The sequence below is a fragment of the Carex rostrata genome, chromosome 19 (genome assembly GCF_964058835.1).
Source record: "Carex rostrata chromosome 19, lpCarRost1.2, whole genome shotgun sequence".
Classification (NCBI taxonomy): Eukaryota; Viridiplantae; Streptophyta; class Magnoliopsida; order Poales; family Cyperaceae; genus Carex; species Carex rostrata.
Genome location: NC_135936.1, coordinates 5069278 through 5140140, shown reverse-complemented (window position 1 = coordinate 5140140; position 70863 = coordinate 5069278). Strand labels below are relative to the sequence as shown.

The window sequence follows — 70863 nt, the reverse complement described above, 5'->3', positions numbered from 1 at the left end:
GGGTAGATTTCGAATTTCAACGCTGAAGTGGTTATTTTTTATAATTTGATTTATTTTTTGGATATAAATAAAAAATCGGATTAAATTCATCAAGTTCCTTTGTGAACTTAACTCTGAAATTTATCGAATTGGCTTCAAAAAACAAATTCAAATTGTTGAAACTAATTTATTTTACGAGTCATGCGTTTATATACAAAAAAATTAAAAATTAATTTAGTGTAAAATCAAGCAGTCAAAACTTAAAGGTTTATAAATTCATTTTTTAAATATTTTTTTACTACTTGACTCTATACAATTAATTCGAAAATTTAAAAAGTTTGTATGCAAATGCATCACTCATAAGATAGATCAGTTTCAATAATTTGAATTTATCACTTGAAGCCAATCTAATAAATTTTAAAATTAAGTTTACAAAGAAGAGTAAGGCTTAGGTGCTATGGATAGCATAAGGCCATCCGTGTTACGGCTTCAAAAACTTATCGTATAAACTTCAAATTTCGATTTAAGTAGCTCAGTAAATTAGTTATATAATGAATTTGTAGAATATCAAATTTTACTATTTTTGAATATTTTATTTTTTTTACTATTTTTTATGATTTATGAAAGATGGCAAAAAATAGCTTAAAAATGAAATTTTTTCTAAAATACCAAAAATCAGTATTCTACAAGTTCATTATATAACCAATTTACTGAGCTATTTTTTATGATTTTTGAAATAACTTGAAATTTATACGATAAGTTTTTGAAACCGTAGTACGGATTACCTTATGCTATCCATAGACCATAGCATCCAAGCCTTACTCTACAAAAAAAGCTTAAACTTGAATAATAAATCTACTCCACAAACAAAATTCAACCATACGGTACTCAATATTCTTGAGTATGCTGGAAACTTGAAAGGACAAAAGATGACTAGTCCAGAGACAGGTTAGCTGATTAGCTCTCACCACTTTTAAATGGATCGCTTTTTTTTTTTACCAAAAGCAGCACTGGCATTGTCAGCTTTAATTCGTGATTAGTGCGATGTAATTACCATTATCAGCCCCACTTGCACAAATATTTATTAACTTTCACATTAAGAAAAACGTGCTCTTCATAGAGTAAAAGTTTTCTTGTCGCTCCAAGTTTCTGTGTGCGATGACAAAACATGATGGGTCAGAAATTTAATTCCGCACATCGGACGAAGAATCTATGTACTATGTCAAAAGGAAAAAAAGAAAAAAAAAAAAGGCCTTATATAAAAAATTAATGGTGTCATGAAAATGTTGTTTACTTTATTGCTTATACATAAGAGTAGTGTAATTTGTTTTGCTTGTGGCCAAAATCAGTGGGGTAGTCAGAATTTAAGTTAAGGGTGGGCAAAAAACTTTGGATTACTGGATTATTGGATCAGTGAGCAAAATTAACTTGTATACTTCAATCAATCAATCTCATCAAATTCTAAATCATATTTAAACAAAAATTAAGAAAAACATTAACACTCAATTATCAGTCGCAAATTACAATTTAATTCATTCGATTGGATTGCAGTATTAAATTGTCAAAGGACGGGAGTAAGCAATCTAATTTTCAGGATAAGCATGCCAACATATTTATACTACTTCATACTCGATTTTAAAATTTTAGAGATAGACAATTACCCCTGTTACATGGTGGCTCCGCCACTAGCCAAAATCATGTGCCTGTTATAGTAATAAATATCCCGTTAATTTCTTTACACATACTAATTTTTATTATTAAACATGAGATGAAAGTCACCTTTTAAAAAAATCTTCTGTGATACATATTGAATTTTAAAACTTTTCATATATATCAAGAATATATCTTAGTTAAATGGATTGGACATGGCTCTTTTATGTATTACTTATTCAACCAAACTCGCATATTTGTCATATTCCACCATCATGTATTTTTTTTTTATGAATTTAATAACGCAGTGAAACATTTAGGTTAAAGAAAGCAAACTATAATATATTATATATAAAGGGATAATGAAAGCAACATTACATTTATTTCAGCAATGGCTGCTGAATGCACGGCCATTTTTATTAATAACCCAAAAAAAAAAGTTTTTTACAAAAATAACCTCAAAATCTAATTTTTTTCAAATATAACCAAACCGCCAGGGTTGCTGGCGGTCCACTTCTATAGCGGACCGCCACTATTCCTGGCGGTCCACTTTTTTTTTTTTTTTTTTTTTTTGAAGTTTTAGTTTTTTTTTGTTTAGGGTATTTGTCAAAAAATTAAAGACTTGGTCTTTATTAAAATTTTAAATTTCAAGTTCTGACAGCTTGTTGGTCTTTTTTTTTCGGTTTTTATAATATATGTATAATATATACATATATACAAACATACATACATACATACATACATATATACATACATACATATACACATACACATACACATACATATATACATATACAGTTTTTTTATGATGTATTTATTATGATTGCAGTTTTTTTATGATGTATTTTGGACTGTAGCTCTTTATTATGATTGCAGTTTTATTTTATATTTCATGTTGGTTTTTATGTTTTTTCTGCTTTACATCGAAATGGTCTTCTGAAATTACAACGTATCTTTCACGACGTCGGAATAATAAGTTCACAAATACAATTAAAGTTCAACTATACAACTGAAGTTCACAAATATTCATAACTTAGTTCACCTAAGCAAAATAATAAGTTCATCTTTCATGATGTCGGAATAGACCCAATAGACGAGAAGATTTTCTGGTGTCAGCTGCAGGAGCAGCAGTACTTGTAGACCCTTGGCTACTAGATGATTGGGTCACAAGAGGTGGTTGTGTTCTACCAGTTGCTTCAGCAACAACTCTCGCATTTTCTCTTTCATTGTGTTCGTTTATGGCATCTGAACATAACAACATAATTCAGTTATTAATATAATAAAATCATAAATTAATTCCGAAAAATGCTACATACCTGCCCTGCGCCTGTCAGAAACGGAACGGCGAGCCTGATTTCCCGATGGCCTTCTACCACCCATCTCGTCCATGGTCATTATAGCACGTTTGTGTCTCCTCCTCCCCTTCCTTATCCATCCTTCTGAAGGGAGTATTCTATCACCGACATACGCAGGCCACTCATGCTGGTTAGGATAAGAATGGAAAGATCCACCCCAAGTAGAAGCAAGGTAATCGGTACGATACATGTCAGCGACATAGTGATCCTCGCAGAAGTTTCTCACTCGGCATACCGCCATCACGTGACTACAAGGTATTTGTGTTAGTTGGGGTCATTGGCATGTACATGTCACCTCTCTTGCCTCTCGGAATTGCACTACGTACTTGAAAGCCCTCTTCACAAACTCCATAGTGCCATCTGGTCTACGGCTAGAAGGAACGTACTCATTTGGATTGTGCACTTCGAATTCTGTACCATCATTACCCATCGGGATCACGGTCATAGTTGCACCTTTGTTCCTGTGTTTTCTTAGTTTCTCCTCCACCCTTGTTGAAAATGACTGGTTCATCCTTATTAATTCTGCGGCCTTAGCACGCCGTTCCTGAAACCAGGTATTTAACTTGTAGAAAGTGTCTTCTACAACTGCAGCCACAGGCAACGTCCGGCTCTCCTTGAAGACTGCATTCAGCGATTCAGAACCGTTGGTGGTCATAATTCCCCAACGGTAACCTCCATCACGTGCTTGATATATTTTCTCGTATGCTGGTGGCTCTTGGATATCTCTGGGATTATTTTTGCCCACCTTCATTAAGTAGAGATTTGCTTTCGGCATATACTACATATAAATAAGGAAATAAAATAATATAAGTAAACAATAAAAATAAAAATATGTCCACGAAGTACAATAAGACATGTAAACAATTAACAAACACATACCTTTGCAAATTCTCTACTCATCTCTTCCACCCTTCTCGGCTTCTTCTTTTTGCAATTACGTCTAAATGTTTCTAGGACCCATGTATCGTGTCCGGTTGCCTTGCTAAGGTTCTCCGCAACGTGTTGCATACACAACCTGTGCACACACTCGCCAGTATGTGTTGACCAACCGTATTCTTCCCGATCAAAAACATATTTTATTCCTTTGTGCTGGTCTGATATTACAGAGAAAAACTTTGTTGGCCCAATCACCCGTCTTCTTAAAAACTGCATAAAGAATCCCCAGTTCTCACCATCCTCTTTCTGAACAATTGCAAACGCCAAAGGCAACAACTAGTTCTCAGCATCATATGCACATGCTATCAGTAGCCTCCCCTCGTAACGGCCAGACATGAAGCATGCATCAATGCTGATAACGGGTCTGATGAATGGCACAGCTTGGATACAAGGACCAAAAGCCCATGCTATGCCCTTGAATTGTTGAACTCCCTCTATTAGTACTCCATTACTGTCATAAATAGGGCCATGCCACCGCTGAAATACAGTGCCAACATTTGTACTTGCCATGGCCTGGAGCAATGGTGCCAGATAGTTGTATGAATCCTTCCAACTACCGAATATTCTGCAAATCGCAAGTTCACGACCTCTCCACAACCTGTTGTATTTTGGAATTACATGTATGTATTTGTGTCTGACGGCCATAGCCACCGCCTTGATGCTCATCGATGGGTCCAACTTAATGTCTGCCTCAATTGCATCGGCAATTAGTGATGCTGTCAGATTTGAATGGTCTGTCCTTGTGGACGCAGACTTGCATGTATGAGGTGATTCACACTTTTTAATTATCCATGCTTCCCCCGAACCCGCAGGGGTTGCATAAAGGCGAAACTCGCAACGAGGGGCATTTTTGCATATCACAACCAATCTTTTTGATTCCCTTTTTTGTAATATACATTCCCAGTTGCCGTGAACATGAGTCTCATGGATTTTCTTTACAAGTTCATCTATGTTGGTATAAAGTTGCCCTGGGGCAAGTTCACGATTGTATACAACACGAGGACCAAAGAAACTAATGTCAGCCTCTTCAAAAGCTGTGGTATCGTTGAATGTGGCGACAGGATGCCTATTCCCTCGACCCCTGATTGGGAATTTTTCTTCCCTGGACAAACCTGGTACATTTGCATCACCATCTGATAAGTCATCAGATTCCCAAATTCCTTGGTATTCATCTCCAGTTTCCATTTCTCTTTCCGGTATGGCATCAATAGCATCAACATCAATATTAGTATCATTTCGATTAACGGATAACTGTATCGGTACTGACTCTGGTATAGCTGGAAATGTAGGGATTATGGGTGCCTGTCTGGGTGGTGGTGGTGGTGGTACAACTTCAGTAAACTCACAGGAGTTTTGGTACCCCGGGTTGTCATAACAGGGACTGTGGTACCCCTGGTTGTCATGAGGGGAGTGGTGGTACCCCTGGCTGTCATGAGGGGAGTGGTGGTACCCCTGGCTGTCATAAGCCGAATTGTCATAACCTGAAGGTCCAACAGGGGGAGCCCTAGAAGGTCCAGCCTCAGCCGCACTAAAAGGTCTAGCCCCGGCCTGGGGAACCCTCCTGGAATATAAGTCTATCATCGCGACCCCCCTAGACTCAAATTGTTGGTACACAGCCTTCCACAACTCCTCATCTGTTATAGGAAAACTCACAAAGTAAGGTTTACCCGCCCCAGCCCGTTGTGTGTCAATTCGGGTAGCCAATTCTAAGTCATACCGGTTGGGGTTTACACCAGTCTTTTCGTATACTAGTTGCTTAAGTTCAATAAATGTGGTTCTTTTATTAACCTGCAAGCCGAATGAGGCATCTTTCGAGTAATACACGCCCTCTACACCCTTAGTTAGCTTACCGCCCACGTACAGTGCAACCAGCATTTTTTCCTTAACAAACTACATTTAAAAAAAAAAATTCATAAGAATTACAGTATAATAGATTCATTATTTTTTGCAATTTAAAAGTTAATTATAATATTAATTAAAGACTAATTTATAGTATTTACATACTGCGGGTATAATAATTATTAATTAAAAATTAAACAGAAAATAATTAAATAAAAAATAAAATACCTGTAGCAATCGCCTCTAAATCGCCTAAAATCGCTTCAAAATCGCCAAAATCGCTCTCTCTTTCTTCTCTGTGGTTTAACAAATGAGACTGTGTGCTGGAGAGAGAGAGAAAGCGTGCTTATAAGACAGCTAGCGGACCGCCAGGGATACTGGCGGTCTGGTCCCTAGTGGACCGCCCAAGCTGTCAGAACTTGAAATTTAAAATTTTAATAAATGCCAAGTCCTTAATTTTTTGACAAATACCCTAAACAAAAAAAAAACTAAAACTTCACAAATGAAAATATTAAGAAAAAAAATCAGATCTCTAAAAAAAAAAAAAAAGAAAAAAAAAAGTGGACCGCCAGGAATAGTGGCGGTCCGCTATAGAAGTGGACCGCCAGCAACCCTGGCGGTTTGGTTATATTTGAAAAAAATTAGATTTTGAGGTTATTTTTGTAAAAAACTTTTTTTTTTGGGTTATTAATAAAAATGGCCGCTGAATGCAGAAGAGGTTGGTTGGTTTCTCTAAGTTGTCTTTCTCCACTACTAGTGCAATTATGAAATGTATGTAGATGCATATACTTAACTACTAAGATAAGATTCCAGTGGGGCCCGCGGCCTTTTTAGTTTTTAGGAAAGTACTTGTACACTTGTACGCTTTAGGTCTTGGGCCCATTTTTTTAACGGACTTGTAAGTTGAAACCGGGTCCAAAATTTGAAGCATACTTAATTTAATAATTGATCGTAACGATCCGGCCCATAAGCCCAATTAGGGCTAGCTCGTTTCTTTTTACTAATCCTTACCGAAGAAAAGAAATCAATTCCTAGAGGTTTGATTTTGTTAATATATTTATTTCTTATTTAAGTGTTATTTGTTTGCGTCTGAAATTCTTTTAACTGAGTGCATTTGTTAGCCCTCACAGTCTTATCTTCTTTTATATTATATTTTGAAGTACGTAATATCCAACTTAAAACCAATTTTCCTTTACTATAATAGAAAGAGCCTTTGTCTAGTATTTCAGTAAAAAAATTGTAATAACAGAAAGGCAAATTCTTATCCCTGAAGCTGTGAAGCAGCTTTCGGCGAAGAGAAGCATTCACCAGCACGCGAACTAGTACGTTGGATGACCATCATCGTCCAAAATAAGATCAGTGCGACAGTTCCTCAGTGATTGTTAAAAAGTTGCAACGTGATCTCTATTGTACTTTTGTACTGCGGGCGGAATCGTTGTAAAACGGGTCATATAAATATGTTGTATAGCTTTTATGTACACAAAAGTGTCACTTTTTTTTTGAGGAAAAATCGCCAGCAACAGATCCAGTTACCACGTGGTGGACCCAAGTGACGACGCGTGTGTATCCAATCAGAGAACTAGAAGGCTTGTGGTCGTCTTATTCGTTATCGGTACAGTTGCGTGTAACAGCAGCCGGAGACTAATTACAGCCGAATTCAGCATCCTCTGAGATATCTCAATTTTTCGTTTTTTTTGGGAAAAAGTTCAACCGTTAAAATACGTTATACACGAATCTTAAAGCACAATAATACTGGATCGTGCGCTATCCCCGAATAGGCACCCAACAAGTCGGTCTGCAAAAATTGAGATATCTCATACACAGAGGTGTGAACGGATACGAATACAAATACGAATAGCAAACGGATGTTAAAATTTTAAATTAAATTCATCTTAAACAGATACAGATACAAAGCGGATAATTTACAAATATAAATTAAAATATGGATATAAAATGTATAATTAGTCACGAGGAAGGAAGACATCGAGTTTGTAAGTATATTGACAATAAAGAGGCTACTTCAATCAGAGAAATTCGAGAGCGAAGAGATGAGAGAGTAAACAAACAATTTGGCATGGAGTGATTTATAGATCCGAATGCAACCGAATATCCATTATGTTTGCAAATAATCAAATAAATTTGTATCCGTAACTGGACTGTTTCTCATAGTTCTAAAATTATTCAGATCTGTATCTATCTATTATCCGCTCCGTTTAATTCAAATACAAATAGCAATCGTGTTCGGAGCGGATACAGATTGGATAATCCGGATCCGTTTATCCCTATTCACAGAACATGCACTATGAATTTAATTCATATATTCATATCCATATGACCAGAAAAGGGATACTTCAAAACTTCTCAACACCTCAGCGAATAAAACGCCGGAGATGGTGGTCTGTTTTCTCTGGCTTATGTAACAAACCTTAAATATATATAGGGAGAACGGTTAGGATTTCCTCTACTATACAGTATACAGCCTAAGATTCAGCGGATCATGGACAACTTTGAACTTGAAGTATCTGAATTCTGACAGGCACATGTTCATTTTTGCACTTTTGTGGTTTCAACCTCTATTTTTCCTTAATTAATAACAAAAAAAATGTAAATCTAAGAAGTGGAATATTTTACTGTGTATATATTTGTTATTGTAAATATTTAATCGCGGCGAATATATGGTGTCAATTCTTGCCAATTTCCTTTATGATCATTATTTAGATAACCATTTGTTATTTATATTGGTGGAGCTTTAACAGAAAAATAAATATGCATGTGTCTTGCTGTTCATAGTGGTGTCAATGCTTTCTCCACGCATCATTTATTTATTAAATTATGTATTTAACAGAAACATTAAATTAATTGTTAACAATTTTTTTCATTTTTATATATTCCACCAGGTTTCGATTGAAGTGTGTCTATCATTTTATGCTTATGAATATTGAGATGAGCTATGGTGAGTTGCGAAGTAAAGCAACTATTTTACTTCACATTCATATTTTGTGATTTTGAAGTTCAAAACGTTGATCCGAACCACTCAACATGATCTCCATATTGAAATGTGCTTGGAGGCCAAATTTTACATTTTTTTGAATTTTTTTTACTATTTATTAAGGTGCTTTAAAAATCACCGATCCGGTGATCCAGAAATTTTTATTGTTTTTACTGTTCACTCGGATTTTTAGATTTTCAAAGTGGTTTAATAAATAGTAAAGAAATTCTAAAAAATGTAAAATTTAGTTTTCAAGCATATTTTATTATGAAGAACATATTGGAAGATTCGAATCGGCTATTTGAACTTTGAAAATGAAGATATTGTGTGAAGTAAAATAGTCGCTTTACTTCGCAACTCACCGTAGCCCATCTCTATGAATATTTGTGTGAACCAAACAATCAAATTAAAGTTGAATAAAAAGAAACAAATAACAAACATTCGTGATCAGCAAAATGATAATCTTATTTAATGTTTGAAATTAAACATCAATAATCCTAATTAAGGTTCGTTTAATTTCAGTGTATTAGACTAGCTAGTGAAACAAATTTTTGCTTTTATCAAATGAAACCTAGTCGTTGTTCTTCATCCATTATATCATGACAAATTAGCATAAACATCCATATTATGACATTTATTTCATTGCCATAACGGGCTATACACTTGCTCAATGGATGCAGAATTATCTCCTACAAAATTATAAGCACTACTATAATTATAACACTCTATTTGCTCCCCAAATTCTAGCTCATCTTCTCCCATCGCATACCACTCACGGCCTGTGGGTCCCATGGCTGCCATACCCATTTCCTTCCACGCACCATCATCACTCGCATCATACATCATCGTTCTCAGCGCGTCATACTTGTCAGAATCAAAATCAAAGCATTCGAGGCCTCCATCATCATTTGGCCCCGTCATGGATTCATCATCGTCGACCACCATTAAACCCGAATCAGACCCTATCTCAGCTTCAAGAGATCGGATAACAAAATCTAAGCGTTCATTTTCGCATTCATCGGCAAATGGTACATCATCTAACAATTGCATTAGGAGGGCGCCGTCTATCTCCGGCAAATGAATTCTCTCTATGTTGTAATCTTCTTGCACGGACATGGTGAGGTTGTCATAACCAGCTTGGTTTGGAATTGAATCCATAGAATTGATGAGCAATTAAACTGAAGAGGATAAAGAGAAAATTGGGTCAAACAATGCAAAATATCTGGTAAAGAGAGGGAGCTGAGAAACTGTGGGATGATGGTTGCAGAAACGCTGAGTTATTGGACATGTATATATAGATAGTCCATTTGTTCGTCGCACTTTTTTTGGACAAGTATTTTTCCTACTTTATTAAGCCAAATGCAGTTGGACAAGTGGTCTTTGCCTACGGGGCTCTCTTTGTCGGAAATAAATCTGCTACGATCCCTTAGGAATGTGGGGTCCCTACAATTCCAAATCCAACTTTTCATTTGTTTTGAGATTCGTGCATAAGAAAGAACTTCTATAGAGATTCGTACAATCCAAAAAATGAAAGGTTGGATTTGGAATTGTAGGGACCCTACAATCCCTTAGGGTCGTAGCAGATTTATTTCCCTCTTTCTCTCGCCCTCTTGACTGTCGATGGACGGCTAGAGCGCATTTAACAATTTTTTTGTAACACCGAAATTGTGCCCCCATGTAGGGTCAAATGACATGGGACATAAGTTCATATAATTATCTGTTATAATTGTGCTGGCCCGTACAATAAATACGTAGATCAAACAAAATTAAAGAAATGTAGTTATGACCATAGTGACAAATGAATTATTTGGATTCAGTTCAGCGATGCAAAAATTCGTGATTCGAGAATAATTCAGGTATAATTCAGGAATGATTCGGAATTATCCGTATCAGAGATCTCAGTCCTGTAAGAGAGCAAAAAAAAAATAACCCAAAAAAAATTTTGAAAAAAATTCATAAAATTCGCGAATTATTCGGATTTAATTAGGTCAAAGTTCGGTCAACCAAATAATTTGCCGTTTAGTTTGGCATCACCAAAAAAATAATTATTCGGATTTAATTCGCGAATCTTGTGACTATGGTTATGAACGCTAAAGCCGATTATTTTTTTTATTATCACCTCAATATTTCAAAATTCTGATATTACCAACGATTTCTAAAAAATATTAAAACTTAGCACATCTGCACCGTGATTCTGTGCATGAGTTTTCCTCTATTTCAGTTCAATATGAGAAAACTTGTGCGCGATACGCACATGATAACTTTTTAATTTTACATAAAAATATGATAAAATCCGAATTTCAAGATATTGAGAGGGCAACTCAAAAAAAATACCGGCACTCAAATAGTTATCCACGTCTATGACCACATGGTTCATATTTTTTTTTTTTTGTAATCCAGAAATACCATATTACAACTATTTTACATTTTACATTGAATAAAACAGCATACTTATTTTTTTTCAAATGTTTTTATGTTATTTTTTACCTTTTGTGGTTGATATAGCTAGCAATAATTTTCACTTTAATATTTAGATTCCAGTAAACAAAAAGTAATTTGATAAAAGAAAAGGTTAAATATTTATTTTATATTTAATTTGTACTACATATTTATCATTTTGCACTACATCCACGAATTGATACAAATTAAAACAAAATTCAGTCGTCCATAATTTTCCAATGTAAGCTTTATGTTATAGTACTCAATTACGATATATAATTTATACTTTAGGTGGCGTTAAAAATATATATTAAAGTGAAATACTATGTAATATAGCTTTCATGACAGTTATTGATCCTAACGGCACCTAGAGGGGTTGAATATGGAGCTGTTTAAAATTTAAACCAAATAATTTGTAAATATCAATTGGATAGACAAGTTCAAAAGTTGTTCATATGTTCAAGTAAATCTATCTACGTGAAATGAACTAATACAAATTGTGACCGGCGAGACAACACTCCAACAGTCCACAAATACAGAAAGGTGAGCATTACAGGCTCAAGCATTGGAGTAGACGAGCAACAAAGACCCGAAGTTCAAATAATCATTAACTTCACTCTAATCTCATACTGATTAATTTTAGGTGAAGTATATTTAAGATTGCTAAAAAGATATTTGAAATTTAGACACAACCAACAAAAGACTAGGCTAAACCTCTCAAATAATTTCAAAGGTGTAAAATTTGTGAGGGTATTCTCTGTCTGTCACCTTAGACAGATGGCATAGTCCCCTATTTATAATGAGATTCAAAGGATTTGCCAACGGCTCTACGTAGATCACAAGAGGGTGGCATTTAGCATAAACCGTGGCAGTAAACAATTATTGGGCTCACGAGGAAAGCGTGGCATTGTGGCAATTGACAAACTTGTGAACCGCACTTTCCAGATAAGCAAAGGAAAAGAAAGCAACAAGAATAACTAGTATTCTGAAAAATATATCAAGAAGCTAGAAGAGGAAGATTGAATAAGAATTATTTGGTCTATAGGAAGCTGAGTGGTGATTGATTGAATTTGAGAGATGGAAAAGGGAGACAAGTGGACATGGAAACAAGGGGCAGACAGGCAGGAATCAAGTAGCAGTGGATCTTATCTCCTTCTCTCTGATTATTTAAGTGAGAGTTAGACTATTAGAGAGCGACTGATGGCTTATGCAAGTGGGGCTGCCACCAAACTACCAAAGCGAGCCGCTTCACCCATGGTTTAATTGTGGCTGTTCTTTGGTGCATTTTCATGTGTCTGTTCTTTGTTTATTTCTTTTCTTTTTCTTTTTCTTTTTCTTTTTGGTTGGTTTTCATATTCTCATGAATGAATGTCATGATTGGACGAGAGGTTGGTAATTTTCATGGAAAATCAAATTTTAATACATTTTGAATGAAGCTTTACGTTTAATAATTTTATATGACTATATAAGGACAAAGTACAGAGTCATACTTTTAAGTTATAAAGATTAAATACAGATTGAGGTTAATTTTTTTTTTTACCAGTAACATTTTACGCTGAGGTATATAAAAATTTATGTATAAATATAAATTTTTTGAAAATAAATAGCAGTCAATTGATTCTTATTCACCATACTAGAGCTGCCCTTGCAACTATATTACATCGGTTGATTTAAATTGTCTTTATGAAAGAAATATGTTAGGTTCATTTTGTTTTCGCATCTAAGTTTTCAAAAAGAATATAAATTCATGAATTATTTTTTAAGTAAAAGTTGAAGGTCAAACCAATTTATGAATCATGTATGAATATTTGTCTTTATCTTTGTTTTTAAGTATCATCTAGTTAGCGGCAGAAATTTATATTTAGGTATAAAAATGTACTAATTACTGTGTTAATCATTCTTCCAATTTCTTGTTTTCTGCGGCTTAAACAATAACACGTCACTCATCCACAGAAAATCCAAATTTGTTAGTGGGTCAGCTTGCCGTGAGGCAAAATCCGAGATCTAATTCATAATTCATTCATAACTAGATTTCATTGTATAAATAACTAGTCAATGATAATGAGTAATGACGTTCCCACGGGATACTTGCGTACATAACCCTGCATTTATCTTATTTGAAATTACAATTAATTGTCATTTTCAGTAAACAAGTTCATTGAGATTAGTACAATTTTTTTTTAATAAGTTTATAGTCAAAGTTTCTCAAATAGCTCCTGATGATATTTATTAATTCCAAATTTGGAAAATTTTTAATGAAAAACAAAATTTTAACTAAGTGTGCTAGGCGCTCTAATATCACTGCATCTAGAGTTCTGAAATCACCCGGCCGATTCAGACTCGGACCGAACCGGATCAGATGGGATCAGATCGAATCGGACCAGGAAGGTAGGTACGGTCCAGTCCAGACAGGTCATGGGATGGGTATAGCCTGGGTTTGAGTTGTTTTTCTCCACAAGATTAATGACTGTTAGAATTTTGAAAATAGAAAATATTGATCCGTATTACAGACCAGTCCGTGCCATGCATAGCACCATAGACTCACTCATTTTTTTTATATACACTTGAGTAAAAGAATATTATAGTTTGACATTATTTAAACTTTGAAAATCAATTCTTGAACTTCTTTTAGAATTTGACTTTTACAAACTTTTGACGCTAACCAAAGTAGAACAAAATATCATAATTTTTTATATGAACATAACAAAAATGATATTTGAGTTATAGATTTTGTTTGTTATTCAATTTTCAAAATTGAGAACATAGTGGAGCACCAATATAGAGATATTGAATCCTTATTATATGAAAAGTTGAAAATTTTCATTATCTCACTGACTGTATGAAAATCCGAGCACAAAAAAATACCAAGAGAAATATAATATGTACAGCAATACATGAATACAAACCTTTTCAAAATTTGAAAAATATGAGTATCAAAACAATTATATTCATGATATTATTATTTTTTTCCTGCCAACTAAAACCAGTCTTTCAATACAAACCTACAAATTATCGTCATAGAACCAATTAACTTTCTTCGAAGGTACGTAGTACAATTAATAATTAGTTTACATAATTGAGCTCTCTTAACTTGCAAAGCTCAGAAATTGTTATCTTATTTTCTAGACCACCACAACCCTTTTTTTTTTTTTTTTTTAATTTCTCGGAATAGATGCTTAATGTCGGGAATATTTTAATCATACCCGTAATAACACTGCTGATCAAGTGTGTTTGATTATTTTATTTAGTTTAGAAATGGGCTGTTGTTCACCCGAATTTTTTTTTAAATACCATAATAAAAAAAAAAACCAAAACACGTTAGATTTGAGGGATTTTCACATTTACCCGGGTCGCACAGCTAATCTACAGCCCATTTATGGGGAGGGGGGGGGGGGGGGGCAGATTGGCTTAGAGGTCCCCAAAACTTAAATATATTAATCAATGTTACAGTACATTTTTTGTACTTCTGGGAGACCTCTAAGTCATCTGTGACCCCACATAAATGGACCGCAGATTGGCTGTACAGCCCGGATTAATATGAAAATTCCCTAAATCTAGAGTGTTTTAGTTTTTTTTTTTTGTGCTACAAACAAAAATTTCGGGTTGTTCACCTAGCATGTTCATTTATATATCGTATGCTAGACCAGCTTTTAAAAATAAAATATTACATTGCATTAGTTCAAATAGGTCATGAAAATTGTATTGGTTCAATAAACCATAATTATAGTTATGCTTGATTTAATTTAAACTTCCCATTAATGAAAATGCTAATACGACAAACGAAGTGACCGACATAATATATATTTGTGAAATGAAATATATTGAACCAAAATAATAACATTTTTAAATCGTTTGGATAACATTTACTAAAATTTAAATTTACAACCTTTTATTAATTGCTCTTACTTTCATTTCTGCCGGAAAATTATATAGAATATAAAAACTATTAACAAATTGTAGTAGACATGACTATTGCAATTAGATTGATTAAATGAAGGTTAATTGACTCGTTATATATAAGTAGAGGAGCTCATAATTAACTCTCAAGTCTCATACCATCACAAAAAATTACTATATTGAGAACCAGCCATTGGTTTAGTGACAAAGACGATATCGTCTGTATAGGAAGTTGTAAGTTCAAAATCCGGATGAAGAATTTTTATGAATATTAATATGTGAGGACATGACCTCCAACATTTATTCAGCAAAAAATCACTATATTGGCCTTCAAATATAGATTTAATTTTCCGTTGTCTTGTATGAATTATGATTTTAAGGCCATCATTTTAACTTGTAAGTGAAAAATTCTATATAGATTGACTTACTGTTAATACATATCTTACTGATAAATAAATGAAGGAATTTAGTCTTTATTTCCATTAATAAATTTTTGGTTGAAATATTAATATATTTTCATTTCTTAAGATGTAGATTATTCCCATCCTGAGAGAGGGAATATTTAGACGTTGGAATACATAACCTCTTTTTTCATTTAAGTCAAGAGTAGAACTAGGGTGCTCTTAAGTTCACCAAAGTTTTGGTGAGCTTAATTCTAAAACTTATTAAATCGATTTCAAATGACAAATCCGAACCGTTGAAACCCGCCTACTTTACGTGTGATGCATCTACATGTGAAATTTTTAAACATTCGAATTAATTTAGTATAAAGTCAAGCGGCCAAAAAACGTTCAAAAATGAATGCACTAAAATTAATTTATTAACCTTCTAATTTTGACCGCTTGACTTTATACTAAATTAATTCGAATGTTTAAAAATTTCATATGTAGAGCATCACACGTAAGGTAGGCAGATTTCAACGGTTCGGATTCGTCATTTGAAATCGATTTTATGAGTTTTAGAGTTAAGCTCACCAAAACTTTGATGAGCTTAAGAGCACCCTAGTTCTACTCTTTTAATAATATCTTCATGTAAGGTATGGAGAGATTTCAAGCTCTGGATCCAATACTGTTAAGGGAATTATAGGAGATTTGGATGATGTATAAGTTGCTTTGTTTAAGATGTTGTATTTTTGTTGTAATTTTCATGATGTAATTTAAACGGTTGTAACTACCTAATAGTCCCTATCAGGCTTTCAAAAAAAAAAAAAAATCTTCATGTAGACACATACAATAAAGTTTATTTTACTCATATACCTCTTAAAATTAGGAATTTTCTTTGGTTGGTCAAACAAAACCGAATTCTTACTAGGGATAATCTTAGCAAGAGAGGTTGGCAAGGGGGTCAATCTTCTATTTTTTTGCAATAAACAAGAATCTGTGTCACATCTGTTTGTTACTTGTTCTATGGTAAGCCAATTGTGGCAATGGATAGCTAGGTACAATAACTTTGTATTTAATTCTATAACTTTAGAAGATTTGTGGGATATAGGCACATGTATACCTATGATGGATGACAATCTGGTCATGATGATAATAGATGCAGTCTTGTAGACTGTCTAGTTCGAGAGAAATAAGTTAATTTTTAAAGGGGGTTGCAAAAGGTCCCTAAAGTCTAGGTACACAAATAATTGTTGTTGTTAAGTTTTGATTTTTCCATCAGACATATGATTATTTACAAATACTAACTTGTATGTTACCTCTCGATGTAAGTGATTTAGCAAGGGGTTCACTTGCTATTATGGAGGTTACTCAGGCTATAATCTCTATACTTGGGATAGAAAACAATATGGAAGATAATGCTACAAGTGGTGGATGAAGAAGTGAAGTATGTTGTGGCTTATGTGAATCTTTTTATTGCAGGGATCTTTTCGTATAAACTGCTTTAGGTTCAGGTGGGATAGATGAAGAAACGAAGTATTTTGCTGTTCTTGTAAATTTTTTGTTGTAGGATTCTTTTCGCATAAATTGTTTTAGGTTCAACTGTGATACATTTCTTGTTATGTTTTGTTGAATGTTGTTTGTTATTTTTGTTGATGTGCTGGTATTGTCTTGATATAATGCTATGTAGATTATTATTTCCTTTGTTTTGTATTGGATACCATGATGGTGGTACCGGTCTCATAAACATTATAAAAGATTTTCGTTATATTAATGAAAATCGGTGGGGTTGATCCCACTTGTATAAAAAAAAAAAAAAATCAATACCCATACTTTTAAATCAAATGATTTTGACGATGATGACAGAACAGTAATGAAGATGATCATGATAATATCATAATAATAATCTATAAATAATAGACTTTAGTTATTCCGAAATTTACGATGCTAAAATATTGCTGTTGGAGGACGTGGATCACATGATGATGTTGGCCCATGGTTACGACTTACGATGAGTGGGGTGTAGACTTAATTAGGTTGTCAGATCTTGCGTTCATCCATCTCCATGTTTGACATCTCCACTTATAAAATATTATATTATTTGTCGGCTCGGCTGTCTGATTGGGAGGTGCATGTCCATTTAATTGCTGCCATCCAATGTGCATCTTTTAGTGCTACCCGGGTTGTCTCCATTTGGGACTAACGGAGACGACCGTTGATGATTTTCTTAGGCAGAAATCATTATTTTATTTTTTTTGTGAATTTAACTTTAAAAAAATATCGAATCAGTTTCAAATTACAAAGTTCAAATTGTTGAAATTGAACTAATGTATTTGCATGCAAATTTTTAAATTTTTTGAATTAATTTAGTATAAAATCAAGTTGTCAAAATTAAAAGGTTTAAAAATTAATTTTAATATGTTTATTTTTCGAATGACCGCTTAACTTTATAGTTTATACTAAAGGAATTGGATTTTGCCGAAAAGGCTTGGATATAATTTCATCCAAAGTCGAATCTTATTGTTTCATTTGCTTTAATATTTGTGTCAACATATTTAAAACTTAATAACTCCAAATAACTCTGTAAATCTAAATTATCTGTGTAAATTTTAACACAGATCGGACGGTTTACAACTGACTTTGGATGAGGTTTTGTCCAAAGCTCTTTGGACAAGAACTTCACCTTATACTAAATTAATTCAAAATTAGAAAATTTACATGTAGATTAAGCACTCATGAAATAGATCGATTTTAATGATTTGAATTTGTGATTGGAAGCTAATTTAATAATTTTTTTAAATTAAGCTCACTAAAATTTTGTGAGCTTAAAAACATTCCTAATTATACTCGGTAGAATTTGCTTAATTTCCAGGCAACAATTGCATAGAGTGGTAATTAGAAAAAGACTATCAAAAGAAAAGATTAGAATAATATAAGATAGATCAAGTTGCACATATTCCTAAGTGATTATTTGGCACCAAATCTTCACACATGCACCTCCCAATAACCATTATTTGTTTTGGACCGCATGTATGCTTTTGGAGGGACCCTTTATTATTCCTCCATTATTTAGCTTCGATTTAATTATTTAAGTTGGAGAGTACCTTGTTAAGGTTATTTACTAACCATAGGTAGCATAGCATACTATTCTGCAAAGAGACATATATTCTATTCTCACAAAAGAAAAAGAAAAATATCTTAAACTGATATGATGACGGTTTAACAGAGTACTTATTTCAAAAAAAGAATCATTTTGTGCGCATGAAGAGTCTAAAAATATATAGGGTGCCTCAATTCAGCTTTTCGTAAAAAAAACAAAATAGGTGATATTCATCTCCACAAAAATTTATAATTTTGAAAGTTAGTTTATTCAATATTGTATTACTAGTCCATCACAACTTTTACTAGATTTTTTTTTTTTATCTCTTGATTTAGTATAAGAAAACCTTCAAAAATTATAAAATTTCATGTGGAAGCATCCATCGAGAAAGGGGGCAAGATCAATGTTTAACAGTTTGAATTTGATGTTAATTTGTTTTATATGTTAACAGTTTGAATCATTTTGTCAAGCTATCATTGAATTAGCAATTTTTAAAGTGGCTTAATAAATAGTAAAAATATTTAAAAAAAATATAAAATTTGGTCTCCAAGTATATTTTAATACAGAGATCACATCTAACGGTTTGAATTGATTTTTTAGAATTTGAAAATTGAAAAACGGTTTAGTTGCACAGAACTTCAGAAACAATCAATTTGATATTAGCCCAATCCCCTCTCTCTCTCTCTATATATAATATAATGTGGGATGCCCCTCTCATAAATTAATAAACTATTTACCCGAATAAATATGAATCATTGGATATTGGAGCACCGTCACAAATTTCCAGAGCTTCGTTGGAGATCTGCGACTCTGCGTAGATCCCTGAAAGCGTTGACTAGTAAAAAAAATTATTAATTGGTCAAAATATATGCTAACAACTACAACAGCAATTACGATATTAGTGTATCGGCTTTTATTAAAATGCTATATATAATAATTCTTATATAAATGATAATTTTGACTTGAAAGAGAGGCAAATATGCTAGTACTATTTTTTCCGTCCAAAATTCCACTCAAAAGCTACGATTGCAGCTACACTTTTTCCAATTAGATAATGACATGTACAGTTTAATCAATCAAAATGTATCAAGTGGCTATATAAAGAATTAAAGATGAGCATTTTCTACGGTCTCATCTTTCACACCAATTAAAGGAGTCCAGGTCAGAATGTCCAATCAATCAGGAAAGAGCAGATCCCTATTGAAAGGTTTACTGGTGCTAATGCTTGCTAGGTAGATCACTTCCGCACTAAATAATGAAAGATAATGCAGTTCGCACCTTTTACCTTACCGGTCTTCACCTCTTCGGCCATTTTTTTAACCCTAAAAAAAAGAAAATTTTAAAAATATCCTCTGATTTTTTTTTTTTTTTTATAAATGTCCCGACCGCTTGAGCCTGGGGAGGTCCAAAACATCAAACAGACCGCCCGTCCCACGGGCGGGTGAGTACCACAAGCCGACCGCCCGTCCCACGAGTGGGTCACTCCCCAAGCAGACCGTCCGTCCCACGGGCGGTCCACTATGCATAGTAGACTGCCCCCCTGCAGGCGGATCGCTATGGATCCCTATAAATTATGTTTTTTTTTCTCTCTCCTGCCCACTCTAAACCATTGTAAATATCCACCGACACCATTCTAAACGATACAGTAATCAGCGAAAAATTTGGCGATTTTTGACGATTTTCAGGCGACTGCTACAGGTACGTTATTTATTTTTTAATTAGTTTCTAATTAGTCATTGATTACTGTATCGTTAGTCTATAACAACTGTAGCAATTAGTGTACACTTACTTGTTGCATTTACTGTACATTTACTATATTAACAGGTATTTTTTGTTTATTTTTTTAATTATTTTCTAATTAGCCATTTATTACTTAATCCGTTATAATTACTGTACAATTACTGTAATACTTATAAAATTATTTTTTAAATGTAGTTAAGGAAAAGATGTTAGTTGCACTGTATGTGGGCGACAAGCTACAAAAGGGTGAAGATGGCGTGCAGTACACGAAAGAGACCGCATTTGGCTTCGAGGTTAATTAAAATACCACATTTCAGGAACTTAAGCAGCTAATATACGAAAAGACTGTTGTAAACTCCAACAAGTATGAAATAGAATTGGCTACACGGATTGACAACTCACGTGGGGTGGGGGGTAGACCTTACTTTGTGAGGTTTTCAATAATAGATGCGAATTTGTGGAGAGTTGTGTACACTCAATTTGCGGCTAGTGTGGTCATGGTAATGGACATATATTCGAAGAGGGTTCCCTGGGCTAGGGCTGGACCTTCAAGTGCGGCTGCGGCTAGACCTTCAGGTTATGACAATTTGGGTTATGACAACCAGGGGTACCACCAGCACTCCCCTTTTGACAACCAGGGGTTCCACCAACACTCCCCTTATGACAACCAGGGATACCACCAGCACTCTCTTTTTGACGACCAGAGGTACCATAGCCCCGGTTATGACAACTTGGGGTACCACAATGTTAGTGTAATAATATAGAAGTCAATAATACGATAATTTTGATTATATAAAGCTTTGTTCATGAATTGGATGATTAATATCATTTTGTTGCCTTGAGTATTATTGTATTTATGAATCATTTCGAGTTCATGACTAGAATTGTGAAACTTCATAATATAGATGATATATACTCTAAAAAAGTCACTGACCAAGGTAATTAGCAGGAACATTAATTACCATGATAAGGTTAGTATTTGGATTAAATGATGGTCAAGTTTTACAGACCATAGACAAGGAGTTGTCATTTTAATCACATAGATATATATTCCAGGAACATGATATCTGACAGACCCTGAATGAAACATTATACGGAATTGTGTTTGTGTCATTAATGCTTTCATTCAGTGTTAAGTTCTAAAGTCTGAGGTATTCATCTTTCCTACTAAGAAATGTATATGCGTGATTGTTATCAAACGCTGTCGGTAAAATGCAGTTATAACGATAGCTCTTCGGTATACATGGCTTAGCTGAGGTAGTGATGGTTTACCAAAAGTACTATTGTCCCTCGTATCTCTATACGAGCTATAGCATCACTGGGCCCCTTGATAGAGTAAGATTATCAGCGCGCGGTATGATTACAAGAGTAATCATATTTGATAATATGCTCAAGATCAATAAAAGATTAAGTTTACAAGGATGACACACACCTACCTTGAAACTAATCTGATAGCTATGTGACAAAAGAACTGACACAAGTAAATTGTTTACTGGATCGTGATATTGTACTGTACAGCATCATCTGTGTAATTGGATGGTCATGATGTGTTTTGCCAGATGCCTCTCATGATTATAGAAGTTAAAACAGTTTTAATCCTATTTACCAACATAACACAGATCCTATTGGGTCACACCATATAGGAGTTAATCGGAGAATCTTATTGTGACTGATTATAAATTGGTTATGATCAATAGTAAGATGGTTATAATTAAATATACGTGTTATAATTAAATTATAAATGTCATATAAGATGACAAGCAAAAACAACGGCTAATTTATAAACGTACACGGTACGTTGTATAAAAGTTACCGAAACAACAACCGCAAGAAATATAATTGTTCAGAATAATTATATGGATATTGATTTCGGCCAAGGGCATTTTTGTCTTTTCACATGTCATCCTTATCCGCATGACACGTCATCAGTCTTATCCGCATGACACGTCATCAGTCTTATCTAGATGACACGTCATCATGACATGTCATCATCCTTATCCACCCGAGGGTATTTCGGTCTTTTGGCAACCGATCCTAAACCCTATAAATAGGGGTGGAGGGGTAGAGAGAAAAACCACTAATTCACTCGTATCGTTTCGTGTCGAATCGAATCAGTATTTTCTCTCTTTCTTGGTTTCTCTCCCAAATAGTATTTTGATTGAGAAAAGAAAGTTATACGTAGTTGACGTATAATCTTGCGGGTTGTTGTGAAGTATATTTACGGGATCGATTAATAGTATTTTCTCGAATTTTGCGGTATGTCAGTTTTGCTTATTTGTGAAACTGAGTAACCGAAAATTCGTGTTTACGGGTTTTTGTTTTTTCCCTATGAATAGTGTTTTTGCAGAATTCCGCGGTTTATAGTATTTATGGCAAAAGAAATAAACCGCTCTCTGGTTAGTCCTGGTGGATAACCTATAGAGGCACCATACGTTTGGTGCTCCGATGAGAATCATTCCCGTGATGTAGCTCTACTCGCTCGGTCTGCAATCCAACTGTGATTTGGAAACAAGGTATAAATATGTTATATTAATCTATTTAATTGGTAAGTAGATTAAAGTTTTAGAAATCAATCATGGAGTAGATATGTAAAAGGATTAAATTGGGTTTTGATGCCAAAGGAATACTGAAGGTGGACCGCCTTGGAAAGTTTCCTGACATACCCCGTTTAATCCTGAGCTTAAGTTGGCCGTAGAAATTTTTGTTCTACGATCATTCCGCAGCTTAAGCCTAAACGAGTTTTGGTTACCCCGAAACCCCAACACACAACTCCCTTGAAAATACTGAAGAGTTACCACCACTACCCAGATAGACACCCATAATCCCTAGATTTCCAACTATGCCCGAGTTAGGACCGCTACCCATTAATCAAACTAATATTGATATTGATGTTGATGCTATTGATGCCATACCAAAAAGTGAAATGGAAACGGGGGATGAATACCAAGGGGTTTGAGAATCTGATGACTTATCAGATGGTGATGCAAATGTACCAAGTTTATCCAGGGCATAAAAATTCCCAATTAGAAGTCGGAGAAATAAGCATCCAGTCGCCACAGCTTTCGAAGAGACATACATTACTTTCTTTGGTCCTCGTGTTGTATACAATCACGAACTTGCCGCAGGGCAACTTTATACCAACATAGATGAACTTATAAAGAAAATCAATGAGACTCATGTTCACAGCAACTGAGAATGTATAATACACAAAAAGGACCGAACAAGGTTAGTTGTGCTATGTAAAACACACCCGCGGTGTGAGTTCCGTCTTTTTGCAACCCCTGCGGGTTCAGGGAAAGCATGGATAATTAAGAAGTGTGAATCACCTCATACATGCAAGTCTGCGTCCACAAGGACAGACCATGCACAGCTAACGGCATCACTAATTGCCGGTACAATTGAGGAGGACATTAAGTTGGATCCATCAATGAGCATCAAGGTGGTGGCTAGGACCGTCAAACACAAATACATATATGCAACCCCAAAATACAACAGGCTGTGGAGAGGTCGTGAACTTGCAGTGCTTAACATGATGGGTCCATAGAAGAGGACTAAATGTGTCAGGATCATGCACGTCATATGTAAAACCGGCCTGAGACGACGAACCCGCTCCAATCGGATCCTCAAATCCCCTACCAGTCGTATCCTCATATGACGACGGGCCCTCTCCAGTCGGATCCACGGAGGACGTGCCCGTTATAGTCGGATCCACGACATCTGGACCCGCTGCAGCCGGATCTGCTGCAGGCACAGCTCGTACTCCCCACCGTCTCCTGGGCATACTACATTTTCAAAAAAAATATATTAATCAATCACAATTTAAAAAATCAAAATATATTCCAAATTTTAAACAATTTCTAAATATTTTCAACCAAATTCAAAGCAATTGAAACCCTAAAATGGTTAATTATTTATAATAAACTCCTAATTATATGATATTGATACATTCAATAATTATACAATAACTATAGTATATTATATTATTATTGTAATAATTATTTAATATATGAGCAATATAAAATATTAATTGTATAATTGTATATTAATAATTATTACTAATAATAAAATACTAATTGTATAATTATAAATTAACAATAATTATTAATCAAAAGATCTTACTCATTATATATATTATAATAATTATTATTTAATATATTAAGAATATAACATATTAATTATGTAATTATATATTAATAATAATTATTGTAAAATTCAATTTCTAAAATATAAATTATTGTGAAAATGGACAAACAAATAAAATTTGCAAAAAAAAAAGAATACATATTATAAAAAAAATATTGATATACATGCAATTTACTTGCGAAAAAATAAAAGTATGCATATTTAAAAAAAATATTGATACACATGCAATTTAATTACAAAAAAAATGCATATTTAAATAAAAAATATTGATAGACATGTAATTACAAACAAAAAGTATGCAATTTTTAAACAATTATTGATATACTTCAAAATAGTTTGTTTTACTCAAAATTAATTTGTATTGATATATACACGTCATTCGTCAACTAACTTCAAAACATCCTCAACATCACCGAAACTTTTCATCGTATCCTCAACATCACAAAAATAATTTGCAAAAAAAAAAATGCATATTTTTTAAACCATACACCCTAACCCTAAATTTTTAAACAATTCAAACAATTGACCATAAATCCTAAATTTTTAAGCAAATCACAACCATAAATCCTAAATTGAACCATATCACATTCAAGTAATTCAAACAATTTTACCATACACCTTAATCCTAAATATGCATACAATTTGAGCAATTCAACCAATTTTACCATAATCCGCAATTCGACAAAGCATATCACATTCAAGCAATTCGATAAACCATATCACATTCAAGCAATTCGATAAACCATATCACATTCAAACAATTCAATAAACCTTATCACATTCAAGCAATTCGTTAAAGCATCCAATTCGAGCAATTCAACCAATTCGACCAATTCGAAAATACTATAATCAAAATTCAACAATTCACAATTCAATCATATCACCAAATTGAACTAATCGAATTAAACAACTAATTGAATTCAACCATATCACCAAATTCACAATTAAACCCTAACTCTAACCCTTGGCGGTGTAGCGGCTCAAGCGAGGCAGCGGCAATGGCGGTGCAGCGGTGGTGAAGGTGGCAGCGAGCAAGGGAGAGGAGAGGTGTGGCGGCGGAGAGGGTGGTGAGGCGCCGGCTGGCGGAGCAATGGCGAAGCAGCGGGTTTTTTTTTTCTTTGGTCTGGTGCGGAGGGAAAGGAGAGAGCGAGAGAGAAGAAGGGTTCGGCACTGGTTAAAAGTACTCTAGCAGACCGCCCGTGGGACGAGCGGTCCGCTTGATGTTTTGGGCCGCCCCGGGCCCAGACGGTCGGGGCATTTATAAAAAAAAATTAAATTGGAAGACATTTTTAAAATTTTCTTTTTTTTAGGGTATTAAAAAAAATGGCCGTCACCTAGGGGTGAAAACAGAGCCGGATTATCCGACGGATATCCGCTCCGTATCCGCTTGAAATCTGTATCCGGACTAAACGGATTCGGATCCGGATATTTTCTTAATATACTGCAAACTAACGGATACGGATCGGATATCCGAATGTATCCGAAGACAGAACCCAACTGAATTTCTCGCTCTACGCTCCCGCTCCTGTATTATTGACTCAATTTCTGCGCCTCCGCTCTCTTATATATCAGACAGCTCAAATAACACCACCAATTGTGGGACGAACCCAATCCATCGAAAGTTGCAAACCGGACAGAACCTTTTTTTCTTTTAAACTATAGTCAAAGATGCCCCAATCCCATCATTATGATAGCTTGCATGTGCGTCTCGGATTCATGATCCTTCTAGATCCATACCGGTTCCAATAAATATGGAACTTTTTCATCAATATTATATAACCTACTCCTAACTGTACATTCCGCTAGTGGTTACAATCTGAGCCTTCCGATCTAATATTAATGGCCAAGATATGTTGGGTTGGGGCAATGAAATCCATACTTCCCGAGAGGATTTTACGGCGGTTCCAACGCACTGGACAAATCTCAGTTGTTCATCCGTCTTAATATCTATTAATATCTATGCAAGCGCACATATCTTAATAAAAATAAACAGTGGGATTTTAGGGGAATTCCAAATTCTTCAGCGCATTACAGTAGAGGATTCCAATCCTTTAGGTATTCTAACTGGATGACAGGCTTTATCTAGAGAAAGTGCTTTGTTTTTTAGCATAGTAGTGGACTAGTTGAATTCATGGAATTCATATCCATTGCAATACCTGACTGAAAAACAATTAGATCTGAGTCGTCAGTTTAACTTGGCACGAATCTCAAAACGGACCCCTACAATTTTTATAGACACTGAATTGAATTTTATCCGGTTGAGATTAATCTGGATCGTCAATTGCTAATTTTCCTTAGTCAGGTACCTGGGAGGATACGGATCGAATTCATGTGCTACAATAATAAAACCGATGCAAATTGTATAAGAGAGAACTAGGAAGAATAAAAACTTAAACTGAGTATTTTAATTTGCATCCAACCAATCAAGTGGAACAGATTCATAAACAGTCGCATCAAACCCAACAATGGTTGTACTGATTTTTGTCAAGATCAACAGCATCTGATGTACAACTTTAGATGCCTTTAATTAAAAAGTCTCTTCAGCATCTTTTTTAGTATATTTTTCACATGGATGGCATGGGTTTGGTACTTTTGATCTAAGAGACTAAGACCACTTTTCAGTTTTCAATAATGGTACTTGTAGATCTACACAAAAGCAAGATTTTCAAATCAAAGCATAAGCGTTTGTTTGCTGATGTTGAAACAATTGACAAGTGCTTTGCGGAACTTGCACTGAGGTCTGAGGAGTAGAATTTGCACATAAGGAGTAGAATTAGGATGTTCTTAAGTTCACCGCGTTTTTTGGTGAACTCAAGTCTAAAACCTGTCAAATCAGTTTTAAATGACGAATTTGAACTGTTGAAATTCACTTACTTTACGAGTAATGAGTTTACATGTGAAAAATTTAAACATTCAAATTAATTTAGTATAAAATAAATCGGTCAAAATTAGAAAGTTAATAAATTAATTCTAATGCATTCATTTTTTGAACGTTTTTTGACCTTATACTAAATTAATTCGAATGTTTAAAATTTTCACATGTAGACGCACCACTCGTAAAGTAAGCGGGTTTCAACAGTTCAAATTCGTCATTTAAAACTAATTTGATGGGCTTTAGACTTGAGTTCACCAAAATACGCGGTGAACTTAAGAACATCCTAGTTCTACTCTATCATATGTTTCACAACGAGTGCACAAAATAAAAATCCCCAAAGAGCAAAAAGCCTAAAGCAAGTCAAGATGATATGCTCAATAAAAGAATAAAAATGCATACTGATCTAATGGGTCAAGTCATCAGAAAGACTATCGTTATCATATAACCAAAGATACACTGCTAAAGCAAGAAATTATGGCAGCACTTCAGTATTGTCTTGTGATACACCTACAGTACTATCATAGTATCATGTGATGCACTAATAATATTTTCCAATTTAAAACCGGTGCGAGTAAACCCTTAAAGAAAGGGAAGAGACGACAATAACAGAAGATTAACAATCAAAGTGTTTAGCCAAGAGTAAGTTCAGAGGTGACCCTCAAGATAGAAGACACAAAAAAATGCAGTACAGAAAAAACGCACACTGGCAAAATTTTCAATTCTTAATACATCTAGAAGTATAAATTTAACATTGTAATTTAGTTCTAAAAGATGGTCAAATCGGACAAAGAAGTCACAAATAATGTGGACATCTAGAAGTATAAATTTAACATTGTAATTTTTAAAAAATGGGACTAGGCCTTGGTCTTTCCGGCTTGCGCACCTTGTATCTTCTGTTGTAATTTCATTATCTACAAAGAAGTCACAAATAATGTCAGTTCAAGCACTAGTGCTTCAGGCATTTAAAAGTAGACATGAACAAATTATGCAGCCAAATCAAATCATCTGATCTAAAGCTTCACAACTTTTTATCTTATCAAATAATAGAAATGATAGAGAATGGAGGCAAGCATACAGATTCCTTCTTGCTGGTCTGTTTGTTCTCGAAGTCTCTCAAGATACCCTCAAGTCGCTTTCTGTTCAAAACAATAGTTTTACAACTCATATCACAATAGTAATACTTGACAAATGCAAAATTTCTATGAAATTTGTCATTGTCCCCCTGTAATAATTTTATATTTTTTTTTCAAATTAAACAAAGATAACCACATAAATAATAAGATAAAAGAACATACAACTCAGCAGTGATGTACTCAATTCTCTTGTTAACATTTGCTCTTGCCTCTGCCAAATCCTGCTTGACAAGCACCGGCCCAATTAACTTGTAAACATTGGCATCCTCCTTCAACAGATCCAATTCCTACAAAAAAAATGATTCAATAAAGCAGCAATGGGGGCTAAGAACAGTAAAGATAATAGTTTTATGTGTGAGTTAAATCATCAATTTCAGGATAGTTTTGGGAATGGGGGCTAAGAACAGTAAAGAAAAATATTAGTTTTATGGGTTATTAAAGATTCTGTTTTTCATTACATAGTACAAGCAGGATAGTTTTGGGAACAAATTAATATTTTTCTTTACTTGCATAATTTCTTTGTATTACAAGCAAGTTAAATAGGGGATTGGATTTTTTTTATTCAACCAAAGATTTAAAATCAGGCATAAACGGGTCTTTTTTATTTTTTTTTGAGCAAAGGTTGGAGGTCAAGCCACCCAACTATTTAATATCCACAGAGGATTGTCCCTTTCGGGTTTCGAACCAGCGACCTCCCACACAAAGAGCATTGCCTTTGCCACTAGACCGAAGGCTGGTTCTCGGCATAAACAGGTTGCAGCAGTGAACAATTACCACAGTATAAATGTCAACTGTGTAAAATAGATCACAAGTTCCAGCATGACTTTTTGGAGTGTGGCTTATGTTAACAGTCAAATCATGTGTTACAAAGTTCAAATAAACAATTTGTTGTGATCTAGATATGAAAATCTAATCTGAGATTAAATTTGATATTTTTCAAAATTCTTCTCATGGGTAAAAAACAAGTTAGACAAACATTGTAAATATACCGCAATGCAAAAACATCTTCTAGAACAATGAAATCAGCAATCAAATGTTCCAACTAACAATAGATTAGTGATGTTGAGTATATTTCACTATAAACTAACCAATAATTGATTCAGATATCAATAATTTTGTTTTTTGTTCCGACATGATAAGAATTTAAGATGATGATTTTTTTTCAAAAACTTATAAAAATTGTTATAATACTAGACTTGATATAAAGATGGCGACAAGGGCATAGCCAGGATTGTCATCGGGGTAGGAAATAGTATGGACAAAAAAAATCTTTAAAATAAAAAAAAAAAAAATTCAAAACCAAGTTCGAACAAAACAAAAAATTGATAATACTCTGATTGACACTATTTAAAGAAAGAAATTTAGAATTAAATTGTGAGCCTGGACCTAGAGAGGAACTATCGACGTATAAAATTATAAATAGAGATGTAGTTACATAATGAAATTATTTTACTAAAGCCGCATTTTTCATTCTCAATGTCTCTACTTGTGATAATAGTTCACATGATATTCTAGTAGTACCACCCAGTATAGTTGTCTTTCCTTTATTTTGTTGATTAGTCGCTGAACAAATTTAAGAAAAAAACGAAATTATCAGTTGGAAGAATTCGGTTGAGACAATTTTGTAGGGGTAAGGGTCATTTTGGAAAAATTGATAGTTGGATACACTACTACTGTATCTGTTATAAGACAAGTTAAAACTCTACTAGAACAAATTTCTAATTTTCCTGTCTTTCAATATCTTCCAATTTTTCCCTGGAATTAACTCAATTCTTTTCAGCGAAAGAATTCTGGCATATGAATCAGTCGATTTGAAATCTCTGCTTTCTATTTCAATATTTTTAGTGATTCAGTTTTCTTTAGTGATTTGAAATCGCTAATTTCTATTTGCTTCGTGAGTTCGCCCCTGCGACTTCGGCAATTCCCGAGCTCTGATCAAACAGGCTGTAGGTGGGTATTGGGTACCGATTTTCAAATTTTGAATTCTGATCAAAACAGACTCAGTGAAAAATGAATTGCAGGCTTCACAGGGGTAGGCAATGACCCAGTTTTACATGGATCTAAGAATGTTTTCCTTATTGGTTCCGCCACTGGATGGCGATAAAAGCTTGTTTTGGTTTCAAATTGGACCCCAGCATCAAATCAATTAGGAAAGCTGTTCTTGAAGAAATTCAGAGCTGATAGAGGTACGAGAAATGCATTTTTACATTGAGCTCGGATCAGTACTTAAACTCTCATTTGCGGGCCGCTTCAACTGCTGTCTGTCATTTAGGAACGGTCCATTTCCATTTAGGCATTCTGAATTCTTTAATTCTTATATTCTCAAATACATGGTCCTTTGCCATTTAGGCATTCTAAATTCTTTAATTCTTTAATTCTTTAATTCTATCTCAAACTGGATACATAGCCTGATTTGCTAAAGTATGAAATGAATATATTGGTATGGTAATGCTACCAGGTTTCCACAAGCTGAGAATTTACAATACTCCGAACTTGGACACGCCAAAGAATGAATAATTTTTTTCCCCAAAAGCAGTCATGTCAGGTTTACTTATACAATTACTTTTTCTTATATGCTTCTTTATAATTATTTAAAACTAGTTCGGTTCTGATACACATAGCAGTACCAGTTCGCTAGGTTCTGGTACAGTTCAAGCTTTGGAGGGCTAAAATTGAAAAATTTGGCTCAACCAAACAAACCAAAATTTACTTCGGCTATTTCAGTTTGGTTGTCATTTGGTTGATAGGTTAAATTCGGTTGGTTCAGTTCTATTTTTTAAAACCGGATAAAACTTTGGTTTGACTATTTTTATTTGTTTTTAACCAAACCGACCCAATGAACAACCGTACCAGAGAGTACCCAAATCAGATTATATGCTGTTCAAATAACAATAACTAATGATATATATATCACTCAAACTCTCAATACTTGGTCAAGAGAATGTACTGTTTACAGTTTAAAATACTAAACGGATGTAAGAAAATACATGTCAATATGAATCTCACATAAATTTGAAAGAAAATGAGCTATGTCATGGACCATTTTCTTGATCGGGGTAGTAAGATCTACTAACAGCATACTCTTAGCAACCATGACTGATACGTTGCCGCAACAGTTGATGTCACACCAGTACCAGGGCAAATTTCATATGATAGAAAGTAAAAGTTGTAGCAAAGCAGAAAAGGGAAAACAGTAATTACTCGTACCTTGAGTACAAGTTCATTCTCTCCCAGCTGGACTATGTACTGTTTCCTTACCTGGTGATTCTTAGATATATCTGAAAGCATGTTATAACAAAATAATGGATATCAATCCCCTCAAGTTGAAGCAGATACTGGGAATGCCACTTAAACCCCTATTATGAATTAAGAAAACGAGGAGCCAAAACCTCTGGCAGTATTAAACTGGTACCACTTCTATACCAGTGAGGTTACTTTTTTCTTCCATTTTTTTTTTTTTTTGGCATTTGGAAATTGGGACCGGTGCTAATTTTACAAAAACTGAGGCTCTAAATCAAGCCTGAGCCGATTATTGCATAAAAACAACTAACTATTCGTACAGTAGCAGGTAAAAGTAAGCTAGGGTTAGGTCTCCTTCTAAAGAATAAATAAAAGAGGAAATTAAAGTTAAGAAAAGAAGAACAGGAACAAAAAGAGGCTACCTTTTTGGATCTTACTAAGGGCGTTGGCTTCACTTTCGAGATCTCTCTGTAACTCTCTGAGTGCTGGCGACAACGCCATGGCTAGTGAAAACAGTACGAAGGTGGAACTGATTGGATTGAATTTCTTCTCGTTTTGATGGCTCGAAAGGGAGACAAGAAATGAACTTTAAATCTGCTCCTCCTCGAAGAAATTTCAGAAATATAGATCAACCCTGAATCCGTGATATTGTTAAGTTCGTTCCTGTTGAAATGAATTGAATTTTGAAGAAGTGTACTCTGAAGTCGTTTGGGTTGGGTTGGATCTTTATGGGCTTCAGTTCATTTCAACCCAAACAAACCCAGATAGGAAACCTGGTTAATATATTATAGGGTAAATTTCGCTAGAGGTCACTAAACTTTGTTATTTGTCATGAATTGGTCACTCAAGTTTGATTTGTCCCTTTTGAGTCACTCAACTTTGTTATTTGTTCCAATCAAGTCCCTCTATACTTTTCCATCCAAAAATTTAACGGAATATTCTTATTCCGTCCAAAAAATTAACGGAATATACTTATTCCCTCCAAAATATTAACGGAATTAGCATATTCCATCTAAAATACTAACGGAATTAGCATATTCCGTTAAAATTTTGGATGGAAAAAATAGAAGAACTTAATTGAGACAAATAACAAAGTTGAGTGACTCAAAAGGAACAAATCAAACTTGAGTGACCAATTCGTGACAAATAACAAAGTTTAGTGACCTCTAGCGAAATTTACCCTATATTATACATGTCAAGTTTGTTTATTTGGGGCCAGAAAGTTATATCTTTGAATATGTGAGTAATACAATTTCTACTCGTAGTTTATTATTTTGTTTCCCAAGCTACGACGAAGTAGGGGTGGCAAAAAAAAAAAGATCATGGCTCGATTGTGACTCGCATCTGGCTCACCCGCTAACAACTTGTTTGTTAGTGGACTGAGCTATTAACGAGACAGCTCATCACTAGTTTGATCCAAAATTAACAAGTTTGAGCTGGACTTAGCTCGGTCGCGAGCTGGCAAGCCAGCTTGGTCCAAATATGAATTTATGTGAATTTATTTTGCGAACTATATTTGTATGAATTGGAAGATTTAGTATTTTAGTATGTATGAATTTAGTTACAAATTTAATTTATGGTAGTAGACTTTAAAATACATTATCTATAATATATTTGGGCTTTTGGCTCACAAGTTTTCACGAGCTGATTCAGCTTGCTCGTTGCCAAAACAAGTGAGCCACAAATCACTTTTTCAACTCGGATTCAAATGTTGACTCGTTTGTTGCTAAAACAAGCGAATCATGAGCTTGATCTAGCTCGGACCGAGCCGGCTCATTGCCAGTCCTCCGAGGAAGGGTCGATTTCCCGCTTGAGGAAAGCTTAACCATCTCAAAGTAACAATTTTTTTCTCCCTCAATAACATGGCATGGTAGATCATGTTAGGTAAATAATTAACATATTTTGAATATTCAATCTACATCGACACCTTTGTAATGAAAAGTACAAGTTTGCTACTTCATTTCATAAATAAAAATAATGTTTCCTTTTCTACTGATATGATCAGAATCTTTTTAATAAGAACTGTTGTTCATTTAACATTTCTTTTTAGATGCATCCTGCAGAAATTGAACACACATTTCTAAGTAGAGATGCAATATGATCACCATATGTATTAGACATATGGTTTATATTGATCAAAATCTTAATGATGTTATATGATAATCTCTAATTAGACTTGAAGGCACCACATATCTGATATTTTCTTATTATTCTACAAAAGCACGAGCTTTGAATCATAGTACGTAGTTAAGGTGTTACTCCAACCTATATTTAGTTTATAAATCATGGAAGACAAGTAGACAACCCCCAAAACTAGTTAGCAATACCAATCAGACAATCAAATATATCCAATTAATTATATCTCCTAACCGTTTTTAGCAATAGTGATGCATTGATCATTGATGTCATAATTGGATGAAACCAACTTGGGTTGGTTTTGTCTTGTTTTATGATGAAAGCGATATCACTGGAAAAGAGAAAATGACGGAGTCCACAAACACCTTGGTAGAAGTTATCTTTATTTGATCCGTTTGATTTAAAAACAAATTATGTTGTATCTGTAAACACATATTTGTTCAGTAGCATACATAAAATTAGTCGCTTTTAACATATATTCATTGAAAATACAATTGTGTGACTATGTAATTTTAACATCAAACTACTTATTATTAACAATAACATTCTTCTTATCAACATTTAGCTAATTTCTTTTAATATTTATATAGTTCTTTCTAAACAAATATAGTTGTAATTCACCAAGGTATATCTGGTGAGTGGTGATAGTACGAAAATGTTATTATAGTCTATCAAATTACTTTCACATAATTATTGCGACGCACATTTAAAATTTTAATTACATAAGAGCATCTATATTCCTGAAACTATTAGAGTTTCTAATCCAATGTGGCAGTTTCTAATTCAGTTTTAGAGATGTGAAAGAGTTTCTTATTTAGAAACTACGCAATAAAGTTTTTTATTAAGAAATTGTTTATAAACTCTATGATGACTAAATAATTGACTTAAATTATTTCTCATTTTTAATTTATTGCTGACGTGGCTTAATAGAAATTCTAAAATTAATTTCAGAAATGTGAGAGTTAGGAACTTTAGAGATGTTAATTTTCAAAAAGTGTTTAACAGTTATTTAGAAACTCTGAGTTGCTGGAATGTAGATGCTCTAAGTGTTAAAGAAACTAATAATAACATAAATTAGCTAAGTATCTTCAAGATCAATATTTGTATTAAATGCATCTAGTTTAAATATATTTAAAACAAACAATTAGTTATACGTCAAGTTTTTAATAATTATATGTCAAAGCATGAAAGCAACTAGTTTGGTATTAAAATATACTTAAAGATAATAATATATTTGTTAGAAGAAAGTTTTAACTACTGAACATAATGAGAAGTTAACATAAGATTGACACTTAATTACAAGTAGGCTAAAAGTACATATGTTTTTAGTTGTATACACATCAGGTACCGTCAAAATATTCGTCATCCGAGGTATTATTAAAGATGCAAAATACTCATGTGATCTGGATTGTAGAGTCCAAATCTCCTGCTACAACTAAAATTTTATCATACTTTCAAAGACGGAGTCAGATTTTCGAATTATTGAGATCAATCATATGCAATTTTTCTTTGGAGAATGGGGATCAAAGTTTCTACTATCAAATGTCTTTTTTTTTAATATAAAAAAATAAAATTTATTTGTTACATAAGTAATTTAGTATTTTTTTTTAATATAAATTTGAAAAAAAGAAAAGTATTCATGTAATTTAAAGTTTGTTGGTTTGACAAAAAAAATTTATATTAACAAAGAGAGTATTGTTCCCGAAATTTTTATTAATATCCAAAAAAATTAATTAATTTCAAAATTGGTATCCTTGTAACTATATTGCAAATGTCACATTAGTGGTGATATTCTTCTACAAGAGGGATCACAGTTTAATTGACACTGTCATAATTTATCCACGTTAATTCTCATAATGCAGGTTGCAATTACATCTTTTATGTCAAAAAACTTATATAAAATTTCAACACAAATAGACTAATTAAACTGATGAAAAAGAAAAAAACTACAAGATACATTTGCAACTAGGAAATGCAAATGAAGGCTCATAGAAAAGGTGTGATCACAAGAGAAGAAATGACACACATACACCTCTTCGTGCATTTGCGTTCCTTTTGAGTTTTGAGGGCCAATTCGCGTCGGCAACGACGCTTACCCAGCAAGCGTTCCATAGATTTTTTTTGTTTTTTTTTCCCCTCTAGACTCAACAATAATTGGTTTGATTGTATTGAGATTTTCCAAAACAAATATTTCCTGTAAAATTCAGAATTTGTTCTGAACTATAGGCTGCATATAGTAAGCTTAAATTTCGCATTTATGTAAATAATATTCGATTACACCTCAAAAAAAAATATCTATGCATTCTGAAATTCTCGAAGGGACGAAATAACCTCCAAAACTTACGATTGGTAGCAAAAATTTCTCAATATTTCGTTAAAGAAAAATGAGTGAGGCTATGTTACTATGCAGAGGCGGATTTAGTTGAGATCAATGAAGATCAATTGATCCATTTATAATTTAAATAATTGTGTTTTAACATGTTGTTCTATAATTTTTTTTTAAAATATCATAGTTTCAACTATAGTAGACTCTCATATAATTTACTAATTGTATTCACTGTAGACCTCCATATTATATTTTCTTCTTCAATTTAAAAGCTTGCTAATATTGACACTCTAATGATAAATTTCTGCCTCCGCTCATGATACTATGAATAATGTACTTTGGTCCGTGCTGCGGATTCATATTTTTATTTTTATAGTCTAAATAGCCGATACAATATGTTCATCATAACCTCAATATGAAAATATACTTGAAGACAAAAATTTATATTTTGTATGATTTCTTTTACTATTATTTTAGATAGGTAGAAAATCACAGATTGTTCAGAATCTAAAAACAGGTGATTTTGTATCTATTTAAATAAATTCAAAATTATTGAAATTAATATTTCATACTTTTATTTAATGTTGGATATTAAAAAAAGTCAGCACAAAATGACTTAAAAATAAAATAAAATTGTCAATAATTTTATTTAATGTTGGAATATATCCGGATTAGCTAGGTATTTTTAAAAATGCCCATACCAGCCATTTTTTGGCCGGATGAATTAAAAAATCGGATCGGCCAAAAAATTGCCGGTCAGTTTTTTTTTTTTTAAATATTTGTTATATTAATTTTTTTTTATGTATAATTAGCATAATTATACTAAAATACGCTAAATTTCTCTCTTTTTGGATACTCTTATAGTTTGATTTTGGTCTATATTGGTCCTACAGTAAATCTAATACAATCCGAATCCAAAACCCATTAAGAATAATTAATAAATAAATATTATTTGAGTTATTTCAAAGCTAAATGAGAAACATTTTTCTTTCAAACGGATGTTTATGAATGCTCCAACAATTTTGATATGTCTTTCTGTTATAATGTATTTGTATAAGTTTTTTTAAAGTCATTTTTCTCATTTCTAAAGCACTTATATGTTGTACATGTATTAATCTAAGACATCTATCGTAAACATGCGACGTTAGGATAAGGGATAAGGCAAGATAGATAATACCTTCAATGAGAAGGCGAAAAACGACGACGAAACTTCAAACGGCTATAAAACGACACTTGAGTGTCCGATTACAGCAAATGACCACTTTTCGAAAAGATTGCGAAAAGATGCATGCATAGTTTATGATTATGTAAGCATGCCCTTTTCAAAATTCAGAATTGCCAAAAAATAAAGAAAAGGGTCTCAAAACTTGAGTTGAAGTTTATGATTAAGTTTTTCATTTTTAATTTTCGATCTAAGTAGCTCAGTAAATTTGTTATATAATGAACTTGTAGAATAGCAATTTTTTACTATTTTTTACTATTTTTGAATTTTTTTACTATTTTTTATTATTTATGAAAGATGACACAAAATGACTTAAAAATAAAAGAAAATTGCCAATATTTTATGAAAAAGAACAAGTATATAATTTAGCATAATTTAGCGTAATTTAGTGTATTTTAGCATTTAAGTTAAATTTAGTATAATTATGCCAAATTTAGCATAATTTAACATAATTTAGCGTAATAAGCATAATTTAGCATATTTTAGTATAATTAGCATAATTTAGCTTATTTTAGTATAATTAGTAGAATTTAGCGTAATTTAGTGTAATTTAGCATAATTTACCGTAATTTAGCGTATTTTAGTATAATTATGCTAATTATACATCAAAATTAGTAATCTATCAAATATTTCAAAAAAAAACCTGACCGGCAATTTCTTGGCCTGTCCGAATATTTAATCCAACCAACCAAAAAATGACTAGTTTGGACATTTTTTAAAATACTCAGGAACCTGAGTATTTGCTTTTTTTATTTAATGTTTGATATTAATAAAAATGTCGACATTTTGTGTCATCTTTCATAAATTATTAAAAATAGTAAAAAAAAAAATTATAAAAATAGTACAAGTTGGTATTTTACAAGTTCATTATTTAACCAATTTACAGAGCTACTTAGATCGAAGTTTGAAGTTTATACGATAGATTTTTGACTTACCGTTATTTTTCAGAAACTTCAATTGTAATTTGAGGCCCTAAACAATATTTTTTTGTAAAGTAAATTTATCCATATCTCCTCCCAACCTTTCTGAAAAGTCATTGAACGATCAAAACAGAGTTTCCTACAGAAAGTTATGGTCGGTCAAGTTCGGCCAAAGTTCGGTCAAAGTAACTCCCCTCTCGGTTTGAACTATTTTAGACAAATTCATTCGGATTTCAAATTGAATGCACGTGATACATTTAGCTTTGAAATAACTCAAATAATATTGATTTATTTACTAATTCTTAATAGATTTTTTATTCGGATTGTATCATATTTACTGTGAGGCCAATATAAACCAAAATCAAATAATAAGAGTATCCAAAAAGAGAAAAAGAATCGAAGTCATAGAAATAGTGAGACCGAAATCATTCTATACATACTAAACAATCTCTCTCTAAAAAAAAATAATAAATAAAATCATAGCCAACCGTCCTATAATGAAGCGGTCGGACAAAAATTTTAAAAAGAAAATATCGTAGCAAACTGCTCTGTTATGAACGATCATGTATAGAAACAAACCGCTCCACAGTGGAGCGATCAAGACATTTTTCAAAATATTTAAAAAACGATGTCAATTTCAGTAAAAAAAAATTTTGAGGGTATTAATAAAGAATTCGGTAACTGAGAAGTGATAAGTGATGTACTGATGTTATATGTCGACCAACAGCAACAGAGCAACCGGAAACAAGTCAAGTGCTCCAGGCGAAATAGTCCGCCAGCCAGGCAACATGCTCTTTATTTCGTGCATCTTCATTTCTACCTATCTAACTCATTAATTTGACTGGTGGGGACTCCCCACCCCAGCTCCCGAGGAAAACTACAGATACCAAACTTCTTCATCTCCAGTCCTTTTACACTGGACAAGCCATTTTTTTTTATGAAGTAATAGACATTGTGGAAAATATCTTCAAACACTATAAATTTCATGTGTTAGTTAGATAATGGAGAAATTAATCTGTAAATACTATAACTGTGAAACTGTCATATTCTCGTCTCTATAGATTACAGAACTAATATATATATGAGGAGGGATCGAATGACATCCTTTTTTTGGTGACATTGAATGACATCGTGCATTTTCAAAGTTTTTAAAGTCTAAACAGTCGATCCAAACCGTTCAACTTGATGGATATGTTAAAATGTGTTAGAAGATCAAATTTAACATTTTTCTGAATTTTTTTTACTATTTATTAAGTATATAACAAAATCGCTATATTCAGACCGTTGAATTTTTGTATCCATCTTAATAAATAGTAAAAAAAATTCAGAAAAATGTAAAATTTGATCTACAAGCACATTTTAACCTATACATCAAATTGAATGATTTGGATCGACTGTTTGAACTTTGAAAATGCACGGTGTCATCCGATGTCACCAAAAAATGGTGTCATCTGATCCCTCCTCTATATATATATATATATATATTTTTTTTTTCTGTTTTATCTTTGAGCAAAACAAACCTTATCTCATAGAAGCAGCAAAACAAACTGGAGAAGAAATAGATTCAGGCTTCAGCCAACGGTTTCCTGTCGCCATTAAAGCGAAGTACTCGGCGACGATTTACGTGTCAAACCAGTGACCTTGTAGTTATAGCAGTAAGGTATTAGTTGCCAACCAATACATAAAGACACGTGTATTTAATTTAACAGTAGATCCAAAATTTTATAACAAAAAGGGTGGACAGAATTAGACTTCAAAAGCGGTGCCATGCTTTCCTACCATTTGTGTTTTCCTTTTTTTGAGGAGAAACCCGTGGGAATGCCTTTCTTTTTCTTATATTTGTTCTGCACCCAGAAATGCGTCAAAGTTATAATTTGAATCTCTACTAACTTGAAATTCATTTTAACCTCTTAGAAACACAACTTATTATAACTGACTATACTGACCACAGTGCGAACAGCCCCTCTAAATAATTCTACCAGTAACCTATAATTCATAAAATATCATTATCAATAAACTATAATTCATCAACTAGTTGTACAATCAAAAGAAACAAAATGTTACTTATTATTTTGATGGGAATATTGAGTAAATTAATTAGCATCGACAAAACAAAATATTACTTGTCTTACTGCAATTGATAAAACTGTAATAGTTCAATTGAATAGAGTAAAAAAAACAGTTGAGTAACCTCCACCAAACTAAACATAATTAATGTCCCCGATAATTTTGGCTTACAAAGAGTTTAAAAATTAATTATTAAACAGTACTACAATCTCAGTTCCAACTACGACTGTTTCTTTTTTCTAGAACATCAACAATTACATGTCAAAATGCATTGATATAACTATACAAGAGTACAGGGGCGGATCTACTGTAGCACAGGGGGGCAGGTGCCCTCCCTGGATTTTGAGTTTTAGTGGTGATCTATTGATACAGATCGACTTTGCCCCTCCCTGAAATTTTTTTTGCCCTCTCTGGATGTTTGATTTGTAATTTTGATTAAATTTAGTATTAAAATCAAAATAAATTTCTTAAATTATAATTGGTAATATTAATTTTTTTTTTTTTGATAAAAAGGCCGAAGAGTTCGTTTCATTACGAAACTGATAATATTACAAACTACTTGATCAAAGAAACGACAGAGGTTTAGGGGATAAACATTCCCCAAAAGCAACTATAGCGATAACCAGCATCCAAACAGAGAGAGAACAAAATGCAGTAAGAGTAATATAGAATTAGAACAAAAGCAGGCAATGTTTTATATTTATATGCTATGGCAGTAGCACTGATTTTGAGCTATGAAGAAGAGCTAGCTCCTTCATCAGAAGGCAGCTGGAGTGGTAATATTAATTATAAGTTATAGGATCAGAAATATAAGTCAGGCTATTGGAAAATATAAGTTAAAACATTGTTTTTTTATCGAGTACCCAATTAGTCAATGGGTTTAAATCCGATTCGATATTTTTTTGCCCCCCCCCCCCCCCACGAAAATCCTGTGTCTACCGCTTCAAGAGTACGGTCAAAATATCTTATGTTTTTTCTGTCCCATTTATGCTTCATATTTTTATTTTCGTTTTCAAAATTCAAACAGTCAATTTGAACCACTCAACATCATCTTCATATTAAAATGTGCTGGGGCAAATTTTTTATGTTTTTTTAAAATTATTTACTATTTTTTAAATTTTTTTTTTTTTTTGTCTCCAAGCACATTTTAATATGAAAATGATATTGAACAATTCATATTGACTATTTAAATTTAAAAAAGGAAAAATAAGGAAGTAGACTATGATTGAAGTACAAAATTAATGAAAGCATTTTAACCCAGACTCTTGATATAATTAGAAATTTGACTGCATAACTACAAAAGATCAATCATATCAAAGAATTAATTTTCTCCTCTCCAGCTCTCCTCCGTTTTTTTTCTTATTATTTCTTCCTTCTCTTGTTATTATTATGTTTTCTTTTTGGCTGATGCCTAATTGGTATCCAGCTAGTACGGGAAAGACTGTTTGCCAAAGTACGAACCAGTTGTAAATAACGGTATGCAGTTATCGGACAAATAGAATACTGTCAAATAATTAACCAAAAATAAGCGAGAATAATCGGCCATAATCGGATTATGAGCTTTAATTAATACAACATCTCGAGACACCGGTTTAACTGATTCAGCATCTTATCTTACATAATAATTATGATCTTAATTGCAACCTTCATCCCCAAAATTTTTTTGTATATGCAACAAAATATTATGCAAATGGTAAGACGTGTAGTTATTTAGGCAAAGTAGAAAAAAAATGATTTTTGACAATGAATTAACTTGTAGTATTATTATTATTCAAATTAAGTCAAATTTACCAAATTTTATAATAAATTCACAGACTCGGGGAATGACGAAATAATAGGTAAATTATTTAACGAGTTCTGTGCAATTTATCTTTTGTTATTATTTGACGAAAAATAAATGTCATTTTTTCACATGCATGATAATTATCATTTTAATTACATCTCATAATATTTAATTTGATTTACATTTTGTTTTACTATTAACACAATGATAGAGCTTGTCTTAAACAAATAGCTGGTGTTGCACAATTCTAACTCGATTATTATTATTATTTCCTAAAACAAAAGATGTATAATTAATTGGTTGACATCCATTGTTAAGTTGGATTCAATTGTCAAAAAAATAAAGTTGTACTCCATATTCCATTAATTATAAATAAATCAATACATATACCGCGAGCCTAACCTAGGACAAGTTATAAAACAACGACTGGTTAAGTTGTATTCAATCTAATTAATGGAATATGAAGTTGTGCACAACCGCACTAGAATAAAATTTAGAAGAAGAAAACACCGGTGTCTTACAGCCTATAATTTGAGATTAATTATTTCGGAGAGTATTTCTACATTGAAAGTTTGAAACTTTCTTATAAACCGTAATTAAAAAAAAATAACAAATGAAAATGATTGTGCTATTTTTTACAATAATTATCAGGGGTACTGAAATCTAAGTTCGGTACCTCTCATGCTACACGACTCCACCAATGGCCACACCAAAAATATCCCTGTTCCGAAGCCAAAATTCAGTACATGGGGGTGTATCGGTATATTTCTTGTACCGAATTTTGACTTCCATAGAGGAATTTTTTTTATAAATCATAATTAAAAAAAAATTATGAAACAACATGATTATTATTTTTTTTACAAAAATCATAAGAATTGAAATGCTATTTTGATCCAAATTTTTTTTTTGGGGACCCGAAATGGCAATTTGGTCTGAGGTATTTTCACAATTTTTAACGTATTTTTTTCTCGAAATCTGTGAAAACGGCTGCGACCGAAATGGTAATTTGATCCAAAAAAAACAACGGGACCGAAATGACATCTCGATTCTTATGGTTTTATAAAAAAACAAAGCAATTAAGTTGGTTTGGTAAAATCTAATTTTTTTATTTATGGTTTCTGAAAAAAATTCATAGAGGATTTTTTTTATAAACCATAATTAAAAAAAAATGGATTTTTATAGAGAGTGTCATTTTTTTTTTTTCAATTTCTGTATAGAGTCCGAATTTCAGTATCAAACCCGTTACTGAATTTTGGGATTTTCTGTGGCCGGGTCTAATGCCGAGGAAGGTGAAGGGGTTTTCCGAACCTAGATTTCAGTATCTCTTGCGGTGTACCGAATTTAGATTTATTACTGCTAGTTTCTGTAAAAAATGGCGGAATAATCTTCATTTGTTATTATATTTTCATATTACGGTTTATAAAAAGAAATCGAAATTCTTTGATGCTCGTAATTAATTTCTTATGATTTATGTGAGCTTGTGCTACATAAAGTTTTCTGTTTATTAAAAAGACAACTTCTGTTTTCTAACCCATGTGGAGGATGTGGAGGCATGGTGACGTGGAGCTTTCGTTTATTTAATAATCTTCACTGGTGCTACATAGCGTAATTGACTTAATTTGCGATTTGATTCGTTTTGAGGCCTCGTTTGTTATTTAATTCAATAAAGTATATTCTTAAAAATAAAGAAGTCAAAGGACTCAAAGCCTATAAACGCTGTTTCGCATCAACTTTATTAAGAACACTATTCTGTAACAATAAATTACAATTATACAAAGCATCGTACCGAAGACCTGTGCGCTGATTTTACTAATTTTACAGAAGAGCCCTTAACTTTTTTTTTTTTAATCAATTACTTGGTAGCCTAACATTCCACTGGATGTGTTCCAAATAACTTTTTTTTTGTTTTTGAGAAAAAAAAATTTAACCCTTATTTATATATTGATATTGGAAATGATTGTTTAGTTTTTGCAGCAAATCCTAGTATGCGCGCCAAATAGTGTGAATTGATTGAGAAGATTAAAAATGAAAAAATAATTTTAAAGACAGAATCTTTAGTTTCTGACAATAATCTCAACTACATTCGTTAGATATGTAACATGTTCTAAATAGCGATTATAGCGGTATAGCTTTTAAGGTCCGAAAAAACTATAGCGTAACTATAGCTAGCTATTTATAATCATTATAGAAAAAAATGGTTAATAACATTATAGCTTTTGATGTCTGAAAAAGTTATAGCGTAGCTAGTGCAGTACTAAAAGAAGTTCCAAAAAATAAAGACAAAAACCAAAGTCCATTTTTCTATATTTTAGATGAACATATGCACAAATATGAATGAAACAAAACAGTTAAATAAAGAAGAGCAAATCCTCCTTCGGATTTTAATCCCCCGGATAATTTCGGAAATTTTGAAAATATTTTATTCTTTATTAATATCATACTCAAGTACTTGACAGAAATTGATCCGACCGAAATAAAATGTAGGTCACCTGCCTTTTTTAGTCAACTGCCCATTTAAATATAAAAAAGACAGACAATCCCTGTTTTTACCATTTGCACACATCAACAAATCATGGAATGTTGGATAATAATATGAGAGGTCCTCAAACTTTTAACTTGTGACAAATTGATCCTCTAGCTTTAATTTCAAACATTTTATATTTGAAACTATGCAATAAGTCACAATGATCTCCTTAACATTTAATTTGTTATTTATTAAAACCTTCCCAAAGGCTACGAAGTCGTGGGAAATAAATCTGCTGCGATTCCAAAGAATTGTAGCAACCCTACTTTTCCAAATCCAACAATTAATTTTTTAGAATGCACAAATCTCAAAAGTAGTTGGTTTTTATGCACGAATCTCAAAATAGATGAATAGTTATATTTGGAAAAACAGGGTGCAGCAGATTTATTTTCCAAAGTCGTGAGGGGAAATCGAGCTCTCAACCTTTGAATAACCAACAGTATTAGGATTTTTTTTTTAACCAACTGCGCTACCTTTCCTTTCTTTTTAATTTGTTATTTAATGCTAGAATTTAAGCATAAAATGATTAAACTATTTTTGTATGATTATATAATATTTTAAAATAGTATGATCTATTATTATTTAATTTACAGAAAGTTAATAGCTCTTTTTTCTCTATATTAAGTATAAAATGATCAAAATATTATTGTATGAATATAGTATAATATTTTAAATGATATAATCTATTTATGTTTAATTTACAGAAAGTTAATAGTTTTTTTTTTTAATGTTGCACTTGATTAAATGTTCACAATACATATGAATCGTTTGCTACTCCAGCTTTTTTATCTTTGAGTTTGCATGTTTTATTTTATTTTTATAGGAAAGATATGTATTCAGAAGTTATGACAATTGATAAAACTATTTTCTGTACGTGAAAAATTACAAACATTCGAAATAATAAATTATTATTATTTTAAAATTAATACTGAAAACTGCGTACCATTATAATTTATAAAAATATTTAAGCAAAAATAAATTTATCAAGAATATGCCAGTCATTTCATACTGAAAATTAATAACTTAAACGGTAAATAATTTTACGAGTGTTATTATAGCTGATTGGGCAACATACAAATAGTAATAATTATAATTAAAAATCCGAAAATAAACTGATCAGAAAAAAAAAAAAATTAAAAATATCCCACATTATTATTCCTAAACAATCCCTTCTCTTCTAATGCAATCCTTGTATTATTTTATTGGGGGAATTAGAGATGAAAGTTGTTGTATAGTTTTTTTTTTTGTTTTGTCATTCAAGTTGTTGTATACTGGCTATAACAGCGACAGCCTGAAATGCTGGAAGTGCGAAATTACTGGCTCTCTTCACCCAGTAATTAATTATTTACCGCTCGGCCACTATAAATTCCAGCCAATCCCTTTCTTTCCATTATCCCGTCGAACTCGAATCCTCTCTCAAATCTAAAACCCACCTGAAAAGAGTTACACTATCAAACTAGCAATGGCACAACAAACGATTGAGAACCACAGAGAAGGCGCTGAGTCTTACACCGGCCACGAAATGTGCATGAAGAAGTCGATCGAGCTCCTTGAAGAGCTCCACCTGCCACGTGGCCTCCTTCCACTCAACGACCTGGAGGAGGTCGGCTACAACCGGTCTACCGGCTTCGTGTGGCTCAAGCAAAAGAAGGAGACGACTCACAATTTCAAAAAAATCGATAGAAAAGTCTGGTACGGAAAGGAAGTCACCGCTTTTGTGGAAGACAAGAAGATGAAACGCCTGACAGGTGTCAAGGCAAAGGAGCTCCTGATCTGGATTTCCCTCACGTCGATGGTCATAGAAGATCCCGAGGGGAAGAAGATCACCTTTAATACTCCAACTGGTATCGGGAGAACCTTCCCTGTGTCGGCCTTCGAGTTGGAGTAAGGAGGATCGAAGCGTTAATTCGGAGATTTCACTGGATTGTTTTGTTGGAGATACCTTACAAAATGGTATTCTTATATTATTAAAATAAATAACGATAGTTTCATAAATATGCTTAGAAAGTTGTGTGATGTTTCATGCACCATATTTCTATGCAAGATGTTTAAAGGATGCGTGTCTGTTTTTATCGAGTCTTGTTTCTTCAGGGGTGAATTTTATTGTGGTCAGAATGTGCGGGTCACCATGTACTACATATACATTTAAATGTTTTACAATTACTTAGCTTCAAAAGTTTGTAAAATTTGTATTATGATCCTCTCTATGCATCTCTCGCTTTTATTAAAAATATAAACGGTTTATACTGAGTCAGATTAGGATGGACGGTGCGTAATTGGAAATCGTTCTTATTGACATAAATATTAAAGAGATCCATATATTCTATCTTAGATTGAATTGGTTCTGATCTTGATCGGAGACGGTTGAGATGTATTATTTCAGATTCTGAGTTGACTCAGAAATACGGATCCACGTAAATACAACTGCGGTGCAATTACATCAGCAGACTTGAATTAAAAATTAAAAATCCGTAATGACAAACAGACAAAACCAAATTCTGAACCGGATCTCAGTAACATGCCACACCATATCACAGTCAGTGGCCGCCGCAATGATTCGGGCCAGCATGCGTCTACATTGCGCACTAAAGACCATGCGGCTCACATTCTCATTACTATTTTTGTACTTTTGTTAACGGAATTCAAATCACCTAAGTTAACAGAATATTTCCGTTTACCCTTGACAGCTGCTGTCAAGATGTGAAAAAAAAAAAAATATATTCCATTTGAATCTGAACTGTCCAATCAAAACCTGCACGATTTTTAAATTGACACCGTGCGTTGCATATCGAGAAGGATTGGCTCGCAATCTGATCGGACGGCCGTCAACACAAGAAATATTTTGTTACCTCCGAGGATATGGATTTTTGTTGACGACCCTACTCTTTTGTAAAAAGTAAAAACTTCGTGTTTGCAGTTGGAATTTTTTTCATAAACCATAATTAATTAATTCAATTTTACTGAACCAGCATGATTGCATTTTTTTTTTCAAAAACCATAAAGACCGAATTGGTAATTCGGTCTGCCCCTTTTTTTCAGTTTTTTTAACTTTTCGCGTGTGGCTGTTCGTGTAATAACTTTTTCCTACAGACCGAAATGGCTATTCGGTCTGTGAGATTTTTTTTACTCCAGACCGAAATGGCCATTCGGTCTGGTTTTTTTTTTTTTTTTTTTTTTTTAAATATAAATATTCTTCTCTCCCGACGTCTAATAGAAACTCAGAAACTTCTTCTTCTCAAACTCTTCTTCTATTTTTAGCTGAAAATCAAGTTTCAACGAAAGATTGTGTTTTTACAGATCAGCCTCTTCATTGTGTTGGTAGCTTTCATTTAAAGATTGTAGTAAGTTTTTTTTTTCAATTACGGTCATAATTTAGGTTGTAAAATTAAAAATAATATCGACGATTGATTGTGATTGAAATTGTTTGATCCACCTATAATTATGCTGCTCTTCATCGAGCATTCCTGTCAAATTGGTACTGATAGTGCAATAAGATGCACTTCTCCATTTTTATTTAGAACCCCCTCAACAGTACTCGTATTTTTATACTTTATGTTGTGCATCTTTCAACTGCAATAAAGTTTCTTCACCTTGCCCTTCATGTTGCATTTTTCACTACAATATAAATAAATACATACAAAAAAATATTAATATTAACATTCATTCTATTACTTTACATTATTCTACAATTACACTACAAAAATCTAAATTACGTTGCATTCAACAATTACTATATAAAAAAGCCGATTTTTTATACTGCATGCAAATAAATTACTATATAAATCATTCAACAATTATTACATGCATGTACACTAAAAAAAACTACATGCACATAAACCATGCATCTACATAAATCATGCAAATAAATAAATCATTCAATAATTACTACATGCATGTACACTAAAAAAAACTACATGCACATAAATAAACCATGCAAATAAATAAATCATTTAATAATTACTACATGCATATACATAAACCATTTATACTGCTAATAACCCATTTATTTATACTACATGCAAATAAATTACTACATAATCCATTTATTTATACTACATACAAAATAAATTACTACATGCAAATTAATTACTAGATAAACCATTTATTTATACTATAATTACTATATAAACTATTTATACTACTAAAAAAAATACACATAAACAATTTTTTTAAATACTACATGCAAATAAATTACTACATAGAATATTTTTTATACTACAATTACAATATAAATTATTTATACTACTAAAAAAATACACATAACCCATTTACACTACACAAAGAAAAAATTACACAAAAACCATTTATACTACACAAAGAAAAAATTACACATAAACTATTTATTTATACTACATGCAAATAAATTACATACACCATTTATTATAACAATTTATTCATAATTTCGGATTATTTATCAAAAAATAAAAGAATAAACTACATACCTAACGAAATTTGTAGATCTGAAGCTTTTCTTGTTCTCCTTTCAAAAATATACAAACCTATATAATTAGAATAAAAATCGAACTAATTTTGAGAGTTAAAAAAAAAAATTTGATGAACTTCGGTTTTAGAAGAAATGAGGAAGGAGAATGGGGAAGGAAGAAGGGAGCCTCTGGAGCCTCTGCGCAGAAATATTCCCGTTATGGAATTGAATTGAGCAGACCCTCTGCTCATTTCGGTCTTAAGAAGTAAATTGAGCAGACCCTCTGCTCCATTCGGTCCCATGTGTTGTGGGATTTTCTGTGGCCGCCTCGCACCAAAAGTTAAAAAAAATAGTGAGACCGAATTGCTAATTCGGTCTGGAGGAAACGCATATTGAGAGACCGAATTGCCTACTCGGTCTTTGTGGTTTTTGAAAAAAAAAAATGAATCATGCTGGTTCCCCAAGAATTGATTTGTTAATTATGGTTTATGAAAAAAATTCTTGCAGTTGGGTGAAAACTTAAAAAGTAAAACCTACTGCTGCAAACACAAAAGCTGTACTCTTTTGTAAAAAGTAAAAAGTTCGTTTGCTTTTCTCAAAAAAAAAAAAAAAAAAAAAAATTCGTTTGCAATTGGGTGAAAACTTAAAAAGTAAAACCGACTTCTGCAAACCAGTGTTGTAAAAAACGTTTAGATCGATTAGTTGTTGGCGGTAATTAAATCATCATGAATTTTTTTAACTAATTGATTAATTATTTCTAATTATTTCTGATTAATTATTTGGTGGTACCAGGAGCTATGCAATTATTGTTTATAGCTGAATTGTTCATCAGAAGTTAGGAGTGAGGAGGGGTGTATAAAAGCAAAAAAAGCAAAATGTTATTTGTTAATATTTGAATGATCTTTCGGATTTTATTTGAAAATAAAAATACGATATTGAAGAAATAATTTAATTTTGTAATTAAAATAATACTATCAAATAGATTACAATATCAAAAAAGTCCATAGAAGATCACATAAAAAATATTAATTTTGTAAATTGAATTAGGTATAATACCCGAACACAATTGTGAATATTTATTATTACAGAATTAAATATTTTTCAATCATATGATTAATTTTTTAATAATTAATCATTTAAAATATCCGATGACTTGCATGTTTTAGATGTTTTAAAACTCAATGTTCGTAAAAGAAAAAAAAAACAAATTTACGGAGTTCAATTTAATTGGGTTTTGCAACACAACTCAAATTTGTTATAATAAAAAGAGGATAGAAACGGTGAAATCAACAATCTTTTTTTCAATACTTTCGACTTAACGATATGAAGTTAGCAAAACACTATTAAAGTACCTCTCAAGATTTATTTCCCTTGACAATTTATATTCCCTATCAATTCCCAATTAGTGGTCCCTATCAATTCGGTTCCCATCAAAATCTTGCTTGCCGAACAGGGTATTATGAATTCGTATCCTCTGCATTAACTCAAAAGGGAATCTTTTGAGTTAATGAATTTTGACCATCCGATCTGTTTTAAGATTCGTGCAGAATAAATTCGCACTAATATTGAAGGCCCCCTATATTTATAAGCAGGGTCGGATTGGCTCCGTTTAAAATCAGACGGTTGAGATTTATTAACTCAAAAGATTCCTTTTTGAGTTAACGCAGAGGAGACGCATTCGGGTATTTATGACGTGATTGCATTCAATCCTGTCCCGATGGAGACGTGTCAAAACTCCAAAACTAAAGACCGTTTCCCGGATATTTATGGAATTCGTATCCCCTCAGGTTACCTGACTGAGTAGAATTGAATCGGACTGTCCAAAATTATAATTTTTAACATGGCACGAATTTCAAAGTAAAAATAATACTGCCTCCTATTATCATTCCGATCACCCACCGGCTGAAATTAAATCTGAGCCGTCCATTGCAATTGTGTTGAGTGAGGTACCTGGGAGGATACGGATCCATATTTATGACATTGCAGGTGATTGTTACCGGTTACCACCAAACATAAAGCGACGTCAACGTGTCTGTCGGAAGATCCAACATTCTATTAATTACTCGTCCAATCTTTCTCTCAATTCTCAAATCTAAAACCCACCTCAAAAGAAACCCCCAAAAAACCACAACAGTCAAGAGTTCCACTAGCCATGGCACATCAAACGATTGAGAACCACAGAGAAGGCGCTGAGGTCTTCACCGGCCACGATCTGTGCATGAAGAAGTCGATCGAGCTCCTTGAAGAGCTCCACCTGCCACGTGGCCTCCTTCCACTCAACGACCTGGAGGAGGTCGGCTACAACCGGTCTACCGGCTTCGTGTGGCTCAAGCAAAAGAAGGAGACGACTCACAATTTCAAAAAAATCAGCAAAAATGTCTGGTACGCAAAGGAAGTCACCGCCTTTGTGGAAGACAAGAAGATGAAGCGCATGACAGGTGTCAAGGCAAAGGAGCTTCTGATCTGGATTACCCTCACGTCAATGATCATAGGAGATCCCGAGGGGAAGAAGATCACCTTTAATACCCCAACTGGTATTGGGAGAACCTTCCCTGTGTCGGCCTTCGAGTTGGAGGAGTAAAAAGGATCAAAGCGTTACTTTGGAGATTTCACTGGGGTTGTTTTGTTGGAGACACCTTGCAAATGGTAGTTCATGTTTCTTATATTATTAAAATAAATAACGGTAGTTTCATAAATAGATATGTTTAGGATGTTGGGGTGATGCACTGATGTTGATTTGATTTCTAAGCAAGATGTTTAGAAATATCTGTTTTATGATATCTGGAATCTTGTTTCTTCCTGGCATGGGTGAATTTTTGTTGTGGCCAGAATGGCGGGTCACCATGTAAGCATGAACTAATATGCATTTTAAAAAATTCATAACTTACCTTTCTTCAAAAGTTTGTAAAATTTGTATTGTGATACTCTCTATGCATCTTTTACTTTTTAATTCAAACGGTTTTTACTGAGTCAGATTGCAGCTGTGGTTGAATTACATGGGGAGACTTGATTTAAAATTAAAAATCCGTAATAGCAAACTGACAAAACAAGTTCTGAACCGGATTCAGTAACCTGCCACACCATATGAAAGTCAGGGGCCACCGCAATGGTTCGGACCATCTTGCTTCCATACCACGCGCCGCTGAAGAGGACACGTCTCACTCTCTGTGCAATTTTTGTACTTTTGTTGACGACCTTACTCTTTTGTAAAAAGTGAAAACTACTTGTGTTTGCAATTGGTTAAAAGCTATGTTGCACGGATACGAATACTGCAACACGAATACGAGTATTGTATCGGATTAGATACGGATACGGTGATATGATAATTTTCAAAATTTTCAGATACGATACGTTTATTATATATTATTTTAATTATATTATTAATCGTGATATGGTAATTTTCAAAATTTTCAGATACGATACGTTTATTATATATTAATTTAATATTTGTATTGTATTATATGAATTAAATATAAAAATTATAGTTAGAGTATTTTGTATAAGTTAAATACAATAGTTACTACCATATAACAATAAGATTTATCTAGTGCAGTGGTAAAGTGATATATGGCATAATCAGCGCTCCCAAGTTTGATTCCCGGTGGTGCATCGCGGTTTACGGGTGCGGGCGGGCGCGGTTCACGGCGCTGATGGGTTGGGTTCAACCATATCCGCATGTATCGGCACGTATCCAGATGTATCTAAACGTTTCAATAGAGTATCGGCGACAGTATCGACTGAATAAAGATACACCATGTTAGCCGATACGCCAGCTGGTATCAGATATGTATTGTGGCTGTATCGGATGCGTATCGGTATCCAATACGGGTACGGAGCCTAAATCGAAGTATCCGAGTAACATAGGTTAAAACGTATGTTACATTGATACGGGTACAGGCGCGGATACGGTGATACGGTAATTTTTAAAAATTATAAATATGATACAGTTATTATATATATTATTTTAATTATTTTAATTATATTATTAATTCACCACCTGTATTATACAACAGAAAAATAATTTAATTAGTTCAACACTTATATTATTAATTTAAGTTAGTTTATAATTTAACTAAATGCGATATATTGGTTTCACAAATTAATTCAGTGACGACTCTATATGTGACACTATTATTTAATTCATGCGACCCATTGTTACAGAAATTCAACACTTATATTTAATTTACTCATTCCACCTAAATTAAGTACCATGGACAATCTTTGACCAATTAGTCCGGATTACAGTTTTTAGTATTAGTCCCACAATAATAAATTAAGAGGAGGGTTCAAATGCCTCCATTTTTTGTGCCTCCATCATGCCTCCATTTTTAAAAACTTAAATAACTCAAAGTTTAAAACTTAAATATCAAAATAAAACCGTTAGATGTAATCTATGTTATTTTCTATATGTGCCCATAAAAAATTAAGGCATTTTGATTTTACTTTTATATGAATCAATAAGTTGAAAAATCAACGTCTAGAAATTATCCACATTTGTATACATTTTTACAAGTTTAAGATGACAATCAAAACAAAGTTGAAATGCCATAATTTTTTACATGTGCATAGATAAAATGATATAGTTCATATCCAACGGTTTTATTTTGAATTTTAAGATTTAAATTTTGAGTTATTAAAGTTTTTAAAAATAGAGGCATGATGGAGGCACAAAAAATGGAGGCATTTGAACCCTCCTCATAAATTAAACTGGAAAATAAATGAGAAGGTATCGGGAGAACCTTCCATGTCTTAGATGTCTTCACGATTGATATTCAAACTAAATGAATGAGAAGAAGAAGAAGAAAAAAAAGAGAGTAGTTTGCAGTCGATCAGAAAAATAAATTATATTTTTAACTTCTAATTACAATACATACATAATGTTTATTTAAGAGTAAATTATACAATGAGTCCTTTAAATATCACATATTTATATTATTTTAGTACTTATAATTTTTAACAATATTATTTTGATATTTAAAGTTCTTAAATAATGCCAAATGTGTTCTACCGTACGTTAACATTCATTAAACAAAGTAATATTTTCATCTATTATGGTGTCAATTTATAAGCGTTGTAACTAATATTAATGTCGTCTCACAAACCATCCAAATTAATTTGATATTGCTATTCATGCAATCAATATTTTGATTAAAAGAATCCGAGCTTAAGAATCATTTTGACATTGATGCTAATGTAGATCTCATCTAAATATTTACCAGTAATTAATGGTAGGAGTAATTCTTTATAGTTAAAAATTTTAAGGACCAAATTGATACTTTTAGAATTTAAAGAACTGAAATGATAATAAGTGATATTATAAAGATCTTTCTTGTGATTTACTCTTTATTTAATTATAGAGAGCAACTCTTATTATCTAAATTTAGTTTAAGTACGAAATAATCAAGTACAAAATAAAATAAAAATTAAGTATAATCCATTATAATAAGAGGAGTGTTCAAATACCTTCATTTTTTGTATCTCCATCACGCTTCTATTTTAAAAAAAAATTAATAACTCAAAATTTAAAACTTAAAAGTCAAAATAAAACTGTCGGATATGATCTACATCATTTTATCTATGAACATGTAAAAAATTATGACATTTCAACTTTGTTTTGGTTGTCGTCAAAAAGTTGTAAAAACGTACTAATGTGAATAATATTTAGACGTTGATTTTTCAACTTATTGATTCACATATAAACAAAACTAATATGTAATAATTTTATGAGCACATAAAGAAAATCACATAGATCACATCTAATAGTTTTATTTTGATGTTTATAATTTAAACTCTGAGTATTAACGTTTAAAAAATAGAGATGCGGTAGAAGCATAAAAAATAAAGACATTTGAACTCTCCTCTTATAATAATTATGTTTAATAATTCTCAATGTCTGGCAACGATTTCTTGTTTGGGCTGCAATATTTCCTATATTAAAAGCTACCTCGATTGAGAAAATAACGCAGGAGAAGGTAGGGAAAAGTAACAGTTTCTATTTAAAGAAAATAAAGGAAAATATCACAATCATATTTAGTATAATTAGTTTAAAAAAACTCCTACAAACTACAAAGAATCATTTAAATCCGATACTTATAAAATAATTCGAGGTCTTTAATCATAATTACATTTGAGAAAAAAAAAATGCAGAGGATTGGCAATAAACCAACGGCCTGCTACCCTCATTAAATAGTATGGATCCTGACGGAGACGTGTCAAAGCTCAAAACTCAAGACCGTATCCGGGATATTTATGGCATTGTAGGTGATAGTTAGCTGTTAGCAGCCAGGCATCTTATCATCGAAAAAGATTTAAAAAAATGGGGGCATTCCGAGAATCGAACTCGGGACCTCTCGCACCCAAAGCGAGAATCATACCACTAGACCAAATGCCCTTATTGTTTGCATTGTAAAGGTTAATTTATTTGTACTTATAATCTTGTAACAACTCAGGTCATTTTCTAATTTTACCCCTAAACCTTGAACTGAACCAGACCTAGTATAGGCACTGCCACACTGGTACGGAATGAGACCGGTTCCAAAAGATGTAAATTTAATAATAAAATGCTTCCAGCTTTATAATTTATCGGTACCATTTAAAACCTCCCCCCCCCCCCCCCCCCCCCCCCCCCCCCCCCATACTAAGATAAGTACCAAATCAAATACTAACAAGAAAGCATAATTATCCAAACTAACTATCCAGTTCAGATTCAAATAAAGGTAGCAGAAAGTAAAAGAAAGGTATCAACCAATTTGACATTAGCACAATCATGGAACAAGCTTTTATGGTTCAACTCACTGTGACTCAACACTTGTGTTTTTTTATTAACAAGGTTTCCAAACTCTAATCAATTGCGAGGAGAAATCAGAGAATTAGTTCAGGGAAAGAAGCTTACTATGCTATGAACCACCAGTTGAAAAAATAAAATGAGACACACACAGGCACAGCTAAGAAATTCCAATCGCTAGGTGCCAGGGAGAAATTTTAAACCCTAGCGATATGAGATATTGGAGAGGAACCGACTCAAACAGAAAATTCAACGAAGGCAAAGAAAGAGAAAAAGTGAGCTGTGAAATAAAATAAAGAGTAAAGGTAATGTTTGGTTGTGGTCTTGTGGAGTAAGAACTGAAGTAAATCCATCACTTCACGTTTAAAGAGTCAAACGAAAAATAAAATAGAAGTAAGGTGAAGTAAGATGTGAGTTAATTTGAAATAAGTTACTTTATTTCTCTAAATAAATTAACTTTATACTTACTCCATCTGCAGGATCCACTATCATAGACATAAATTTATTTTTCAACATCTTACTCTTTCATATAGATTAATTTAATTCATAACTTGAACTATCAAACACGATATAAAATATAAAAAATAAAGTGGATTAAGCAATTTAATCATCGTTAACTTTATTCTATAATGAAACATGATCAAAATATGTTAGTAGATAGAGATGGATTTATTAATCAAAGATTAAACCTACCCAATATTGAGCTGCTCATTTTTTTTCTCTAAGGCCTACGGCCCAGTTTCCATCTGAAAAAAATAACAACCTAAGATGCTTTGAATAATTAATTAATATCATACCTACATTATAACCTGAAAGATAATATTTTACAATTAGTTGATCCGGACCATTTTTTTTAACTTGGCACGCTCAAAATCCAATAATACTGCCCTTGAGCTAGTCCGAATCTCATAACCACTGAGAATAAATCTCAAACCGTAAAGTGAGAGTAATTTCTACGGTATCTGAGAGGATACTTGTCCGCTTTATATTTACTGGTAACGTTAGCCTGGGTCCGTGTGCACGACTGTATCTGCATCTCAAGTATGGAAACAGAGTAGGTCTTTGGTTCCAACGACTTCACTCACTGTCAGATTACCTTTAGGATTCGCGTCAGAACTTTCGCGTCTGCTTTAATATCTGCCCATCGGAACCAAATTAGGTTCGATAGGCATCGGACCTACACCTTTCTCCTCAAGTATTAGTTGAGTAGTTGTGTTAGTAAGGCCAATCTATCCAAACTTCAATCCTTGATTCCTTGTCCTTTGTGGTCCCACTTGCTATAAATTAATAAATTATCCAACCCATTCATTAGCATTTATATAATTATATCGAAGTCGATAATTACTTTTTAAGCACCAACCTTAAATTGGTTCAAATTATTGATATTTACATAAAGAATTTTTGATGAACTCAAGCTGACATTTCACAGGAACAAACCATGTTCCCATGAGATTTAGTAGGTTTGATATACTGAGATAATATTTCCAAAATTCGTTTGGATAGCTAATTTGTTCTCACTAATTTCATTTATTTTTCTCAAACAAATTTCTACAGTAATATAAATTATTTGAAAATATAGCACCAACTCAGACCCATTTTTTTTTTTTCAATCGCTCTCTCTACAATCTCTACGCTTTTCTTCCGAACCACTCTCTCCTCCCAATTTTTTATTAATAGGATATAAATAAATAAAATATAAAAAAATGAGTATAATTTGGAAAAAATTTGAAATATAGGAAGAACGGGATGGGTTATTCCGTTCAGCACGTCCAACTAATACCGTCCCTAACCACGCAAAAAACCCTAGAAAATAATGAACGATGTCCATATATTTTTTTAATTAGCGAGTTTGTGTGGTTAGAAACGGAATTAGCTGGACGTGATAATTTATCCCATTCTTTCTATATTTTGAAATTTTACCAAATTATACCCTATTTCGATATTTTATTTATTCATTTTCTATTAATAAAAAAATCGGCTCTCTCCTCTCTCATCCATCACATCCTAATGACCTAATCTATAAGGGGTTATATATAATTACCTCAACTATACTTCAATTTTCCTGTGGGACGAACCGAGTTCTGGAATCCGGAAAACACTTGTTTTTTTATTTTTATTTTTACAAATTACAACACATTTTTTTTACAGCCCATTAAAATTTGAATATAATAATATATGATAAAATTTACTGCACATTATTGATCTAATTAAATAGATGAGAAACTTTTTTAATAGATATACATGTTTTCCAGGGGCGGAACCAGGGGGGTGCAAGGGGGGGCCAGGCACCCCCCAACTGAGGCGGAAGTGCTTACTGGGGTGGTTATTTTTATGTGGTTTTTTACAGATTCATACCGATTGGCACCCCCCATGCAGTTGTTCTTTTGTCTTTCGGCAGCTCGGCCCCCCCCCCCCCCCGGCAGCTCGGCCCCCCCCCCCCCCCCCCAAGTTCAAGTCCTGGTTCCGCCCCTGATGTTTTCCAAATAAGTTATGAATTTTCATAATTAACTTCACAATACAACCAAACATTTATTACAGTACATTTTCATAACCATTTCTGTGCATATTCATGAGTATATGTTCCCATAAATAATTAGTGAATTTCTAAACCAGTAAAATTTCATCCCGCACAATTTCATAACAAACAAACACACCTTTAGTGTAGTAAATTTGTATCACATTGTATCTTACGACTTCAGTCATATATCATGTCGTGATTAAAATGACAGAAAATAATTACATCACGTGAATTATCACTACACGTTATTCATACCGTGATAGTTCACTTTTAAGTTTTAACTATTCCTTTATAATTTAAGTTGGTTTATTAGAAAAAAAGAATCAAATAAAAAATTTTGTGCACCCTATGCCGTGTTATTTTTCCTACAAATTAGTTACGACATGTAAATCAACAGAACATGTGATTGACATGTGTTCCGTGTTGCATCGTGACAGAACTAATCAGAGGGCAACTTTTTTGGCTCTCTAACCAAGCTGACACAGTGACGCTTCACAACTATCAATTATTTTAGCTGACACGTTAAGTTCCGTTAATACTATAATGGTTGAAAAATATTAGCTCTTTATACACTTGGAAGTTTATACCTGATAACGAATAACACTTTACGTAAAGTGATGGTTTACAAAGACAAGTAGATGACACTTTTTTATATTTGAAGTTTCATACTTGAACATCCCAGCCTGAATCTTTGTTGTTCTTATATTTCCACGTATTAATCGTCAATATTATTTGACTAAAAATAGAGAGGAGCAGTGACTGACTTCGAGGTAAATTTCAAACCACTAACAGTCATGGCAAAGAATAAACCACTGTAACAATTTTTAACTAGACAATTTGAAGGCTGATGATATTATGGCATAGAATATTACAAGTGTATTAAATTCGGGACAAATTACGACCTCCTTTGTAATCCGCTCAAGGAATTTAAGGCGCCTAAAAACAATTTCACGTTTGCATTTTTTTACTTAATTGGAGAATAGCAGGCTCCCGTTCAAGCTCCAAAGCAATAACATGTTTCTTAGTCCTCGGATCCTCGCCTATCAGCAGACTCAGTACCCAATAGTAGGCTATCCAATTTACATCTAAATATCTTACCCATCGATTCAACGAAACAATAAAACAAAGAATGTGAAAAAAAAAAAAAAAAATCTCGCACTCACCTAATTACATCCGTCGTGACCACACAAGAACAAACTATAAACAATAAATTATAAAGTAAATATAATAATAAACAAGAAAGAATCTACCAATGTCTGTTGCTATTTATGATACACAGGTACAACAGTTGAAGCCTATAACAATATTTCATAAATCACAAGTATATATACACAGCCAAGAATGAAACCAGTAAGTGGAAGCCGCCCGTAACGAACACAATCATTATATGCCATTTTTTAGGGAAGCACAAAAGAAATCCAGGAAAAAGTTCCAAAAGGAGGAACAACAAGCAAAACATGAGACAAGCAGTATGAATCCAACAATTCTCTATATTTGTAGGTCATCCAGTGAAATATCTTGTGACAACATTTTGATTTTCTGTTCAAAAAAGATAATTTTATTCAGTTTTGTAGCAATAGACATATGTGAAGTTAAAGATTTATAAGTGAACTGAACTCAATTTTAAATTATGTGAAAATAATTGGTAAAAAAAAAACAAGCAGTTGAGATGTACTACATTTATGGCAATTGAGTTTGCAGATACTTCTAGGGAAAAGAGGACAAAAAATTTAAGCCTTACTGTGATAAATGTTTGAGGATCATCGAGACTAGACGAGCCAAGTATAATTTCTCTTTGTAGCTTTGAGGACAGCTTATGGACCACACGAAGCTGCATTTGGCATTTTTCAAACAATTTCAAACACTAAAGCCATTTCAGAGTTTCAATCACAAAAAATAGTGGAAAAATCAGAGCTAGTACCTCTGACCGAGTGGCCCCACCAATAACAAAGACAAATATTCTCTGACCCATCTTTCTGAAGTCACTTGATGCATGTCTCAGGACTGAGTCACTGAAAGAGAAAAAAGGAAACAAAAGCTTCAATTGTAGTGCTTGCGGACAATTTAACTTTTAAACGAAGATGAGTTCCTCATTTGTTTCATGGTTTCTTTGAAAAACAAACACTAAAATGGAAAAAGCATGCATTAGTAGTTAGTAAAAAAAAGCACTGAGAAATCATCCTTTTCAGTTAATTTCTTGGAATCATCCTTGTCTCTTCATTTTCCCATAGTACTTCTAGTCTCTGTTTGGGTATGTGTGTGACTGATCTATATAATTTCAAATTTATTGTTGCAGTCTGACGAGTCTTTCTCTTCCTTGTGTAAAACCAGGTTTTTAGTATTACACCATTACAATGGATTAAGGTATGTAAAATTTCAGTCAGATCTAGCAAATAGTGTTTTTTATTTGAAGCAAGGGGCAAGGGCATTGTGGGAAGCAGAGAGATAGAGATAACGAAGTTGTGGTCACACAGGGAATATGTATAAAATTTCATGTGCATAACGCATGCTATATCTGTATTTTAGAAACATTAGAAATATATGCGGGAGTATTACTTTAATTCCAATTATGTGTTGTTGTTTATTTATACAAAGGGGCAAGGTATACCTAGAGTAGCCATCATCAGAATTGCGGGGCCGGGCCCATGTGCCAGTGCGCCTAGATCTAACAGACTGTGCAGGAACATGGGGGGCATTATTGGTAGTTCTTTGAGGTGTACTAACTGGAGTTGAATGAAAACTAGGGCTTGGGTCATTCATGCAAGGGTACTCCTCTCTTGGTAAGTTCCCTTTGCTCAACTTCTCCAACAAGTCCTACAGACATTAAAAAGTTAAAGAATCCTTTTAAAGGTTTTCTTATAATTTTTACAAAACATTGAAACAAAAAATAGTTGTGAATTCCATAAGACTTATGTAAAGTTGCACCTCTATCAGGGGATAAAACCGAAATTGTGTCCATTTCTTCTGTTCTTCGCCCTCCTTCTCTTCTCTTACAGTAGCCTTTTTCTGATGCATAAACAATAATAAAAAGAATATAAGTAAATAGAAGTTGCAACACCAAGTAAGAAAATTTCGTAGACTTAAAAGTCTAATAATAATACCTTGTGCATATCAAAAGTAAGTTTGAAACCGCTTGATGACTTTTTGGTGTCCTGTGCTGCCATCAAGCAACGCATGTTATTTACTGCAATCATGTCATCAGCTGATATCCCAGCTAACTGTTCACAACAAACCAGAATTCTGTTAATATAGCTTAAGAAAACGACGATGTAATAATGTGTGTAAAGACAATGGCTGAGACCATATCACACTAGAACAGGAAATTCTTGACCCTACTGAACACACCCAATTAAGGCCAACCCCCTTGAGTTAATAAGGTTCAGGTCATTCTTTCTAAACCACCAACCAGATCTGGTTAGACTTCAGTTAATCTTTTCCGAAATGCAAAATTTCCATTAGTCAATGAACACATGTATAATAGAAAGAAAATGAACAAAATAAGATGGATATTTGAACCAAACCAAACTTGATAATTTGATAATGCTGACCAACCCAACGGAATGCTATATATAGGCCCATGGGTGGATCAAGATCTGCAGTCTACTGGCAGGATGCTTTTAAAATAAAAAAATCCCAATCCAACCAAATTCGTCCGTAATAAAACACCAAAATTATGCCCATGGATTAAACTAATTAAATACCTGCATCAGCTTATTCCCTTTGTCACTTTCAAACTTTTCAGGATATACTGAAGCATAAATCATGAGAAGACGCAGTTTATCCTCCCGGCTAGTATTCTATAATGATCCAGAAGAACAAAAAAGTTACAAGAAGAAAGGAAGTTTGTTGAATTATAGAAATAATATAGGCCCCTTTACATATATGACACTGAGGTCTTTACAATACATGCAACAAGAATACTATGAATTTAGGAAAAAGTACGATAATTATGCTCTATCTTAATTTAACATATAAGCGTAACTCAAAACAAACCTGGCGTAAACAAAAGAAAGAATTTCTATGAAATATATGAAAAAAACTAGCATTCAGCCCTCAATATTTTAAAATAATACTAAAGGCACAGAACTGACAAAAGAGAGATTAAAAAATGCATTACATGTTTAGTCCTGAAGAAATTAATTAACTCAGTCGTCCCTGCTTTCCCAAAAACAATATTTTGTTCTACATCTCCAATATCTCGAAGCCCTTGCTCTCTAATTATGTTGTTGATTTTCCCTGCAATCTGTACAAGTATCACTTACAATCATATGAACTTCATCAAGAAAAGAAAAAAAAAAAAAAAAATCATATTGAATATCCATAATTTAGCAAGAATAACCTCTACGTGCAAGGAGAGCTTGTCAATTTGGTCACTATACTGTGGGAGAGCTTGTACTATCTTTTGCAAATCCCTTGTTGACAGCTCACCACCACCTCTACATCAACACGTTAAAGTTTTAAAACATACAAACCAGACAGAAGGTACAAAGAATACCAAGAACAAATAAAAGGTATGTCTCAATATCATACCAGCAGCTCTAGGTACCTCGCTAGTAAGTAACATCAAACAATGCGAAGCCTTATAAATATTATACCACCTTCCTTATATAGCATTGCACATGTTGTGTTACTAAGGATAATGCATTTCATTTTCTAGATAGCTTACCTGCCATGTATTTGTGCTGCTTTATTCTTTGACATGAAACTAGTCATTTTATCATGCAATTTCTCGCTAGCCTGCAAGATTTTTAAAGAAGTGAACAAAACAGTACATAAAATTTTACAGTAAATGAAACAATTAATTAAAAGAGAACCTCTCCTATATGTGCATGCCGAAGCTCAAGCCATACAGGATCGTGCTCCTCTAAAAGAACCTCTTTTTTCTCAGTTGATGAACCATTTTTACTCGGGACCTTTATTTCAAACAAAATTGAGACCAAAGAAAAATGAGAAATACTAGAAGTATGTACATTTGAAAATGAAAAAAAAAAGTGAGAGGCCTACCTCATGAACATATTTGTTACCATCCATAAGCAGCAAATCGTGGCACATTGCATCATAAGTCCATTCATGAATTATCGGAGCAATCTACATATTCGACAAAACAAAATGAAAATAAATAATGATACAGGAAACCACATAAACACTCGAGTAACACTAACATTTACTGCGTCACTAATATGAAAATCAGGCTCTTGCATGCATAGCGGTACAGATATCAGTGTCGGCAATCCATTAATACTGGGGTGCAAACTCAGATATTTATCGCCCATTGCAAGTTAACAACAATAGTCTTTCCACATGTACTGATCAATTGACTGGTTAACCATGAGCACATTGCAATATCAGACTGGGACCAGTACTGGAAAAACAGGCCGAATCAAGTAATTTATTTGTTATACCATGAAAATTTGCCAGATGCAGAAGTCAACAAAAACTGATGCTTCAGATACTACACCCAATATTCAACAGACTTAAAATATAACAACAATTCTTGTGGTTGCACTTCGCATCCAATATTATTTACTGGCACATCAACTAAGAGAATATCAGTAAGTTATCCTTCACTCGTATTAAAACTAGCTAACCAGATCAAGTGATAATACGTTGCAAGTAACATTGATACTCATAATTCTAATTCATTTTGCTTGAACTCAGTCAAGTTAATACTCAAAAATATGTTAATTGATATTTTGAGAAAATAGTTATATGAACAAACGCAACATAAAAATGCCCAGGTGCCAATCTCTCCATTCTCCAAAATATTTTGGGTGTTCGATGCAAGTGTGACAAATGCCGTCTATGTTGAATTTGCAGGAAATTAATTGGGTTGTTATTATAATCTAATAAAGATTGCAATGATTCCAAACATACCTGGTCAATTGAGCGGTCAACAATTAGAAGCTCACAAGTTTCAGTTTGGGGAAAGTCAACTATGCTGGATTTGTACTTGGAAACACAGTTCCAAATGCCTGCTGCCAGCTTGGTAGGAACCAGGTCTCGGAGTGTCGTCAAAGTGGATGCATCAATTGTCTTCGCTGCACGGTACCTCACATAAGGGAATTCCTGAAAGGCAACAGCACAAAGGCATTTTCTTCATTCATCTTTCTAGATCACAATGATATGAAAATGTCCTAGCCTTTTCTTGGTAGTGATTTCTTTTTCTTATATTTCTAGACTGGTTAAAGGGGCTTTGCAATACAATGGTACTGAAATGGTGATGTAAATTTAATTTAGGGTCTTTATGAGAGCTCTTTTCTTTACTTTTCTGGTTATGTTTAGGACCTTTTACTTTTTGTATTGTCACTCTCTTTTGCATTACTTGGATATTATATTATTCATGCTTACATTTTATCTCCTTAAATTTATTTTCTCGACAACAGCAGTTTGTCATTTTCTATTTCTTGATCATGATGGTGTAAAAATTGCTCTGAGTCACTTGCCTCTGATAGGTCTTTGTAGTCATTTTTGTACCTCTTTAATATTGGTGTTAAAATCGAAACGGTGTATTTGCAGTTGCATTAGCTGCCTTGTAATAATTCATCTTTGACGCCTTCGAGTTGGATTTAAATTGCAATATGCATGCTGTTCAAATCCTTTCTTTGAAAAAAACACATATAGAAACAAATGTAGAGAGCTAGAGAAATTACCCGCAAAGAAGCAAACACTGTTGAAATGCGAGTGGCCATGGTGTTAATGCAGGCATTGTAATTCTGAGAAGTCTCTGCATTTTCACCAAATAATTCTTCCAACGCTCTCTCGTGGTCCGTTATAAAACCCTGTAAACCAAAAGGGTGTTTTAGTTGAAACAGATGGTACACTCTACCATTTTTCTAAATAAAATACAAATAAACAAATAAAAACAAAACCCTGTATTTGTATTAGTGAAAGGGCTTATATGCTAACTTCTGTCTTTACTGTTATGATGCATTTTGTCTCCACTGCAATACTGGCTATGTTTAGCCTTTAGCTTTTCCTTTGCAATCTTTTGTTATTGTAATGCATATGTTGGTTACTTTTGTAAAAACTTCACAGTGACTACATATCAGCTGTTTGGTACCAGTTTACTGTTGCATGGTTTCCTTTCAATGAAATCGGTGGGTACCCCCCACTACTTGTCAAAAAAAAAAAAAAAAGCCCTGTAAACCAACACATCTGAGCAGCTCATGGCATCTATTTTGGGTACTGGGACTACTTACCGGATGTCATGTCCATGTTGATAATAGGTGGTGAGCTACCAGCATTTGTTTAGCCACAACCAAAGGTAAGGCATAGTTTCACCAATATGGTTGCTAATGAAAATTGGATCGAATTAAAGAGTTCAAATTGACAGCTAATTGAGGCTAGGATGGAGGAACCATTACTATTACTGACCTAGGTCACAAAAAGATTGAAAAAACTCTGGTTTTTCAGTACCTGACTATCAATTGCAAAGTATTCCAAATTCATCTGCAAAAGATCAAATCTGAAGTATTAAATACAACTTCAAATACAAAAGAAATATAAGTAGATAAATTGAATATTTGATAAACAGAAGCCAATTAATAAATATATAAATAACCTCACTGAGTGCAGATAATCGTCCCATGACACTAGCATCCCTCCTAATCGGAGCCACCAATTCCCTCGGTGCTGAGGAGCTAAAAAACACAAATGCCCTGAAAGAACATTTAAAAGTGAAAAAAATGCAGATGCATAAACCTAACATAATTCACACAAATAGATCATGTATGATATACTTACTTCTTATACAAGGGACTTCTCCCTGACATATCCGACATAAACAAGACAATACTGCATTTGATCAAAAGACAATGGTGAGATCATAAACTTGCAAGCGATATAAAATGTAAATGAATATATGCAAAATCAAAAGAAGAAGTTCAGGGTTTTCCGTAGTTACTTCTCCTTGGTTGGCTGGATGAAATATATAGCATCCATAGATGGTAAGGGTTGTCTTCTTTTGTATAAATCTTCAACCACTGAACAAACATTAGATGTTTCTTTAGATAAGAACCTTTTATAGTAAAATACCCTCAAATTAATAATTCATAATAAATTACTTTAAACTTACATGAAACCCCTTCTTCAGTGATATCAGCCATCTTGCAAGCATATGACATGATTTTGACAGTTAGTTTGTCCATGATAAGCACCTATAAGAAGGGACCCAAACAATTAAACAGAATGCTATTTTATCTTTGTGATCATTTAGGAGTAAATCAGAGTTGCAAATAAGGTAGGTGAGCATTCCGAATCTTCATTCATTAACTTTAGTATCAAGCAACCAAACAACGGCGGTAGATAAACTATAAATGACACCTATCAAACACAATTGGTACCAATAGATATACCTAAGTTATGGGTCATACATACCTTCCATGTAGATTTGGATTCCTTTGTTCTAGTCGATCGAAGCATTTCATACAACAGACCTGAATCAGTCAAAAGTAGTTTACTCATTATCCAAATTGATAAAGGCTTACCATGCAAAATTATTATTTTTCTTCTTTATTACACTAGTAGAAAGTACGAAATACCTTTTGTAAATATCTGATTACAATGATTGCAATGAGTCAGGTCAAAATAAAAATAATCAATCCTTAAGCAGGGGAAACCAAAATTACTAAACAAACAAGGATCTCACTGTTACAGTACCAACAAAAAAATTATTGATGGAATGTCTACATTTATATATACTGGATAATGCTATATCACCAAAATAGTAATAGGAGGACAAAAAAGAAACGAATTTTCTCAAATCCAAAACCATAAAGCCACTTTGATGATCCCCCCCCCCCCTCTAATGGCATTGATAGAAATTACACTAACACTTCAGATCTAATTCTTAGCACGCAAATTACAATGGAAAACAGTAGAAGCGACCAACTTGAAATTAAAAGTTCCCCAATTCTGAAAAGTAAAATGAAGCTAAACTAAAGTAAAAATAAATAAATAAAAAAAAAAAAAAAAAAAAAAAACGTGACAACATACGGTCTCTGGTGATCTGGCGAAAAGTCTTGGTATCTCCTACATGTGACGAGTCCGAATCCGAAATCGACATGATCTCTCTCTAACGTTCTGACTCGCTTGCTTGCGCTCTCCCTCTCTCTAGATTTCTAGCAGTGTAACCTATCGATCTGTTAATTTCTGCCCACTCTCTCGATTTTCAAATTGGTACTCCGCAGTTGCTCTCTCCTCCTATACCTCTCTCCTTTCTCCTCCAAATAATTGGTGTGATAATTTTTCGAGATCGGGTTTGACTCGAGGAGGAGGAAAGAGATAAAGGGAAAAATGTCGCGTCCGAAGAGAGAGACGGAGAGAGAGGAAAAGCGAAAGAAATTACGATCTGTACACGGGAAAATGAGAATGGTCGACGCAAACCGGGAATTCGTATCCTCTGCAGTAACTCAAAAGAGAATCTTTTCAGTTAATGCATTTTCACCATCCAATATGCTTTAAAAATCGTGCGACTAGATCCGCACTAATATTAAAGTATTCCTGTGTTAAAATTAGACGGCCGGATTGGTTCCGATTAAAATCAGACGGTTGACGTTAACTCAAAAGATTCCCTTTGGAGTTAATGCAGAGGATACGTGTTCGGGGCGTCTGCGCTCGTAAAATGACCTTTCTGCCCTTAGTGATAAATATGAGAAGATTAAATTTTCAAGCTAACCCAAAAACAAAATGGACAAATTACGAAAAAAGAATAGGAAATTATCAATTACAGAAAATTGCTAAAATAAAACTTTCTTTATCTAAACATTAACGTTCTTACAGTGTGCTACTGGCTACTGCTTCAAGGTCTGAAAATAGAGAATAAATAATTAGAAATAGAATGACAATTTATTAAGAAACAGTGAAACATGATGAAAAAGACAAAAAGTTGCACCGTTTTAAAACAAGTTGTAAAAACATAGAATGTTTTACCATAAACAGTACCACCCTTTGAAATATAAGATCAAAAATTACTAAAAGCTAACATAGTCTGGAAGTAAGGCAAAAGATATTCTATTTGAGCTGAAAACCGAAAACAGAAGCATACAATTGGATTTATAATAGCAAAAATTTGGTGAACAATTTGGGAAATTTTTTATCTATAAAAATTATTAAATTCACGAAAATATAAATAGTTCTCGTTTCCAACAAATATAGTAAGGCAAAAGATATTCCATTTATTAAGTTGTTTTTAGTTTTTTGAAATGTGATTGGAATTGATGAATAAAATTCACTTTTATCAACAAACAAAGAACAACTTAGCGTGGGTGCTTAGCTTGCTTTTTTGTTTGAAAATAGGTAACAAACTGATTAAATTTAAAATTGAGTCAGTAGCTCGACACCAAATCAGCCTCTAATTAGCTGGCAAAATTATTTGTAAATTCAAAAATATAAAATAATAATAATCATTTGACATAATGAATACTTGGAAGTTGAGTCAACAATATAAACAAAACACAATAATGTACTTGTTCATCAACCCATCATAAATTCTTCTTAATTTTCTTTGAGTCTCATTTAAAATCATTAACATCATAATTGTTGCAAACAACTTCTCCCCTTGATGATGAGAATTAAATTTTGTTCCTTTAAATGAAATTTCTGAACTTAAGCTCCTCTCATTCAAATTGTTAAACCACTCCATTTCTTGAATTCTTATGCTCTGCATTAACTCAAACTTTGAGTTAATTAAGAATGAATCCGAACCGTCTGATCTGTGTTGGCACAGATATTAAAGAGATCCCGTACATTTATTTTGGACTAGATCGGCTCAGATCCTAATCAAACTACCAAGATGAATTAACTCAAAGTTTGAGTTAATGCAGAGGATACGGATTCCTATTTCTTAGAAGATCTTCTTCAAACCTTTCTAAGTGGTTATACATATCATTTAGTAAATGTGAATTCTTCAATAACTGCGCATTAATAGTTAAATTTCCCACTGATGAAGTTCTTTTGTTTAAAATTTTGAATGATTTTTTAGACTTTGTTTCTGCACAAAAAATTGCTATATTTGTTTTTAAAATATCTATAAGAAAACATTTTAATCTTATTCTCCGCTTACATGTTACAATTATGCCATCTTACATTTATCTCTGTAAGCAGTTCAGAAAATACACTAAAAAGATCTGAACGACTAAGAATGGCCGAAATTTTTATTTATAGGATAAAAAAATAAAAAATAAACTAAATCACCTTAGAATTTTGGAAATTAGACAAATATTCAGGTCGCAGGGGCATTTGACAACTCCAAAGACTGAGTCCGCCAAATGCCTCTGCGGCCCCAACTTTAAAAATAAATAAATTATTAACTAAAAAATAAAAATAATTGGTTAATGTGCTAGCGAGGATTGCTAAACTTGGGCCCTTTTTTGTTTTTTAGTTAATAATATTTTTGTAAAAAAGAAGTGGGTGCTGTCGAACCGTTTGAAAGACTCCAATAGTATAAGGGCTTGTTTGGCGCACCGTCGGGAATGGGCATGGGCACAGAATTTGAACTGATTTTTACTGTTTCTGTGGGAAAATAAAAATTCAGAATTGAATTTTTTTTATTTTCTCACAGAAACAGTAAAAACGCCGAACAGGCCCTAAATAAAAATTTCGGTGAGAATGTTGGTCTTGTTCTACACATCATGCTCTTGAATCTTGATGTAGAAACACGCTCTTTGAATGAGTCGCCGAGGCTTTATTATTCCAAATTTGAAATCAAGGCTGCCAATCTATTTCCAGATAATTTTTGACTGCTTCAAAACGGATTCTATTTGAATCGCTAAGAAAATAAAATGCGTTCTTCAGAGCATTTAATTTGGAGACGAATGATGATTTTAAAATCGTCTATTTCTGGCGAATACAGTTTTTTATTTATTATGTATACAAACTATATTCAATATATGCGCGCAAATTTTAATAGACCGAAAGTATAAATTCTGTATAAATTTAAATTATTACAGATTTAGTGTAGACATTAACATTCATGCAAATTCATTGTACAATTGACATTTGTAATGCTTCATAATTTTTGCCGAGGAGGGTTCAAATGCACTCAAATTTTTGTACACCCAAATGCACTCTATCTTTCAAATCTTTTTTCTTCATTTTCAAAGTCCAAATAGTCAATCCGAACCGTTAGATGCGATTTATATATTAAGATGTGCTTGGAGACCAAATTTTACATTTTTTGAAATTTTTTTACTATTTATTAAACAACTTTGAAAATCGCTAATCAAATGGTCCAGAAAATAAGCGACTTTGTAGTTTGTATTGATTGCAATGGTGGAGCTAAGTGGAGTCAGAGGTAGACACTTGCCTAATTCTAACTAAATTTCATTTAAAAAAATAAACTTCTATTTTTATTTTTCTAAATATAAACATACGCTTATGCTTCAAAAAGAATAAATTGTATCCACTTATGATTTTTTTTTCTTCCAAATTATGCTTCTATATTTATGTTTTCTCGGAAAATAATAT

At 33.0% G+C, this 70863-nt stretch overlaps 4 protein-coding genes and 1 non-coding gene across 5 annotated transcripts; 2 read left to right on the top strand and 3 right to left on the bottom strand.

Moving 5' to 3' along the window:
* Positions 1-27988: 27988 nt before the first annotated feature.
* Positions 27989-32315, bottom strand: PFD6 (prefoldin 6). Its single transcript, XM_078321160.1, has 5 exons — positions 32118-32315; positions 31663-31733; positions 28618-28742; positions 28398-28458; positions 27989-28233 (listed from the first exon to the last, which is right to left on the bottom strand). Exons 1-5 carry the CDS (start codon positions 32194-32196, stop codon positions 28177-28179), a joined length of 393 nt encoding a protein of 130 aa, XP_078177286.1. The 5' UTR covers positions 32197-32315; the 3' UTR covers positions 27989-28176.
* Positions 32316-46047: 13732 nt separating this feature from the next.
* LOC144571680 (uncharacterized) lies at positions 46048-51976 on the top strand. The gene is made up of 2 exons (XM_078321028.1): positions 46048-46719; positions 51858-51976. The coding sequence occupies exon 1, from the start codon at positions 46136-46138 to the stop codon at positions 46559-46561; it is 426 nt and encodes a 141-aa protein (XP_078177154.1). The 5' UTR covers positions 46048-46135; the 3' UTR covers positions 46562-46719; positions 51858-51976.
* LOC144571679 (uncharacterized) lies at positions 51168-51792 on the top strand. Its single transcript, XM_078321027.1, has one exon. The coding sequence runs from the start codon at positions 51249-51251 to the stop codon at positions 51675-51677; it is 429 nt and encodes a 142-aa protein (XP_078177153.1). The 5' UTR covers positions 51168-51248; the 3' UTR covers positions 51678-51792.
* Positions 51977-55415: 3439 nt separating the features above from the next.
* On the bottom strand, positions 55416-55487 carry TRNAP-UGG (transfer RNA proline (anticodon UGG)). The gene has a single exon. It is a non-coding gene; the product is annotated as a tRNA-Pro (tRNA).
* Positions 55488-59686: 4199 nt separating this feature from the next.
* On the bottom strand, positions 59687-67752 carry LOC144571782 (SNARE-interacting protein KEULE-like). The gene is made up of 21 exons (XM_078321159.1): positions 67393-67752; positions 66775-66833; positions 66473-66554; positions 66302-66380; positions 66142-66192; positions 65960-66056; positions 65815-65847; positions 65049-65177; positions 64273-64464; positions 63403-63486; positions 63213-63311; positions 63065-63135; positions 62738-62834; positions 62516-62641; positions 62100-62195; positions 61500-61616; positions 61324-61404; positions 61007-61212; positions 60320-60410; positions 60140-60229; positions 59687-59937 (listed from the first exon to the last, which is right to left on the bottom strand). The coding sequence occupies exons 1-21, from the start codon at positions 67460-67462 to the stop codon at positions 59887-59889; spliced, it is 2001 nt and encodes a 666-aa protein (XP_078177285.1). The 5' UTR covers positions 67463-67752; the 3' UTR covers positions 59687-59886.
* Positions 67753-70863: the final 3111 nt, after the last annotated feature.

What these genes read in the sequence shown, in the direction of transcription:
- PFD6 (XM_078321160.1), bottom strand. Translation starts at nt 32,196, where the DNA reads ATGGCGTTGTCGCCAGCACTCAGAGAGTTACAGAGAGATCTCGAAAGT. An exon ending in AGAATGAACTTGTACTCAAG is followed by an intron (nt 28,743 to 31,662) that starts GTACGAGTAATT and finishes TTTTTTTTGTAG; the next exon opens with GAATTGGATCTGTTGAAGGA. An exon ending in GAGTACATCACTGCTGAGTT is followed by an intron (nt 28,459 to 28,617) that starts GTATGTTCTTTT and finishes TGTTTTGAACAG; the next exon opens with AAAGCGACTTGAGGGTATCT.
- LOC144571680 (XM_078321028.1), top strand. Translation starts at nt 46,136, where the DNA reads ATGGCACAACAAACGATTGAGAACCACAGAGAAGGCGCTGAGTCTTAC.
- LOC144571679 (XM_078321027.1), top strand. Translation starts at nt 51,249, where the DNA reads ATGGCACATCAAACGATTGAGAACCACAGAGAAGGCGCTGAGGTCTTC.
- LOC144571782 (XM_078321159.1), bottom strand. Translation starts at nt 67,462, where the DNA reads ATGTCGATTTCGGATTCGGACTCGTCACATGTAGGAGATACCAAGACT. An exon ending in TCTGATGATGGCTACTCTAG is followed by an intron (nt 60,411 to 61,006) that starts GTATACCTTGCC and finishes TTTCTCTTTCAG; the next exon opens with TGACTCAGTCCTGAGACATG. An exon ending in GTGGGGCCACTCGGTCAGAG is followed by an intron (nt 60,230 to 60,319) that starts GTACTAGCTCTG and finishes TGCCAAATGCAG; the next exon opens with CTTCGTGTGGTCCATAAGCT.